The sequence below is a fragment of the Tasmannia lanceolata genome, unplaced genomic scaffold (assembly GCF_043159265.1).
Source record: "Tasmannia lanceolata isolate RefF3 unplaced genomic scaffold, GAP_Taslan_0.1 ptg000012l, whole genome shotgun sequence".
NCBI lineage: Eukaryota > Viridiplantae > Streptophyta > Magnoliopsida > Canellales > Winteraceae > Tasmannia > Tasmannia lanceolata.
The window spans coordinates 54,961,634-55,033,722 of NW_027518689.1; the positions used below are offsets into that span (position 1 = coordinate 54,961,634).

The 72,089-nt window shown below is 35.3% G+C and overlaps 1 protein-coding gene across 1 annotated transcript; it reads right to left on the bottom strand.

Annotated features, from left to right (window-relative positions):
• Positions 1–31,332: 31,332 nt before the first annotated feature.
• Positions 31,333–34,629, bottom strand: LOC143888965 (uncharacterized). The gene is made up of 5 exons (XM_077393343.1): positions 34,382–34,629; positions 33,639–34,225; positions 33,152–33,518; positions 31,843–32,839; positions 31,333–31,730 (listed from the first exon to the last, which is right to left on the bottom strand). Exons 1-5 carry the CDS (start codon positions 34,627–34,629, stop codon positions 31,722–31,724), a joined length of 2,208 nt encoding a protein of 735 aa, XP_077249458.1. The 3' UTR covers positions 31,333–31,721.
• Positions 34,630–72,089: the final 37,460 nt, after the last annotated feature.

Below are 72,089 nucleotides of genomic sequence, written 5' to 3' on the forward strand. Positions count from 1 at the left end.
ACTACTTTCATCTATTTTGTGTGTGCTTATTATTCCTCCGAGACATGCATGATTAGATAGACGTCTTCTCGGAGATGTGTTCCCATTTCACATGACTTTCGCCCAAAACTCTTCAAAATCAATAAGTAAATGGTATAAGAGACCAGGTGTTTGCACTTGGGCGGATGAGGTGCTCTTCGGACCTTCTAAATTCGTAACCAGGCACGAACCTTCTTTTTATATCTCTGGTTATCCGTTGCAACAGAGCATAGTATGGGATCCATGGCCCACTTCCTTGGATGGCGACTCTTCTTTGTTTAAGGTACGCCTCGAATCTGGGCTAGTCCCCGAATCGAGAGGTATCTCCCTTTGTATCGCCACTCATGCTGTGAGAGGCACATTCTTTCGAGAGTTCATTGGTAGAGCTCTCCATTCACGTGGATGATCTAGAGAGAGACTTCTGTCTCGTGTGGGGCATGTCCCCCGCCTCTCTCGGATCGGGGTCCACAGGCTGGCGACTCTGCTGGGGATCTTTCGAGATATTGCTTAACTCTGTTAAAATGCCATTTTTTACTAATTTTGAAGAAATTTGGGCCAAAATCATGTGAAATGAGAATTTAATCGCTTAGAATCTAGGGGCACCAAATAGGTGTTTAAAATAAGGGATGTCATTACCCTGATGGGATTGTTGTATCTATTTCCAAGCTATGCGCCGGTGCTGCAGCCGTAAACACCAGGCGTACTTGTGTTTATAGCAGCCGATGAGCAATGAAGCATACTATGTAGAACACTAGGCGTACTTGTGTTATACATTTTAAGTATGGATCATAAGGATAGTACCCGATATATTGAGTCCGGAGCCCTACTTTCATTTTACATATATTATGTATATAGATATATTTGCTGACTTAGTGAAACCCAATTAAGATCTGCATGTGCTTATATGTATATATTGCATTCATATAAAGACGAACATGTGTTGCCTACACATGTTGGAGCCAAGATTTAGGAGCCATGTCTTATCCATAGATTATTGTAGCTCACCCTATGTGACTACAGCGCGGTCCTAGTACACTCACATGTCTGTCTCTTGAGTCAAGTGTCTTGACTCTGTGGGATCATATTTAGGGCTGGTGCCCCTGGTTAGGATATATATGTATATGCCTATTTATTGATTATCAGATTGGGGCCTACTCTTTAGTGAGGTTTCCTTGTCTAATCTAATCAATTATATCAATCCGTATTTCAGATCTATACTTGGTCATAGGCTTTTACTTACCATTATGACCATAGTCTATTCCATGATCCGTTGATCATAAAACTTGAGTATATCTTACGTCATTGAATTCCTATGTTACATATACATTATTAGACTAAGACTTCTTAGTTAGGTTCTTTTTCCTAATCTATCAATTCTTTCTATTTATCCATTCTGTGGATACTCATTGGATTATTGGCTCTTTATCCATAATCTATCTCGTGATCTATTGTTCATAAAATTGATCCATTTTTCCATCGTGTATTTACATTATTAGATTAGGGTTTACTTCTTAGTTAGGTTTTCCTTCCTAATCTAATCAATTATCCTTATCCATTCATTTTTTGGAATATGATCAGATTGATGGCTTTTCATCACCATTCTTATTGTCATGATCTATCCTTCAGTCTTTTTGTCACAAATTCGACCCATGGCCAAGTGTCGTTATTCATGGTCAGTCCTTCATTTGATCACATCTCTTCGATGACCATATTTCTTCTATCGATTGTGAGCTTATCTTGTATCTTGCCACCATCATTTGAGTGCAAGTATCCTTGCTGAGAGTCTTACATTACCGAGTTTTAATTCATTTACCTTTATGTTGAATTATGGGGATCTCCTTATATAGCTGTCATGCTGCCAGATTTTCAGTGTGATCGCCATCTTTTGGGGTTGTTGATGAGTCATGTGTTTATCTTACCATGACCCTTTTTACAAATTGTTATGCTATTGGTTCTTACCCAAGGGAGAGAAGTGTTTGTATTATCTCTTGTTTCAACTTGTGTATAACATTCAATGAGATTGCCTCACACTAAAGTTAGTGTTTGTCATTTTCATGACAGGAGTCAGATCTAATTGACCTCACCCATTTGCTGCACCGGTTTCCTTTCATTTTACCCAGATAAAATGGTTGTACCTATGGACATCCTAGCGGGAGTGGTAGAAGTTCTGAAGGAAGTATCTAGAGAAGTGTCAAGTGTGAAGGAGGAGGTGGCCCTTCTTAAAGCAAAAGATGATGGGAAATTCATAATTTTCGAAGTGATGGAATTTCTAGGGAAAGTATCTAGAGAAATGTTCAGTGTGAAGGAGGAGGTGGCCCTTCTGAAAACAAAAGATGATGGTAAATCCGTGATTTCTGAGGACTCTGTAGTCCAAAATCATCCTCCTGTGACCCTTGATCCTATCAAGGCCATGATAGCACATATTGGTGATTCTGAAGAAGAACAACCTATTGAAGAGAAGTGTTTTACATCTCCCACTGTCGTAGGAAAGGAGAAAGAATTTGCTGACGAGGTTGAGAAGCTGTCTCCTATGATTCCTATTCCTATCTCGGTCCCAGTATCACATATTGATAATTCCAAGGGCAAGCAACATGTCGAAGAGAAGTGTCTCTCATCTCTCATTTCAGTGAGAAAGGTGAAGGAGCGTGTTAAAGAAATTGAAGAATTGACCATTGATCACCAAAGCGTGAAGAATCCAAGGAACGATAGCAAATCAGTTGTTGATTCTAAGAAGATCAACATTATTGAGTCATCTCATCAAGCACCTCAACCTGTCATGGAGAAGTCTGGTCAAGGAGATGAGAACCCAGCACAGAAGCCTAAGAAGTTCATTCCACTACCGAGACCTCCATCGATCATTCTCAAGAAACTTGTTAAGGATGGGCAGTTGAAACTCATGGCTCAGAAGCCACCTCCTAAGGTTCTTCCAAGGTTCTACAATAAGGATGAATACTGTGAATATCACCAAGGCCCTGGTCACATCACCAATCGTTGTCGCTCCCTCAAATTTGCAATCCAGGACCTCATAGATAGGGACCGTCCCATTTGGCCTAGGTTTAATGCTAATCAGAATCCTTCACCTAGACGTGTTGACATTTCTCAAGCTGCTACTAAAGCTAACTTGACGGTTGAGCCTTTTGAAGATCCCTCCATCATCATTCATCCCACATTTGAAATATGAGATACTTTGGCTGTAAATTTGGGAATGTCAGAGCTAGAAATGTCGGGAGGTAGTTATATGCCAGCGAGATCGTTACCGATGCCAGTTATTGAAGATCAGTTGAAGCCGGGTCAACAGGATCTACACCAGGGTTGAACCCCAGTTATGGACATCATGGAGGAAGGAATGCCACCCATAACCTTTTAATGCCAGTTCATTTAGCATCGAAGAAGTGTTATGTGTTGTTTGTCTTTCGTTGAGTGTACACCAACTTTCTTCTCTTAGAGTTGGTAAGTCTTATTGTGTCGATGTCAAAAAAAAAAGTGTCATGTCTATCAATCTTTTCATTGAGTCAGAGTCTAGTCTTCTGTCACAGCAGATGTAAAGCCCATAGAGGCATGTCCATGAGTCAACGATGTACTTGAAAGTTTTTAATTCAATAAAGTGTTTGGTTCTATATCTTCAATATTCTATGATTCACTCTTAGATCTAATGTTTAAACTAAAACTAAAGACACCATTCCAGGATGAGAATGCGGACGAAATTCCTCTCGAGATCTGAAAGATGGTCAAACAAGAGGAAGAGCGTCGAGCATAGCCACTCAAAGAAGAAATCAAAGCTATTGATAGTGGTATCGAAATCTGAAACTCGGGAAAGATGGATTGGCAAAACTTTATCTCCCGATGAGCGCAAAGAATTGATAAACCTATTTAGAGGGTGTTCGAAGTAGTCTTGCTTGATCCTATAAGGATAAACCGGGTGAACGCCCTGTTGTGATGAAAAACAAGACTCCATCAGCTTTAGATATCATTCGAAAAGCAAAATTCAAGATAGTAAAGCATCAGACATCCAGTTGAGCTGATGAGAAGTTTAAAAGAAGACTTTCAGAAAATGAAGTCATCAATTTGAGCCCAAAAAGAGCACTTGGGTTACATGTTTTCAATGAGATTCCGAGGTCGAATACTTCAAGAGTAAGGGCATTCCTAATGTCTAAAAGCAAAAAAAAAAATGAATATAAAGAAAGACAAAAAGGAGAACGGAATGTGTCCCTAAGATAACCCCTTAGAAAAATCAAAGACCCAAGTAATGGAGTCGATGAGATATATTGAATATGAGAATTGTCTTCGGCATTTGGAGACTCGTAAAAGTTGTATAATCTTGAGTTGCAATCCAAGATCTCCAAGATTCGAAAGTGGAGCATCGTGATAGAAGTCTTGCCCAAGAATACCGCCAGACTCCTCGACAAAAATATTCCAAGCTGTTGAACCTTATTCCTCAAAAACTTGTACATCAAAACACGAGGAGGCCATCCTTGGACGTTTGAGCCTTTATAGCCAAAATCCCAACGTTTAAAAATATCCTTTTGTGAGCCCTTTGAGCCAACACTTTAAAACTAAACAATTCTTTGAACCACATTATAAACCATGGGCATTTTATGCACCCGAACTACGCGGACTTGATCCCCAACTCTTCGGGGGTACGTAGGCAACCTGATCAATTTAGGTTCGGTCATCCTTGGGGATAAAAGCTAAGTCCTTCTAAAATTTTGAAGCTAAAAAGCTAAACCATTCTTTGTAAACCCCAAAGCGAGCTACGCAGACCTGATCCTCCATTTTTGGGGTATGTAGGAAGTCTGCCAAGACCAGATTCGGTCCAAATCGTTTGAACTTTTGATATCTAACCCTTTTGAACCCGAGCCTACCTATAAAGTTCTTCTGGTAAAACGAGCAAAGGTTCAAGGCAATTGAAAACAAAAACAAAAAGAAATGAAAAGAACGAGAGTCGGAAGACCCACTAGGTTGAAAACCCGAAAGGGCAGCCTAGAGTCATGCGTTTGCTAAGTCGATAACCAAATGAGCTGGCTTATGCAAAATGAGGGTAGCGATCTACTGGATTGAAAAATTGAAGAGGCAATCCAGTCAGGGGCAAAGACTTTTAAAAAAGTGAGCTGATAAGGCATGGAAGGAGTTCCTCGATTAAGGAGAACTCTGAAGTTTGAGTAGTATGAGAATTCCAGGCAAAAGCTGAGGCAAATGGTTTGTTAGACCAGAAACCTGAAATGTAATAATCATGAGTTCCCACCAGAGAAGATTTGATGAGATGAAGAAGCCATCACTTCACAGGGCAGGATCTTGGAATCCAAGTAGTGTCAGTGAGATTTACTTTGACTCCTTTCTAAACTAGGGGCATTAAAACTGAGCAATCCAAAGGGGGTAATAACCATGACATAAATCCTGATGGAGGAAATTAGAACTTCTTGACATGGTTTTCGAAATTATTTTGAGAGTGGCTAACTTTACTATAAAAAAAATACATTAGGTTTAAGGGTGAATCAAAAGTGAGTCGAGTCCCTCGAACAGTGTACCTCTTATTTGATGGAGTCCTTGAAAGTCTGTTCCTCATTCATATTCGTTTTCCTTCAAGGTCCAAGTCGTCTGGCACTGGAAGAATGGGTGTATACCTTTTGAAGTAAAAAACAAGTGAATAGACCCTGGTTTAGGTATCAGAAAAAGGCAAGAAATATCATGTTCTGACATGATGAAGATGACAAATTTCAAGCAGTAGGTGGTGGAAAGAGTGAACATCAAATAATGGTCAATGGAATAAGAAATTTTTTTGGCTCAGCCATCATCCTATCTTGATTCCAAAGAAAAAACCCATGCAAACCCAAATTTTCCTACCTACCTTGTTCTACTTTCCTTGGGACTCTTGTCATGGAAGTACAATACACTATGGGCATCTTTTATGACTTGCGTCATAAAAGATATCGAACACACAAAGGCAATCAGTGCCAATGTTTATAACAAGAAGAGATAAGAGAGATACGAGCACGTCTTAAGCTAAATATCTGAACTCTTCAAATGAGCCCTCTTTCTAAAAGACTCTTTCTAAAAGAGTAAATTTTCAAAGAAAGTCAATTTTCCCAGTGGAGTCTAGAATTTGCTCCCACAATCTTCAAACCTCAGCGTAATGCTTTTTACCTGTTAAAAAAGGGTCAAAACTCAAAAACCCTGTCAAGTTACTTATGTTTCATCCTCAGCAAGGAACTCGTACTCCCAATTTCCTCGGCAAGAGGCAATCAGTCTAAAAAAATCATTCAAAATCAATCAATTCTCAGCAATACCCGTTGGTTTCCAAGGCTCTTCGTAGTCTACTATTCAGGTATACCATGGACCCTTGCTTCTTGAGCGGCTCTTCGTGATCTGTCTTCTACGCTGTATCATGGACCCACTGTCCCTGCCCTTTCTTGGCTCTTCATGGTTTACCGGTCAGGTTACCATGAACCCTTGCTTCTTGAGTGGCTCTTCGTGATCTATCTTCTACGCTGTATCATGGACCCACTATCCTTGTCCTTTCTTGGCTCTTCATGGTTTACCATTTGGGTACACCATGGACCCTTACTCCCCGAGTGGCTCTTCGTGATATGTCCTTCCAGATATATCATGGACCCACTATTTATAGTCATTCCATTCATATCTTTTACATGTCATCGTTTCTGCATGCTGGGCTCTTCGTGGCTTATTGCCATGGACCCCAGATTCAATGTTTGGCTCTTCACGGAGTATTGCCGTGAACCCTTGATTCCTTTTTGCTGGGCTCTTCATGATTTATTACCAGGAACCCTAGATTCATTGCGTGGCTCTTCATGGCTTGTCACCGTGGACCCTCAATTACTTCTTGGCTCTTCATAGCTTATGGCTATGGACCCTTGATTCTCAGTTTTCTAATCCATTAATCACCCATTATCTTTCTTACGAGGTTCTTCGTGGCTTACCACCATGGACCCTCGATTTCTTCTCGCTCGGCTCTTCGTGGCATATTACCACGGACCCCGGATTATGGCTTGGCTCTTCGCGGTTTGTTGCCGTGGACCCTCGATTTCTAGTTTCCTAAAAAAAAAAAAAATATTTGTTCCGCGAGGCTCTTCGTGGCTTACTACCACGGACCCTCGATTCCTGTTTGCCTGGCTCTTCACGGTTTATCACCTTGGACCCTCGTTCTCTGTAAGGCTCTTTGTGGCTTATTGCCGTAGACCCTTGATCAAAATTTTCATTCAACTATTGTTCTTTCTTGTCTAATTTGGTGAAAGGCTGGACCGCAGCTCTATCTAGTTATTTTGTTGTTAGCAATGAAAAGTCAAGTCATGGTCCGTCGTTCCACAGTATACCTCCACCCAAGTGCGGAGTCAGGAATACCTGTGTGACCGATGTATTACTCGAGTTATTTGTCTGGTGGGAGGCTACTTCACCAATATGTTTTGAATGTTGAGTTATGTGTCCCGCGTTTCACCAAATTACCCATAAGTCATGTTGAATGGGAAATTTCCTAACCAGATTCTCCCTGAGAGTATCCACCCCGAGTGAAGAAACCGAATTATCCCAGAAAGCATCCGCCCTGAGCGAAATATCCAATTTTTCTCCTTGAAAGCATTCGCTCCAAGCGTAGAACCTAATTCTTCCTGAAAGCATTTCACTCCAAGCGTAGAACCCAAATTTTTCCTGAAAGCATTCGCTCCAAGCGTAAAATTAATTTTGTCTCTTTGAAAGCATTCGCTGTAAGCGTAGAACCCAGTTTTTCCCTGAAAACATTCGCTCCAAGCGTAAAATTAATTTTGTCTCTTCGAAAGCATTCACTCCAAGCGTAAAATCAATTTTGTCTCGTTGAAAGCATTTGCTCCAAGCGTAGAATCTATATTCTTTCTGAAAGCATTCGCTCAAAGCGTAGAACCCAAATTCTTTTTGAAAGCATTCGTCCTGAGCATAAAACCAAATTCTTTTCAACAGCATTCGTCCTGAGCGTAAAACCAAATTCTCCTTGATAATATTCGCCCCGAGCGTAGAAAGAACCAAAGTCTCTCTGAGAGCATCTCTGAGAGCATCAAGCAAATAATCAAAATCCTTTTCATTCAAGACCCCTGAGGCATCCCTTCCATTCAAGACCCCCGAGGCATCACTTCCTTCCAACAATTCGATCTTTTCAAAAACCCGTTCCATTTTCAAACCCCTGAGGCACCCGTTCCATTTTCAAACCCCTTGAGGCATCCATTCCATATCACAACCCCTGAGGTATCTGATTCTTCCAAAAGTCCAATATTCACAAAATCATCTTCTTCATCCTTCTTTCTCTCCAATCAATTTTGGGCCAGTCAAAATGGGTTGTCTGTTTATCTTTGACATTCGCGCGACAAGCACGCTCTGCCAAAGAGGGGCATCTGTAGATACCCCATTTTGACTGTGCCCTTGACCTTCCATGTTTGTTCAAAACCCCATCAAATGAAATAATTAGGGTCCCAAATTTCACCCTAAAGAAGCTTAGGGTCCCACCAAGGTCCCTGCAAAATTTCCTCAAAATCCGAGCACGTTTACCTAGCAAACGAGCCGAGTGGGAACCATAGTGTAAACCAGAGAAGGGGTGCGAATTTATCCTGAAGGAGGGGTGAGTTTATCCTGGGGAGGGCTGAACTTAGCCATATAGGACGCGCAAAACCGCGCGCCTATCATTTTCTTTGCTCAACCAAATTGGAGTGCCAATATCAATTTATAAAAACCCATTTAAGCCTCACTTAAAAAAAAGATCGAGATTTTATTTCCCTAATTAGAGAGAGATGAGAGAGAGATCCCTAATTTTCCAAACCCTAATCCCCTTGCTTATCTTCTCCGGCTCAGCTCTAGTCAGATTCCGGCCAAATTTAGGCCAAAATCCGATCGCACAAGCCTTAGATCCAAGCCACCTGATTGGATCTGTACTTATTCTTCTCCGATCGATCATTTCTGATCTCATCAAGACCTAGATCCGTCCCTTTTTCTCCATTTTTTTCGGTCATGTTCCGATCGGATTCCGGCCGACCTCTCCTTTATGTGTACTTAACATAGATCTTCTCCTTTTCTTGCTGCGGATTTTAGAAACCTTAATCTTTCACCATTTTTAGTTTTTTATTTTTTATTTTTTTCGATCAAACACTCTAGCTCCGGCCGACCTCCGTCGAAGCTCCGGCTCCTTGCTTTTGCTTTCTTTGCTGGCTTAGATCCCTGTTTTCTAAACCTAAAAGCTATTGTTTTCCATTTTTAAACCCTATATCAAGAGAGCAGCTTTAGATCTAGCTATTCTTCATCAAAATCCTTGATGAAGCTTGTACTCTGTTCAAAATGTGGATCTAAGTATCTCATTTTCTTGTTTAGGTTTAGAAATTTGGGACGTTCTCATTTCCTTTGATCTGAGATTAAAGCCCTAGATCAGTTCATTCTCAGCTGTGTTCGAATTCTTATAATTGCCATTTTTCTTCTTGAAAACTTTACTCTATTATCTTTTGTTTTAAATCTGAGTATTCCATGCTCTGATTCAAGCAATCCTCATTTTGATTTGGTGTATTTCTTACTATTCTCTGTTTTGTGAATATTTTTTGTGAGACTCGTACAATTGTTATGCACGATCTTCGATTCAAAGAATACTACATTGAAGGTGAACGAAGCAAGGTAAGGAGGAGCATAAATCTTGGAAGAGTGATTTTACAAGGAAAATAAGGTATTTAATGCTCTGATCTTCTCTTTTGTTGTTGATGGTATGATTATTCCTGTTCTTATTCTTTTTATTTTTAAGACATAAAAATGAATTAGTTTTGAATCAAGTAGCAGTTATGGTTGCGCTATAAAAAAATATGATGAGATGAAATTCCTTTTTGTATATTGTTTGATTCAAATCCATGTTAAAAAAAAGAGAATTCTCATTCCAGCATAGTTTTATCTTTTCATGGATGAGTGATGATAATTCCATCATGATTGAGTGGTAATACTAATGATATATTATTGGAGTGTTGATGATATCAGCCTAGTCTGAAATTTATGTGGATTTATATCAAGACACTAAAACATGTGAGTTGTGTCATTTTAATTATGGCTGTGCGATTATATGTTTGAGTAAGTGATTCATGTTTAGGTTGTTGTTACATTACAATGCATACTTTATTCTTCACATTGGTTATAGATATTTATGAATAGTACCAGTATTTTGATTGAATGTAAGCTAGTGAAATATTTTGAAATTCTGAGTTGAGCTTTTGTTGGAAATTGATTGAGATGTTCCTTTTGCATGATTTAAAGATTATCCTTTTGTTAACTGAAAGTTCAAGGCTATATAAAATATATTTACAAGGTCGTTTTATGTTATGGTTGTATATTGTAAGGATATTAATGTTCCTTCATCCAATTATAAACTTCTTGACAAGGATTCATATAGTTTAGTCATTTCAGTCCTCGTTTATATGATAGTTCTTGAGTCATAATTAGCTAGGGAATTCAAGATTGGTGATGTTTACACTGGCATGATCTAGTAATAGCAGGTTATATAGTTCCTAGTAGTAATTTTACATGAATGGATGCTATAGTTCGTGAACTTTAGTAGTATAGGTTTGGTGATCCATGTTGAGAAATGTATTTCATCTTCCCCTTATATTCTAGGTATATTCTTAGTTTTTATTAGATCATGATAGGTTAGAGTGATCACTGTTGGGGAAAATAATAGTAAGAGGGATAAAACAGGTAAGGAGTAACTGTTGGAAATAAGAGTGCTTAAATGGATGCCCATCTCTAAATTTTAACTTCTTTGCATTTCAGTTAGTGTGGATAAAAAAAGACACCATTGTCGAAATCATGTGCATGCTCAAATTCCAGGAAGAATCATTATACAAGTGAATTATCATCTACCACCCTTTTAATGAGACAAGCTATGTCTCAGCAGAAAAGTTGAACCTTTTTTAGACAGGCTTTGTCTCATTGGTCATGATGACCTCGGCGTTTAGGAGATTTGCCTAGTCTCACTAGCACCCCTTCTTTATCTCCTCTTCTTTTAGGAGACTAGCTTAGTCTCATTAGCACTCCCCTCTTAGGGTTGTGCACTAGGAGTCAGTCTTTTTGCGTAGGAGTCTGTCCTTAGCTAGAAAGTCTTTTCCATTAGCATAGAAGTCAGTCCTTCTTTCAGGAGTCAGTCTTTCAGGAGTCTGTCCTATCATCATAAGGGTTAAGATTCTGTCCAACCTCTCATCAAATCATGTGTTTTTCTATCCACTCTTGCAAGGTGTAGGATGTTGTCCAACCCTTGAAAAGTCGTGATTTTGTTCAATTCCCCCGCAAAGCATAGGATGTTGTCCAACCTTTGCGGGATATCAGAAGTCTGTTCTTACTCTTATGATGATAGGAATTTGTCCTCTTGAGTCAAAAATACTTGAAAATTGAAAAATATCTGAAAAACCTAAAATTCTCAAAGGTCTTGAGTCATTAGGAGTCGTTAGGAAATTCTGTTCCGAACTACGTTAGCTTGATCCTCTTTCTCGAGGTACGTAGTGCAGCTTGGGATCTGTATCCCAAGTCCAGCCAAACTTTTCAAAATAAACGTGTTAAACCTTCAAAAATACAAAAATTCTCCAAAATCTTTTCAAAAAGATCTTCCCCTAGAGTTAGGAGTCTGTCCTAGCTGTTTGGGTGTTTTAGAGTTAGGAGGCTGTCCTGATTTGTATTGATATGGTGTGTCCTGTCGTGCGAGTGTCCCTAGAGTTAGGAGGCCTTGAGTTGATCGGTTAGACATTTAGTCGAACTGATGGCTAGACTAGGAAGCATATAGTCAGCCCATGGTTTTCATTAGGATGCACAGCCTAGATACACATAGGATGTAGGGCCCACCTGCATTAGCTTAAGGCTAACCAATTTGCATTAGTTAGGGCATATAGAGAGTCCTAAAAATTGCCAATTCACATTGAACTTAAACAATTGTGCAAAAAACTTTAAAAATCAGTCGAGTCTAGTGGATCGAGTCTAGGATAGCGGTTCTAGATGGTTAGGCATCATAGTTTCGAATAAGTCATTGAACTACGTTGACTCCGATTCTTCCCGAGGCCAGGATACGTAGTGCAGCCAGGGTAGATGGCCATTCTGGTCCTAGTCAAGTCTTGCATTAGGGTTTTCGGATTTGTCTTATCCAGTTATGTATAAAATTGATTTGTGTTGTGTGTTTTGTTGTTTTCTTACTTTCATGTACAGATCCTACACTTTTAGTTGTAGCATGCATGTGTTTGCACACCAGAACTTAGACACCAATTAGGTATGACACTCATAACCTAGCTGTTCAACACTACTTCCATCTATTTTGTGTGTGCTTATTATTCCTTCGAGACATGCATGATTAGATAGACGTCTTCTCGGAGATATGTGTTCCCATTTCACATGACTTTCACCCAAAACTCTTCAAAATCAATAAGTAATTGGCATAAGAGACCAGGTGTTTGCACTTGGGCGGATGAGGTGCTCTTCGGACCTTCTAAAGTCGTAACCAGGCACGAACCTTCTTTTTATATCTCTGGTTATCCGTTGCAACAGAGCATAGTATGGGATCCATGGCCCACTTCCTTGAATGGCGACTCTTCTTTGTTTAAGGTACGCCTCGAATCTGAGCTAGTCCCCGAATCGAGAGGTATCTCCCTTTGTATTGCCACTCATGCTGTGAGAGGCACATTCTTTCGAGAGTTCATTGGTAGAGCTCTCCATTCACGTGGATGATCTAGAGAGAGACTTCTGTCTTGTGTGGGGCACGTCCCCCGCCTCTCTCGGATCGGGGTCCACAATACCATCTCATCCTCATCTTAAAACTTTGCTAAAAGCCTCTATAGGGTTTCATATGTCTAAAAGACAAATGGTTTATAAAGTTTCTAAAAAAATAAACTTTCTATTTTTCAATCTCCTTCCTTCACCAACTAAATCAACGATTCAATACCATCTCATCCTCATCCCAAAACTTCGCTAAAACACCTTGACTCCATCTCTAGGGTTTTTTATGTCTAAAAAATGGATATTTTATGAAGTTTCTAAAATAAGAAACTTTCTATTTTTTCAATCTTCATCATTTATCAACTAAATCTAAGATTCAATACCATCTCATCCTCATCTCAAAACTGAGATAAAAGCTCTTTGACCCCATCTATAGGGTTTCCTATGTCTAAAAGATGGATGTCTTATAAAGTTTCTAAAATAAAAAACTTTCTATTTTTTCCATCATCATCCTTTATCAACTAAATCTAAGATTCAATACCATTTCATCCTTATATCAAAACTTGGGTAAAAGCTCCTTGTCACCATCTCTAGGATTTCCTATGTCTAAAAGATGAATTTTTATAAAGTTTTTAAAATGAGAAACTTTCCATTTTTTAAATCTCTATCCTTAATCAACTAAATCTATGATTCAGTACTATCTCATTCTTATCCCAAAACTTGGCTAAAATCTCGTTGACATCATCTCTATGGTTTCCTATGTCTAAAATAATGATGTTTTATAAAGCTTCTAAAATAAGAAACTTTCTATTTTTTCAATCTCTATCCTTCATCAACTAAATCAAAGATTCAATATCATCTCATCCTCATCTCAAAACTTAGCTAAAAGCACTTTCACACCATCTCTACGGTTTCCTTTGTCTAAAAGATGGATGTTTTATAAAGTTTCTAAGATAAGAAACTTTTAATTTTTCAATCTCCATCCTTGACCAACTAAATCTACGATTCAGTACCATCTCATCCTCATCCCAAAACTTGGTTAAGAGCACCTTGACACCATCTCTAGGGTTTCATATGTCTAAAAGATGGATGTTTTATAAGTTTCTGAAATAAAAAATTTTCTATTATTTCAATCTCCATCCATCATCAACTAAATCAAAGATTCAATATTATCTCATCCTCATCTCAAAACATAGCTAAAAGCTCCTTGACACCATCTCTAAGATTTAGTTGATATGGGATTTCTTATGTCTAAAAGGGTGTTGTTTTATAAAGTTTCTAAAGTAAGAAACATTCTATTTTCTCAATCGCCATCCTTGATCAACTAAATCTAAGATTCAAAACCATCTAATCCTCATCTCAAAACTTAGCTAAAAACACCCTGACACCATCTATATAGGGTTTTCTAGGTCTAAAAGATAGATCTTTTAGTAAGATTCTAAAATAAGAAACTTTATATTTTTCAATCTCCATCCGTCGTTAACTAAATCTAAGATTCAATACCATCTCTTCCTCATCCCAAAAGTTGGTTAAAAACTCCTTCACACAATCTCTAGGGTCTCCATCATTTATCAACTAAATCTAAGATTCAATATCATCTTATCCTCATCCCAAAACATGGCTCAAAGCTCCTTGACATCATCTCTAGGGTCTCTTATGTCTAAAAGATCGATGTTTTATAATGTTTTTAAAATCAGAGACTTTCTAATTTTTCAATCTCCATCCTTCATCAACTAAATCTAATATTCAATACCCTCTCAGCCTCATCTTAAAACATAGCTAAAAGCTCTTTAACACCATCTCCACGGTTTACTAAGTCTAAAAGATTGATGTTTTATAAAATTTCTAAAATAAGAAACTTTCTATTTTTTCATTGTCCATCCTTCATCAACTAAATCTAAGATTTAATATCATTTCATCCTCATCTCAAAACTCGCTAAAACTCCTTGATTCCATCTCTAGGGTTTCCTATATCTAAAAGATGGATGTTTTATAAAGTTTTTGAAGTAAGAAACTTTTTTTTTTCAATCTTTATCTTTAACCGACTAAATCTAAGCCCTCTCATTATCATCTCAAAACTTGGATAAAAGCCCTTTTACACCATCTCTATGGTTTCCTATCTCTAAAAGATGAATGTTTTATAAAGTTTATATAATAAGAAACTTTTTATTTTTTCAATCTCCTTCATTCGTCAACTAAATCTAAGATCTAATATCATCTTATCCTCATCCCAAAACATGGTTAAAAGTAGGGCTGCAACTCGAGCCGGGTTTTACCCGACCCGCATCGACCCGACCCGAAAATAGCTTGGGTCGGGTTCAGGTTTCATGGGTTTCGGGTCGAGCCGGGTTCAGCATTCAAAAGCCCGCATGAATCTCGGGTCGAGCCGGGTTTGAAGGGGCCCGACCCGACCCGACCCGAGTTACATAAGTTATAGTATGTACATTTTTTTCTATTGTTAGTTAAAAGTTAAAGGGATAATTACATTTACACCCCCTCTAGTTTCTGACACATCCACTTCCACCCCTATAGTTTAAAACGTTACAAATACACCCTTGTAGTTTCAATTTGTTTAAGGTAGGCCCCCCTCAGCTGAAGGTTCGTCCATAGATTGAAGGGTTAGGATGATCCGATGGAACTGATTTTTTGGGCACACCCTATCTATGTCAGGACCCATCAAATGAACGCTTTGGATCATCCAATCAATGTGGGCCCACATTATTTCGATGATTTTTTGGTAGTGTTTGGATTCAGGTAGGGGCCCACATTATTTGGATGATCCAAAGCATTCATTTGATGGGTCCTGACATAGATATGGTGTGCCCAAAAAATCAGCTCCATCGGATCATCCTAACCCTTCAATCTATGGACGAACCTTCAGCTGAGGGGGCAAACCTTAAACAAATTGAAACTACAGGGGTGTATTTGTCACGTTTTAAACTATAGGGGTAGAAGTGGATGTGTCAGAAACTAGAGGGGGTGTAAATGTAATTATCCCAAAGTTAAAAGTGAAAACCCACGCACCCACTGTTACTGTATGTGAGTGTAATTTCTGCTTCTATGAGTTGAGTTGATTCAAGTGTTTGATTCAGCATTGTTTGATTGTAATTACAATATTGTTTGATTACAGCATTGTTTGATTCAAGTGTGATGTGAGTGTAATTACATCATTGTTTGATTCAAGTGTAATGTGAGTGTAATTTCTGCTTCTATGAGTTGAGTTGCCTTGCCAAACAAGAATTTTCCTTAAAAATTTGCGTCAACGTGAAAAAACCCGACCCGACCCAAGATTTATCATGGGTGGGCCGGGTTTGGGAATCGTGGGTTTTCCGAAAAAAAACCCGACCCGACCCAACCCGAGATATTTCTCGGGTAGGGTTGGGTTCTCCAAAACCCGACCCGCCCGACCCGAGTTGCAGCCCTAGTTAAAAGCTCATTAACACCAAATCTAAGGTGTCTTATGCTTAAAAGATGGATGTTTTATAAAGTTTCCAAAATGGGAAATTTTCTTTTTTTACAATCTCCGTCATTCATTAATTAAATCTAAGATTCAATACCATCGCATCCTCATATCAAAAATTGGCTAAAAGCTCCTTAACACTATCACTAGGGTTTTATATGTCATAAAGATAGATATTCTATATAATTTTCAAAATAAGAAACTTTTTATTTCTTCAATCTCCATCCCTCATCAACTAAATCTAAGATTCAATATTATCTCATCCTCATCTTAAAACTTGGATAAAAGCTCATTCACACCATCTCTAAGGTTTACTAAGTCTAAAAGAATGATGTTTTATAATGTTTCTAAAATAAGAAACTTTCTATGTTTTCAATCTCCATCCTCCATCAACTAAATCTAAGATTCAATACCATCTCATCCTCATCTCAAAACTTGGCTAAAAGCTCCTTGAAACCATCTCTAGGATTTTTTATGTCTAAAAGATGGATGTTTTGTAAAGCTTATAAAAACAGAAACTTTCTATTTTTTATTTCTCCATCCTTTATCAACTAAATCTAAGATTCAATACCATCTCATCCTAGTCTCAAAACTTGGCTAAAAGTTCGTTGACATCATCTCTAAGGTTTCCTATGTCTAAAAGGTTGATGTTTTAAAAAGTTTCTAAAATATGAAACTTTCTATTTTTTCAATCTCCATCCTTCATCAACTAAATCTAAGATTTAAAACCAACTGATCATCATCCCAAAACTTGCTTAAGAGCTCCATGACACCATCTCTAGGGTCTCCTTAACACCATTTCTAGGGTTTCCTATGTCTAAAAAATGGATGTTTTACAAAGTTTCTAAAATAAGTAACTTTGTAGTTTTTCAATCTTCATCCTTTAACAACAAATTCTAAGATTTTAAACCATCTCATCATCATCCCAAAATCAGGCTAAAAGCTCTTTGACACCATCTCTAGGGTCTCATATGTCTAAAAGATGGATGTTTTATAAAGTTTCTAAAATAAGAAACTTCCTATTTTTTCATTGTCGATCCTCCAACAACTAAACCTACGATTCAATACTATCTCATCCTCTTCTCAAAACTTGGCAAAAAGCTTATTCACACCATCTCTAGGGTTTCGTATGTCTAAAAGATGAAAGTTTTATAAAGTTTCTAAAATAATAAACTTTCTATTTTTTCAATCTCCATTTTTCAATAACTAAATCTAAGATTCAAAATCATCTTATCTTCATCCTAAAAATGGCTAAAAGCGCATTGACAATATCTATAGGGTCTCAAATGTCTAAAAGATTGATGTTTTATAAAGTTTCTAAAAAATGAAATTTTCTATTTTTACAATCTCATCCTTTATCAACTAAATCTTAGATTCTTTACCCTCTCATTCTCATCTCAAAACTTGGCTAAAAGCTCGTTGACATCCTCTGTAGAGTTTCAATACTATAAAAGACAATTCTAAAAGCTCCTTGACAACATCTCCAGGGTTTACTAAGTCTAAAAGATTGATGTTTTTAAAAGTCTCTAAAATACAAAACTTTCTTTTTTTTCAATCTCCATTCTTCGTCAACTAAATCTAAGATTCAATACCCTCTTATTCTCAAGTCAAAACTTAGCTAAAAGCTCCTTGACATCATCTCTAGGGTTTGTTATGTCTAAAAGATTGATGTTTTATAAAGTTTCTAAAATAAGAAACTTTCTATTTTTTCAATCTCCATCATTCATCAACTAAATCTAAGATTCAATTTCATCTCATCCCCATCCCTAAAGCCGGCTAAAAGCTCCTTCACACCATATCTAGGGTTTCCTACGTCTAAATTAAGAAACTTTTTATTTTTTCAATCTCTATTATGCGTCAAATAATTCTAAGATTCAATATCATCTCATCCTCATCCCAAAACTTGGCTAGAAGCTCCTTGACAGCATGTCTAGGATTTTTTATGTCAAAAAGATGTAAGTTCTATAATGTTTCTAAAATCAGAAACTTTCTGTTTTTTCAATTCTCATCCTCATCCTAAAACTTGGCTAAAAGCTTCTTATACCATCTATAGGATTTCCTTTGTCAAAAAGATGGATGTTTTATAAAGTTTCTAAAATCAGAAACTTTCTGTTTTTTCACTCTCCATCCTTCATCAACTAAATTTAAGATTCATTACCATCGCATCCTCATCTCAAAACTAGGCTAAAAGCTCCTTCACACAATCTCTAGGGTTTCATATGTCTAAAAGATATATATTTTATAAAGTTTCTAAAATAAGAAACTTTTTATTTTGTCCCCATCCTTCATCAACTAAATCTAAGATTCAATACCATCGCTAACACATCCCAAAACATGGCTCAGAGCTCCTTGACACCATTTCCAGGGTTTACTAAGTGTAAAAGATTGATGTTCTATAAAGTTTCTAAAATATGAAACTTTCTATTTTTTCAATCTCCATCATTCAACAAATAAATCTAAGATTCACTACCGTCTCATTCTTATTCTAAAACTTGGCTAAAAGCTCCTTCACACCATCCCATTTTCATCTTAAAACTTGGCTAAAAGCTCTTTGTCATCATCTCTTGGGTTTCCTATGGCTAAAATATGGATGTTTTATAAAGTTTCTAAAATAAGAAACTTTTTATTTTTTCAATCTACATCCTTCATCAACTCAATCTAAGATTCAGGACCATCTAACCCTCTTCTGAAAACTTGTCTGAAAGGTCCTTGACACCATCTAAAGGGTTTCTTATATCTAGAAGATGGATCTTTTATTAAACTTCTAAAATAAGAAACTTTTTATTTTTTCGCTATCCTTCATCAACTAAATTTAAGATTCAATACCATCGCTAAGCCATCTCAAATCTTGGCTCAAAGCTCCATGACACCATCTCTACGGTTTCTATGTCTAAAAGGTGAATGTTTTGTAAAGTTTCAAAAATAAGAATCTTTTTATTTCTTCAATCTCCATCCTTAATCAACTAAATCTAAGATTCAATTTCATCTCATCCCCATCTCAAAACTTGGCTAAAAGCTCATTGGCACTATCTCTAAGGTTTCCTATGTCTAAAAGATGGATGTATGGATATCGTATAAAGTTTCTAAATTTAGAAACTTTCTATTTTTTTAATCTCCCTCATGCGTCAACTAAATCTAAGATTCAATTTCATCTCATCCTAATCTCAAAACATGGGTAAAAACTCCTTGTCAGCATTTCTAGGGTTTTCTATGCCTAAAAGATGAATATTTTGTAAAATTTCTAAAATAAGAAACTTTCTATTTCTTCATTCTCCATCCTTCATCAACAAAATCTAAGATTAAATTTCATCTCATCCTCATCCCAAAACTTCCCTAAAAGCTCCTTCACACTATCTCTAGGGTTTCCTATGTCTAAAAAATGGATGTCTTATAAAGTTTTTAAATTAAGAAACTTTCTATTTTTTTCAATCTCCATCATGCTTCAACTAAATCTAAAATTCAACATTATCTTATCCTCATCTCAAAACTTAGCTAAAAGCTCATTGACAGCATCTGTAGGGTTTTCTATGTCTAAGAGATGTATGTTTCATAAAGTTTCTAAAATCAGAAATTTTATGTGTTTTCAATTCTCATCCTAAACCTAAAACTTGGCTAAAAGCTCCTTGACACCATCTATAGGGTTTCCTTTGCGCAAAAGATGAATGTTTTGTAATGTTTCTAAAATCAGAAACTTTCTGCTTTTTCATTCTACATCTTTCATCAACTAAATTTAAGATTCATTACCATCGCATCCTCATCTCTAAACTTGGTTAAAAGCTCCTTGACACAATCTCTAGTGTTTCATATGTCTAAAGGATAGATATTTTATAAAGTTCCTAAAATAAGAAACTTTTTATTTTCTACCCATCCGTCATCAACTATATCTAAGATTCAATACTATCACTAAGTCATAACACCATCTATAGGGTTTCCTATGTCTAAAAAATTGATGTTTTTTAAAGTTTCTAAAATCAGAAACCTTTTATTTTTCCATTCTCTATCCTTCATCAACTAAAATTAAGATTCATTACTACCACATCCTCATCTAAAAACTTGGCTAAAAGCTCCTTGACACAATCTCTAGGGTTTCATATGTCTAAAAGATAGATGTTTTATAAAGTTTGTAAAATAAGAAACTTTTTATTTTTTCCCCATCCTTCGTCAACTAAATCTAAGACACAATACCATCACTAACTCATCCCAAAACTTGGCTCGACGCTCTTTAACATTATTTCTAGGGTTTACTAAGTGTAAAAGATTGATGTTTTACAAAGTTTCTAAAATAAGAAACTTTCTATTTTTTCAATCATCATCATTTAACAAATAAATCTAAGATTCAATACCGTCTCATTCTTATCCTAAAACTTGGCTAAAAGCTCTTTGACACCATCTCATTCTCATCCCAAAACTTGGCTAAGAGCACTTTGACACCATCTCTTGAGTTTCTTATGTCTAAAAGATGGATGTTTTATAAAGTTTCTAAAATAAGAAACCTTCTATATTTTCAATCTCCATCCTTCATCAACTCAATCTAAGATTCAGTACCATGTACTCCTCATCACAAAACTTGTCTAAAAGCTCATTGACACCATCTAGAGGGTTTCCTATGTCTAAAAGATGGATGTCTTATGAAGTTTCTAAATTAAGAAACTTTCTATTTTTTCAATCTCCATCAGGCGTCAACTAAATCTAAGCTTCAACATCATCTTATCCTCATCTCAAAACTTGGATAAAAGCTCCTTCACAGTATCTGTAGGGCTTTCTATGTCTAATAGATGTATGTTTTTTAAAGTTTCCAAAATAAAAAACTTTCTGTTTTTTCAATTCTCATCCTCAACCTAAAACTTGTCTAAAAGCTCATTGACACCATCTATAGGATTTCCTATGTCTAAAAGATGAATGTTTTATAAAGTTTCTAAAATCAGAAACTTTCTATTTTTTCATTCTCCATCCTTCATCAACTAAATTTAAGATTCATTACTGTGGGACCCGATCCCGCGAGAGGGGTGGTGGCGCGAGAGCCGCCACGCACTATCTCTTGGTCTCTCGTACCCACGCGATTGGCGTGTGCCTTTTATTATTAATTTTAATTCATCTTTTATGTGAACTTGGGATCACTAAGGCAATCCGAATTCCACACAAAAGAGACTGACAGAGTCGCCACCTAGATGTGGGATCTAGGACCCATAATTAACCAGAAATCTAGACTCGCTACCTGGTTACAAGAATGGAAGGTATGGGGATTTATCCACCACATGCACCATTCCTGCCCGATAATCGGTCTTCAATTCCAAAAGTTAACTCTTTTAAATTCATTTTTAATGGCTCATTCAACTCTCTGTTAATGTGCTATCTATGTGACATGCATCCTATGATCTAATTTCAATGTGAATCCTAAATGTGTATCTTGATTTCTTAATTGGTTTGGATTCAATCTAAGTGAAAGTTCTCCTAAAATTCTAATTTCATGGAAAATCCTAAGTGATTTGATTGTTTCAACAGTTTTAAAAGTGATTAGCCCGAGTCCTCAGATGATCTGGTATTCATCCAAAGAAGCCTACGTATCCCCGCCTCCACGAGAATCAAGGCAACGTAGTTCTTCGCGCCTATTCTAAGCTAGGATGCCTAAGACACCTAGACTTCTATCCTAGACTCGATCTAAAAGACCGAACCGGTTATTAAAGTTTCTTGTACGATTATTTAAATTTCAGTGAATTGTGGATTTTATGACACCCTATATGCCCTAACTAAATGCAGATTAGCCCTAAGCTAATGCAGGTGGTTCTTACAACCTATGTGTGACTAGGCTGTATTTCCTACGGAAAACCAAGGGTGGACTAGCGTATCCTACTCTAGTCATCACTCGGCGATATGGATCGCCGACTGACCGGACGGAGGCGCTCCTATAACTCTAGGACAGACCTCTAACTCTAAAACAAGCACACAGCAAACAATCAATCAAACAACCTATCAAAAGAAAAACCCTAACTCTAAAATTCTCTATCGAGGAGAAACTCCTAACTCTAGAGGAAGGTCTTTTGAAAACTATATTTTAAAGGTTTTTGAAGAAGGTTTAAAACGTTTATTTACAAAAAAAGTTTGGCTGGACTTGGGATATAAATCCCAAGCTGCACTACGTACCTCGGAAGAGGATCAAGCCAACGTAGTTCGAAAACGAACTCTCAAACTACGCTTCTAAAAGAAACACTCACACTTCAGATTTTTTAAGGTTTTTTTATATTTTCAAATGTTTTTTGATATTTTTAAAGTTTTCAAATGTTTTTGAGTTTTAAATTTCTAATGTTTTTGGATTTTGAAGCTTTTCCAATGCTCAGGACCTTTAGATGTTTTCAATCTTAAAGGGAACACGCAAGAACAACCACAAACTAGGGCAAAGCCCTAAATCCAAAAGGGGAAACCCCGAACAAACAACTAACGTCTCAAAGAGACGAACCATAACAAGAAAGATAGCGTCCTAAGAAGAGAGAAAACGATCCAAGATCCCAAGCAAGCAAAGCTCTAATAAGACTGAGTTAGCCTCTAATTAAAGCGAAGTAATCAACAACTCTAAAGGAGAAACTCCTAACTAAAAATATTAAAGAAGGGTACAAATGAGCAAATGAGTCAATGACTCTCTAATAGCGGTGGAAAAACGAGTCAAAGACTCCACTGATAACAACTAAAGGATAGACGAGTCAAAGACTCCCTAAAAGAGATGGAAACACAAGTCAAAGACTCACTGACAACAACATCACACAAACAAATGAGTCAAAGACTTTTATATGAGGCAAAGCATGCCTCCTATGGGTACACCAATTTCGGCCCAGAATGGCATCCAAGGGAGGGAATCGTGCGCTCTTTCCTTGCGCAATTTAATACTTAGGTTATAGCATCTTATTGCCTGGCAGATCTCAGGATTTCCGTGGACAGTAACCTCGGAGCCAATAACATGTTATAGCTTAAATATCTAAATTGTCAAAGATTGGTTGCAATTGGGATACGATTATGAATGCACTGGCCATTTTTCGAGGGAAATCTAAAGACCCTAAGATTTCTGTTTCAATGGATTAATGAGTTAACATGTGACAGAGATTTAAGGTTCTTTAGAAATTTTCAGATGATTTTCAATTAATTTCGGATTTTCAATGGATTTTATCAATTTTAAACATATGAGTGTTTTTACAAGTGAAACTGTAGCAAACGAATTCGAAATGAATCAAAATTTCTACAGCAGTAAGATGGGTATCCATGCAGCTTACGAGATGAATTTTGTGGATTTGTACATTAAGCTCATATTTAATTTTGATTTAACAACAATAAGACCAGATTGCAAAAATAACACAGAAACTACTAGAAATAGAAATCTAAATTCCATGAAATTTCTACATTAGTAAGATATAAGTGAAAATAGCATGCTGTAAGATTTCCATGAATTTAGAAAACTATTTACTATCAGTTTCGGATTTTTTAAATTTCAAACCAGATTATGAATTAACACTACAGCTCATATGAAACAAGATCAAAATCACTTGAAAATTTTACAGAAGCAAGAAGTATAGAATTTAAGACTACTGTAAAAATTTGGAGAATTGTATCTGTGATTTGACATCAGTAACAATTCTCCCAAAATCTGATAATTTTCAAAGAATGCATAAAATAATATACCAAAAAAAATCCAAAAATTCTCACAAATTCATGGTAGAATGTATCATTATCATATTATTTTCCCACGAAATTTCATTATTTGTGGATTCTGTTTAGTATATCTTTTAGTTTTCTTTGTTAAAAATCATGCAAAAATCCGAAAATATACCAAATAATTCTAAAAAATTCCGAAAACAGTGTACCTACCTGTGATGAGTTCCTCGCCGAATCCAAGAGCCGAAGAAATCCAAAAATCCGGCCGACGTGCGATCCGCTCCGCTTCCTTCTTTGTTTTTATATTTTCCTCTCTCTCTTTCTCTCTTATTTTCTCTCCCTCTCTTTTTTTTTTCTCTTCCTTCTCTCCTTTTTTTTTTCTCTCCTTTTTTTTTTCTCTTCCTTCTCTCCTTTTTTTTTTCTCCCCCTCCTTTTCCTTCTCATCACCTCTCTTTATATAGTGAAAAACTTAGTGGAGAGGTGGAAATAAATAATGAGAATGGTGGGTGTGGTGGAGAATAATGGAATATATAATGGTAATGGTGGGAATGGTGGTGGGAATAATGGAATATATAATGGTAATGGTGGGAATGGTGGTGGGGATAATGGAATATATAATGGTAATGGTGGGAATGGTGGTGGGAATAATGGAATATATAATGGTAATGGAGATAATTATGTTATTTTAAAGGGAAAAATGAAGTTAGTGGAAATGGTAGAGAAAGTTAAGTCATGCTAATGGTGAGTCCCACTTTGTGGGTTCCGCACAAGCGGGTCCCACATCAGCGGGTCCCACACAAGCGGGTCCCACATCAGCGGGTCCCACACAAACGGGTCCCACACCAGCGGGTCCCACATCAGCGGGTCCCACACAAACGGGTCCCACACTAGCGGGTCCCACACAAACGGGTCCCACACCAGCGGGTCCCACATTCTCTTTTGCTCGGATTCTCATGAATAACCCTTCTCAATACTCAACGGAAAAATACGAAACATGACGGAAACGACCAAAAATATTTAGAAATGTAACAAACGGACGCGGGAAGGAAGGACATTGGAAAACCGATGGAAAAACCCTAATTTCTTAAGGCAGAGCAAAATGGGGTGTCTACACGCCAAGCATAGCGAACTTGGGTCCGGTCAAAATGGGGTGTCTACAGATGCCCCTCTTTGGCAAAGCCTGTGTAACACGCGAATGGCAAAGCTGAACAGACGACACATTTTGGCTGACCCGAAAGTAAAGCAATTTTTTGGGTTTTCGGGTTCTAAGGATGGTATTCACAAGGGCACACAACAAAGTAACATTAAGAGACTCATAAACAACAAGCAAATGGGAGATAACCTCTCACCGACCCATAACTCGGCAATCACGACATCTCAGTGAGATGGCTTCTCTCTAATACTCACAACTCAACTATTTAAATCAATACGCAAAGACTCTATTAAAGCAAACACAAACATACTCTTTTATAACAAAGCTTTTAAGAAAACGAACCCAATGAAATTACCTCAAAGAAAGCAGACCACTATCGATGCAGACGTAAATCAACCCTTCAAAGAATATCAAATCAAATTACTCAAAGAGTATGTAACACTCATAGAGTCTCAAATCAAACACTCAGAGAGCTTCAAACACACAGAAATCTTTATACTCAAAGAGCCTCAACTACCCGAAGAGTCTGTAATACTCAAAGGGCCTTAACTACTCAAAGAGTCTCAAATTAACGCGAAACATTTATACTCAAAGAGTCTCAACTACCCGAAGAGTCTGTAACACTCGGAAGGGTCTCAACTACTCAAAGAGTCTCAAATCAACACAAAACATTTATACTCAAAGAGTCTCAACTACTCGAAGAGTCTGCAACACTCGAAGGGTCTCAACTACTCAAAGAGTCTCAAATCAACACAAAACACATTTATACTCAAAGAGCCTCAACTACCCGAAGAGTCTGCAACACTCGAAGGGTCTCAACTACTCAAAGAGTCTCAAATCAACACAAAACACATTTATACTCAAAGAGCCTCAATTACCCGAAGAGTCTGCAACACTCGAAGGGTCTCAACTACTCAAAGAGTCTCAAATCAACACAAAACATTTATACTCAAAGAGTCTCAACTACCCGAAGAATCTGTAACACTCGAAGGGTCTCAACTACTCAAAGAGTCTCAAATCAACACCAAACATTTATACTCAAAGAGTCTCAATTACCCGAAGAGTTTGTAACACTCGAAGGGTCTCAACTACTCAAAGAGTCTCAAATCAACACAAAACATTTAATACTCAAAGAGTCTCAACTACCCGAAGAGTCTGTAACACTCGAAGGGTCTCAACTACTCAAAGAGTCTCAAATCAACACAAAACATTTATACTCAAAGAGTCTCAACTACCCGAAGAGTCTGTAACACTCGAAGGGTCTTAACTACTCAAAGAGTCTCACATCAACAAAGGAATTGCTAAATTATCTCATAAGACCCCAGATTTATATGCCCGTGGTGTAACACGGTTCCATATAAATCCAGATTTGTATGCCCGTCATGCAACACGGATCCATACAAACCCCCTCGCAGGTATGCCTGACTCCCAACTTGTTAGGTAGGGACACACTGTGGACACTTAAAAAGTCCCAAATGTCACACTCAAAGAGTCATTCTTATTATTATTATTTTTTTTATTATTTTTATTTTATTTTTTATTTTTAGAGATTGAAGCTTTACCAAAGCAACACGAGCCAAATACTCGACAGGAGAGCTTGAACAAAAAGAGCGTGTTCAAACTCTCTAGTCTCTATTTGAGGAGAATGTCCATTTCAAATATCAATGTGTATTTGACATCTTTTATGACGTGAGTCATAAAAGATGCCCCTAGTATGATTACTTCCATAACAAAATTCATTTGGAGAGCAACACAAGAAAAATGGGCCAAAGGCTTTCATTAATGTACACTTGGGGTTACAAACTTTTCTGATGAACACTTGGGCTTATAAGGCTCTTAAAAATACAAGAACATGGTTCTGCTCAAAATCCTGCTTCATCACTACCATCTGCTAATGCTGGAATTGGGCTGAAAGCCTATCAACCTCTGAATTGCTCTGCTTTGCACTTGTCCACAGGGGCCATAAATTCTCTGCTTCTCTGAGAGTTCTGCTTTCCCTCCTCTCTCTTTTTTTTTTTTTTTTTTTTTTTTTGCCACCCCGGCTTGGGGAGGAACAGGACTCTGAAGAATTGAACTCGACTTGACAAAGGAAAGACTTTGACAAACAACGAACGAGGACATTGACGGACACCTGACTCAAATACCAAGATAGACTGAAATCTGCTTCTTAGTCTGATAGGTTTTTTTTTTTTTTTTTTTTTTAAACAAAAAAAATGGTAAAAGCCACTCTCTTAGAGTCTTTTGAATACCGTGTTTAAAGGTGTTTCAACCCTCTTTTCAGGATTTCTGCCATGGTTATCCTCCCTTCAGATTGCTCGATTTCAACTTCTCTGGGTCAAAGAGTACCAAAAGAAGTCTTGATGGTGCTTACTTAGACTTTGAGAAGGTGCCAGAGAAAATCGAAAGTTTAGCTGGCTTTTTAAAGCCTTGTCCTCTCTCCATGAAGTCACTGCCATGACCAAATCGCCTTTTCAGGTTTTCGATTCGGCGGACCATATGCCTTAATTTTTGCCTGGACTGTCTGCCCTTGCAGATTTTCCATCCAGCAGGCTCAGCACCCTGATTTTTGCCTAAGCCGCCCTTTCGGGTTTTCAGCTTAGCGGGTGAATGACCCTAACTTTTGCCTAGACCGCCCTTGCGGGTTTTCAGTCTAGCGGGTCTAAGACTCCATCATTTTTCTTTCTTTCTGTTTCTCTACAAACCTGGGCCTGAGTACACCAGAAGGACTTTCGGGTGGGCTTAGGTTCAAACCGGTTAGACTTTGGTATGTTTGCATGTATCTGGACCGAATCTGGATCCTCCAGACTGCCTACGTATCCTTAAAGAAATTGGGAATCAGGTCACGCGTAGTTCGGGTTTAAAATCTTTTATGACGAAAGTCATAAAAGATGCCCCTGGTTTAAGTTTAACAAAGAAATTTTGATTTTGCTTTTGGCTCACAGGTTCTTTTAGCGGAAAGGGGTTTCATTATTCATTTTTTTCTAGGCCCAACGGGTTTGCAAATAGTTTAAAACATTTGGGTATTGGCTTGAAGCTCAAATCGTCCAAGGATGGCCTCCTGGTGTACTTAAGCATAATATTTTTTTAATTGATCCAGGTTTGTAGGTTCATTTAATTTTTCTCCATTTTCATTGAGCAGTCTTACGGCTTTTCCAGGCAGGACTTCATCAACAATGTAAGGACCAGACCAGTTTGGCCTGAACTTTCCTCTTGGGTCAAATACCGGTGCCCTGTAGGACTTCAATACAAGATCTCCAGGCTTCAAATCTCGGACACGAACCTTCTTATTGAAAGCTCTCTCAATCCGTCTCTGATATCCTTGGATATGATATAAGGCTCTCAGCCTCTTCTCATCTATCATCTGTAGCTCATTGTGTCTGGCCTTCGCCCATTCTGACTCTGGCAGATCGGCCTCCACCATCACTCTCAAAGAGGGGATTCTTAACTCAACAGGGAGAACAGCCTCCATTCCGTACACCAAAGAATACGGAGTCACGCCTGTTGAAGACCTGATCGATGTTCTATAAGCCCATAAGGCATAAGGAAGTTTGTTCGACCAGTCCTTATATGTCTCAGTCATCTTACTGATAATGACTTTGATGTTCTTATTTGCTGCTTCAACGGCCCCATTCGTCTGCGGCCTGTAAGGAGACGACTTGTGATGCCTTATCCTGAACTCTTCACACAGGTGTAACACTTCTTTCTTGAAATGTGATCCATTATCTGAAATCAACTCGTGAGGTACTCCGTATCTGCAAATTATATTGGTACGGATGAACTTCGCAACTGTGTTCGAAGTGATGGAAGCATAAGATGCAGCCTCTATCCACTTTGTGAAATAATCAATAGCCACCAGAATGTACTCATGTCCGCTCGAGGATCTCGGATAAATCTTCCCAATGATGTCTATTCCCCATACCGAAAACGGCCACGGCGAAGTCAGGGAGTGCAACTCCGAAGGAGGAACATGAATAAGATTCGCATAGACTTGACACTTATGGCATTTTCTTACAAATGCGAAGCAGTCTGTTTCCATTGTAGGCTAATAGAATCCAAGTCTAAGGATCTTTCTAGATAGCATCTTCCCGTTCATATGAGGTCCACAAACACCCTCATGAGTCTGCTCAATAAGTTCTGCAGCTTTATCTTCATCAACACAAAGGAGTTGTATGCCATCAAATGACCTTCTATATAGCTCTTCACCGCAAATGATGAAATTCGCAGATAACTTCTGGAGAGTTTTCCTTTCCTTGCTTGAAGCTTCCGGAGGATGACCCTTGCCTGAAATGAGGTTTCTGATATCTGTGTACCAAGGCTTCCCATCTGGACATCTAGCTGAAATCTCTATAGCATTTACGTGCGCAGGGGCCCATTGCAGTCTGATGGCTAACGGTTGAACTTCCATTGTAGCGGAGATATCTAACATCGAGGCCAAAGTGGCCAAAGCATCAGCAAAATGATTTCTGGTCCTTGATAAGTGAGTAAATGTGACGCTCTTGAATTTTTGGACTAGAGATTCCAAATACATATTATAAGGGATCAATCTATCTTCTCGAGTTTTCCATTGCCCATTAATCTGGTAAATGATCAGGATGGAATCCCCGAACACATCAATATCTTGAATCTGCAATGCTAAGGCTGCTTCAAGTCCGGCAATACAGGCTTCGTACTCTGCCATGTTGTTGGTGCACTCGAACTGCAACTTGATGGAGATAGGAATGTATTCTTTCTTCGGAGAGACCAAGACTGCACCTACTCCTTGCCCACGACTGTTTACGGCTCCATCAAAGTACATTAACCACTTGGTACTGAGAACCTCTTCTTCTTCGATATCCATAATTTCTTCATCAGGGAATTCGGCTCTTAGAACAGCATTCTCCTCAACTGGAGCATCGGCCAATTGTTCAGCTATAACCCGCCCCTTAACTGATTTCTGAGTGACATAACTGATGTCGAACTCAGACAATAACAATAACCACCTTGCAGTCCTTCCTGTAAGGGCAGGTTTCTCAAACAAGTACTTTAGAGGGTCCATTCGTGAAAGCAGAAGAACCTTGTTTGAAAGCAAATAATGTCTAAGCCTCTGGGTTGCCCAAACTAATGCGAGACAAGTCTTCTCCAAAACAGTGTATTTTAATTCATACTCTAGCATCTTCTTGCTGATGTAGTAAATGGGTCTTTCTTTCTTAGACTCAAGATCCTGCTGAGCAAGCATGCAACCCATCGCTGTATCCGTGATAGATAAGTACAACAGCAACGGCTGGCCTGGAATAACTGGTGAAAGAACAGGGGGCAAGGATAGGCATTGCTTAACCTTTTCAAAAGCCTCCTGACACTCTTCATTCCACTTCTTCGAGGAATTCTTCTTCAGAAGCTTGAAAATGGGTTCACATGTCATCGTCAGATGTGCTATGAACCGTCTCAGATACTGAACTTTGCCAAGGAAACCTCTGATCTGCCTTTCTGTCTTCGGCGGCTGCATTTCTTGAATCGCCTTGATCTTCTGCGGGTCCACTTCGATCCCTCTTTCGCTGACCATAAACCCCAAGAGTTTCCCTGACGTAACGCCAAATACACATTTACTCGGGTTCAGACGAAGCTGATACTTCCTGATCCGCTCAAAAAACTTTCTCAGGGCAACAGTGTGCTCAGGCCGAGTCTTCCCCTTTACGATCATGTCATCAACGTAAACTTCAACCTCTTTGTGAATCATATCATGAAGAAGAGTCGTGGCGGCTCTCTGATATGTAGCACCAGCATTTTTCAAGCCAAATGGCATCACTCTGTAGCAATATGTACCCCACTGAGTGATGAACGCTGTCTTCAACATGTCTTCAGGTGCCATTTTAATCTGATTGTACCCTGAGAATCCATCCATAAAGGATAAAAGAGCATGCCCAGCAGTGTTATCCACCAGGAGATCAATGCTTGGAAGAGGAAAGTCATCTTTAGGACTTGCTTTGTTTAAATCTCTAAAATCAACACACATTCTGACTTTCCCGTCCTTTTTGGGCACCGGTACTATGTTAGCGAGCCATTCAGGATATTCCACCACCTGGATGAATTTTACTTCTAACAATTTCTTCACTTCTTCATAGACTTTCAACTCCCATTCTGTTTTGAGCTTTCGGAGTTTTTGCTTCTTTGGCTTAGCACCAAGGATTAAGGGTAATCTGTGCTGGACGATTTCCTCACTTAATCCTGGCATATCATCGTAAGACCAAGCAAAAACTTCTTTGAACTCTTTAAGCAGGGTGATCAATTCCTCGCGTTCTTCAGGGGATAAAGTTTTGCCAATCTTTATTTCCTTAATTGAGGTTTCATCACCAATATTCACAGTTTCAACTTCATCATCAAGTGGTTTTGCTCGGCGACTCTCCTCCTGTTGGATCATATGTCTGATTTCAGGGGGAGTTTTGTCGGCATCCTCATCAGAGGGGGAGTCTTGATTGTTATTATTAAGATTATCAGATTTTATAGCAGATTCAGCAGATGAAATAGAGACAGGAATGTACTCAAAAGAAGAATCCTTCATTTCATTGAAATTTGAATCATATACATCAACAGACGAATTACCCTCATCGGGGGGTACAATGAACTTTGGACTCATTTTTACAGACTCGATGGAAATGTTGACACCTGCGTCAACTGACTCAGAACTATAAAAGGAAACAGCAACAGATGCTTTATTATGAACAGACTCCAACTCAATCTCGCTTGAAAAGGAAGAAACGTCGCCGATCTCAGGTGAATGGTCCTCTATGGTACCTGCATCAAAAGACTCATTAGAAGATATAGACTCTGAATCAAACCCGGAGACTGACATGTATTTATGGACGACTGACTCTTCTGAAGGGATTCGTTTGTACTGGAAAATAACCTGGGGTAGGACTTGAGAAGTCCAGTTAGTCAGAGGTTCCTCAGCCGGGGTGATAAGACGAGTTGGGTCAAGTATCAGCGGGCTCCTGCCAATCACGGCCACAGTCTGTGACCCTTCTTGGAAAAGTGAATTCAGAAGACTCGGCTCTATGTGCTCTGTCCAATCAGCCTCAGACCCTGTCTCTACAATCTGCATACCCACTGGCTCATCTTCTAGCTCAAGATCGAAGAAAATCTCAAACCCCGGAAGCATCTGACCTGTGCTCTCATCCAACCAAAACTCTGCAAAGCCACAGAAAGGAAAGGCTGCGCCTTCTTTTCGGAATCGACCGTTCATTTTCAAATCAATGGGTGCCATTGGTAGCCCCAAGCCCCGACGACGGTTTTCTGCCCATTTCAGCATCAACTGCTTCATCTCTACAATTTCCTTCTTTGTAGGCTTGTAACCCAGTCCGAACAAACCATTGAATGTTTTGAACACAGGAAACTCGGTCAAACCTTGATGATATTTGCCTAACCCGGCGCCTGGCATATAGCCCTGTCGGCGAATCATTCTGATGACATTCGAATTCGTACTGGTCAGGAAACAAATTTCCTCATTCAAAGCCTCTTTGAAAGTGATCGTAGTTACCTCTAGTGAAAACCCCGTCAAATTGACATCTTTGGATCTTTCCCCAGTTATGTCCGGAGTGATCTGCCCTATCTCGAGATCAGGATCCCCCTTTACCGTTATCACTCTGTTCCTGCGAATGAACTTCAGTTTTTGGTGGAGAGTAGACGGAACAACCCCGACCTTGTGCATCCAAGGACGGCCAAGCAACAGTAAGAATGAAGCCTTAATATCTAAGACTTGAAATTCTACCTCAAAGTCTTCTCCGCCAATCTGTATCTCAGTGACCAAAGTCCCGACTACATCTCGGCGAGTGCCATCATATGCTAGAATACCCTGCTTGGATGGAATAAAATTCTCAGGACTGAACCCCAGGGTTGCTGCGGTGCTTAATGGGCAAACATTCAGTGCAGAGCCGTTGTCAACCAACACCTCTGGCACCTTCTTCTTGTTACAGAAGACTGTGATTTTAAGAGGCTTAGTATGGTCTCGGCCCTCAGGAGGTAAATCGTCATCAGCGAATGACAATGTTTTCGCAGCTCTGGCCATGGCTACGAGACTGACAAGCTCGTCAGGTGAGGTATTAACAGAAACTTGTGCTGCATTAAGCTCTTGAAGGACTAGCTTTCTGTGCTTCGATGAGGCCATTAGTAAACCCCATACCGAGATATTAGCCTGAGTCTTCTTCAGCTGCTTTAACAGGCTCTCATCTTCTTCGTCTGCGCTCACTTTATTCTGCCTCTGATTTTCTGAGTTTCTTGCAACCCCTGCCGGGTTTTCTACACTCAATTCTGGTGGTTTGAACACTCGCCCACCTCGGGTCATGTGACGCATCTCGTTACACTGATCATCCAGCAATAGCAGTTCGCCTTCGTCCGTTCTGAAAACATAAGGTGCATTACTGACATCCTCTTCAAAGTCCTCCATCCTTAGAACATAGGTGGCTTCCTTTGCTTCTTCCAGACCAACATTCTGAAGCGCATATGACTGGGCTGAAGATGACTCAGCGAGTTCAGCATCGTCAAACGACAGCACATAAGGTTCTTTTTCTCTGAATTCTCTGAGCTCTTCATCGTCAAAGTTCAAAACATATGTTTTATCAGATGTAATAGCGCAAATGAGAGCAGAGGGATCAAGGATGGGCTCATCTACAAAGATAGCGTTTGTAGTGGGAGGAGCAACAGCACGGTGGTTGGGGAGAGGATTCTGAGTGATATTCGGCCTTTCAACTGCAAGCTCATCTTTATCGATCATGTTCTGAATCGCATGCTTCAAGGCCAAACAGTTCTCAGTCATGTGTCCCGGGCCCCTGTGATATTCACAGTATTGATCCCTTCTCCAGTTTCCGGGCAGCGGATTAGGTACAGGTTTGACATCCGGAAGTCTGATCTTCTTGTCTCTGATCAACTTCTTAAGTATCATGGGCAGTGGAAATGGTAATGGGTCAAACTGCCTGAACTGCTTCGTCACCATTGGTCTAACAACTTCATCAACAGGCTTGGTCACTGGTCTGGTATAACTGACTGCTTGTACTTCCTTCGGTTGGATCATAGGCCTCTTCCCCTCTCGGACATCAGATAGCGTTTTGGCTCGGAGGCCCTTAGCAATAGCATCCTCGATCTGGGTGCCGGTCTTAATCAAATGATCGAAATTCTGATAGTGCTGCGGCGCCATGAAGTGAAAGTACTGCGGGGACAAGCTCTTGAGGACCAACTTTATCTGGTCTTCCTCTGACATTCTATGGCTCAGTTGGGCAGACTTGCGCCTCCAGCGCCTAATGAAAGATGTGAATGTCTCCTGAGGATTCTGCTTCAACAGCTTCAGATCTCTTTTAGTGACCTCGATCCCTTCCTCCATGGAGAATTGTTCTACGAATCGGTTAGAGATTTCTTCTAATGTCCTAATCTCTTCTGGTTTCAACCTCAAAAACCATCTTTTGGCTACCCCTATAAGAGACATAGGAAACAAATGAGCCATCTGCTCTCGACTTAAGCCATGCTGCTGGGAAAGAGTGATGAACCATCTGACGTGGTTTCTCGGACACCCAGTTCCATCATATTTGTCATAGTCTGGTGCCTTGAACTTAGGCGGGAATATGGCATTAGGGGACATCAGAAATTCAGAAATATCGAATCCCTTGGACGCTTGAACCTTCATGCTCTCAATGTCACGAGCCATCTTCTCATACTTATCGAACAACTCATTCTCCTTGTTAACCGGAGAGACAAAGTATTCCCCAGCATATTGCTCATCTTTTAGATCGATCTCTACGGGAGAGATGACTGGTCTGGTGAGGTTAGGAGATGTGGCCGGAGGAGGCTGAATGGCGGGATCTTTAGAAGTAGAGACCTTTTGAGTACTCTGGTCTTTTAGATGAGTCACCTCATCTTTCAACCCTGCTATATCTCGACACATATTTCTCAACATTTCCTGTATAGTTATCATGGGGTCCACTGGATCATTAGCCATTTGGTTGACTTCAAAAGAACCTGACAACTCTGGTGAAGATGGTAAAGGTGCTGTTGGTGACACAGCGGGATCAAAGTGACGAACAAGTCTAGATATTGAGGTAGGTCTAGACCAGGTAGGTTTAGCTTGGGTGCCCTTTTTTGAAGCGATGGTTGCTATCTTTCAGAATCCTGATTGGAAGTTAACATACTAGATCAATAATCATGAGATAAAGATTCTGAACAAATAGAGAAAAGAGTAATCTTGAAATACATCAACGGGTATGTTAATTTGGAAAGAATCCTCAATCTATTCCTTAAGGTGTTCTTTGGGTATAACCGTTCTTCTTTTGGGAATGAAAGAGTCAGGAACGATAAACATCCCTAATCAAAATAAGTTTCGATCTCAGCAACGATCATGCACTCAAAGAATACAGGTGAGATCAAACTTTTTCATCAATGATTTCGATATGATCCAGGGGTAAAAGATATATGATAAACATGGATCAATCAATGGCTCAGATAATAGACCATGGCCATAAGAATGACAAAAGTCGGGTCAAGGACCAGATCTAAAATCTGAATGATGGATATCAACAATAAGATGAGATCAAGATGAGATGAGATAGCATAAGATTGCTTTCAACAGATGGATCATGAATGACTAATCCTATGAGATCTTTGGAAATGAATGGGATTTACATCCTAACCCCAAAGGAAAAGTTTTTTAATTTTCGCACATTTTATCAGTGTTACCTGAAGGCATCAACCCTAACCCTAATCTAGCGGAGTGGAGAGAGGATCTCGACTCATGACTTTGTTTGTGTACCTAGGACCGATCGTAGCCATTGAAAGATGGACTACGGCCTAATCTAGACACAAATGGGTAGGATATCCTAAACTAGGCTCACACACACAATTGGGTAAGATATCCTAAACTAGGCTCACACACGTGATGCACATGTGTTCGTATACTACATGCATGTGTGGGTTAATCTAGGGGTAAGGCCAAGAGTTCCCTTAGCGCGAATCCATGTTCGATATACTGTACCAGTGTCCGGCGTATCAGTACGTGAACAAGAGATCCGTTTACGTACCATAAAGGTACTAGGCTAAGGGTGGAATGCTTCTCTAGCACAGAGGCACCAGGTGATGAAATCCCAGTCAACCATGCTAGATAACACTCCGGGTTCCTAAAATAGGACGTGTGTGCATGTGAGATGCAGGGGTTTAGATGAAAGTGATGTAAGTGTGTGTAATAAGTTCGCGCAATCTATGATGCCTTCAGGTTTTGTTAGATTAAGTTTGAGTAAATGTGATGAGAAAATAAAGCATACAAACTAATCTAACAAGCATAAAAGAGATAGAGTTTTCATGAGCCAGTTGAAATAGATTCAAATGAGTTATCCTTTGGAATTGTAATGAAGTTAGGTTTTCCCCAGCAGAGTCGCCAGTCTGTGGGACCCGATCCCGCGAGAGGGGTGGTGGCGCGAGAGCCGCCACGCACTATCTCTTGGTCTCTCGTACCCACGCGATTGGCGTGTGCCTTTTATTATTAATTTTAATTCATCTTTTATGTGAACTTGGGATCACTAAGGCAATCCGAATTCCACACAAAAGAGACTGACAGAGTCGCCACCTAGATGTGGGATCTAGGACCCATAATTAACCAGAAATCTAGACTCGCTACCTGGTTACAAGAATGGAAGGTATGGGGATTTATCCACCACATGCACCATTCCTGCCCGATAATCGGTCTTCAATTCCAAAAGTTAACTCTTTTAAATTCATTTTTAATGGCTCATTCAACTCTCTGTTAATGTGCTATCTATGTGACATGCATCCTATGATCTAATTTCAATGTGAATCCTAAATGTGTATCTTGATTTCTTAATTGGTTTGGATTCAATCTAAGTGAAAGTTCTCCTAAAATTCTAATTTCATGGAAAATCCTAAGTGATTTGATTGTTTCAACAGTTTTAAAAGTGATTAGCCCGAGTCCTCAGATGATCTGGTATTCATCCAAAGAAGCCTACGTATCCCCGCCTCCACGAGAATCAAGGCAACGTAGTTCTTCGCGCCTATTCTAAGCTAGGATGCCTAAGACACCTAGACTTCTATCCTAGACTCGATCTAAAAGACCGAACCGGTTATTAAAGTTTCTTGTACGATTATTTAAATTTCAGTGAATTGTGGATTTTATGACACCCTATATGCCCTAACTAAATGCAGATTAGCCCTAAGCTAATGCAGGTGGTTCTTACAACCTATGTGTGACTAGGCTGTATTTCCTACGGAAAACCAAGGGTGGACTAGCGTATCCTACTCTAGTCATCACTCGGCGATATGGATCGCCGACTGACCGGACGGAGGCGCTCCTATAACTCTAGGACAGACCTCTAACTCTAAAACAAGCACACAGCAAACAATCAATCAAACAACCTATCAAAAGAAAAACCCTAACTCTAAAATTCTCTATCGAGGAGAAACTCCTAACTCTAGAGGAAGGTCTTTTGAAAACTATATTTTAAAGGTTTTTGAAGAAGGTTTAAAACGTTTATTTACAAAAAAAGTTTGGCTGGACTTGGGATATAAATCCCAAGCTGCACTACGTACCTCGGAAGAGGATCAAGCCAACGTAGTTCGAAAACGAACTCTCAAACTACGCTTCTAAAAGAAACACTCACACTTCAGATTTTTTAAGGTTTTTTTATATTTTCAAATGTTTTTTGATATTTTTAAAGTTTTCAAATGTTTTTGAGTTTTAAATTTCTAATGTTTTTGGATTTTGAAGCTTTTCCAATGCTCAGGACCTTTAGATGTTTTCAATCTTAAAGGGAACACGCAAGAACAACCACAAACTAGGGCAAAGCCCTAAATCCAAAAGGGGAAACCCCGAACAAACAACTAACGTCTCAAAGAGACGAACCATAACAAGAAAGATAGCGTCCTAAGAAGAGAGAAAACGATCCAAGATCCCAAGCAAGCAAAGCTCTAATAAGACTGAGTTAGCCTCTAATTAAAGCGAAGTAATCAACAACTCTAAAGGAGAAACTCCTAACTAAAAATATTAAAGAAGGGTACAAATGAGCAAATGAGTCAATGACTCTCTAATAGCGGTGGAAAAACGAGTCAAAGACTCCACTGATAACAACTAAAGGATAGACGAGTCAAAGACTCCCTAAAAGAGATGGAAACACAAGTCAAAGACTCACTGACAACAACATCACACAAACAAATGAGTCAAAGACTTTTATATGAGGCAAAGCATGCCTCCTATGGGTACACCAATTTCGGCCCAGAATGGCATCCAAGGGAGGGAATCGTGCGCTCTTTCCTTGCGCAATTTAATACTTAGGTTATAGCATCTTATTGCCTGGCAGATCTCAGGATTTCCGTGGACAGTAACCTCGGAGCCAATAACATGTTATAGCTTAAATATCTAAATTGTCAAAGATTGGTTGCAATTGGGATACGATTATGAATGCACTGGCCATTTTTCGAGGGAAATCTAAAGACCCTAAGATTTCTGTTTCAATGGATTAATGAGTTAACATGTGACAGAGATTTAAGGTTCTTTAGAAATTTTCAGATGATTTTCAATTAATTTCGGATTTTCAATGGATTTTATCAATTTTAAACATATGAGTGTTTTTACAAGTGAAACTGTAGCAAACGAATTCGAAATGAATCAAAATTTCTACAGCAGTAAGATGGGTATCCATGCAGCTTACGAGATGAATTTTGTGGATTTGTACATTAAGCTCATATTTAATTTTGATTTAACAACAATAAGACCAGATTGCAAAAATAACACAGAAACTACTAGAAATAGAAATCTAAATTCCATGAAATTTCTACATTAGTAAGATATAAGTGAAAATAGCATGCTGTAAGATTTCCATGAATTTAGAAAACTATTTACTATCAGTTTCGGATTTTTTAAATTTCAAACCAGATTATGAATTAACACTACAGCTCATATGAAACAAGATCAAAATCACTTGAAAATTTTACAGAAGCAAGAAGTATAGAATTTAAGACTACTGTAAAAATTTGGAGAATTGTATCTGTGATTTGACATCAGTAACAATTCTCCCAAAATCTGATAATTTTCAAAGAATGCATAAAATAATATACCAAACAAAATCCAAAAATTCTCACAAATTCATGGTAGAATGTATCATTATCATATTATTTTCCCACGAAATTTCATTATTTGTGGATTCTGTTTAGTATATCTTTTAGTTTTCTTTGTTAAAAATCATGCAAAAATCCGAAAATATACCAAATAATTCTAAAAAATTCCGAAAACAGTGTACCTACCTGTGATGAGTTCCTCGCCGAATCCAAGAGCCGAAGAAATCCAAAAATCCGGCCGACGTGCGATCCGCTCCGCTTCCTTCTTTGTTTTTATATTTTCCTCTCTCTCTTTCTCTCTTATTTTCTCTCCCTCTCTTTTTTTTTTCTCTTCCTTCTCTCCTTTTTTTTTTCTCTCCTTTTTTTTTTCTCTTCCTTCTCTCCTTTTTTTTTTCTCCCCCTCCTTTTCCTTCTCATCACCTCTCTTTATATAGTGAAAAACTTAGTGGAGAGGTGGAAATAAATAATGAGAATGGTGGGTGTGGTGGAGAATAATGGAATATATAATGGTAATGGTGGGAATGGTGGTGGGAATAATGGAATATATAATGGTAATGGTGGGAATGGTGGTGGGGATAATGGAATATATAATGGTAATGGTGGGAATGGTGGTGGGAATAATGGAATATATAATGGTAATGGAGATAATTATGTTATTTTAAAGGGAAAAATGAAGTTAGTGGAAATGGTAGAGAAAGTTAAGTCATGCTAATGGTGAGTCCCACTTTGTGGGTTCCGCACAAGCGGGTCCCACATCAGCGGGTCCCACACAAGCGGGTCCCACATCAGCGGGTCCCACACAAACGGGTCCCACACCAGCGGGTCCCACATCAGCGGGTCCCACACAAACGGGTCCCACACTAGCGGGTCCCACACAAACGGGTCCCACACCAGCGGGTCCCACATTCTCTTTTGCTCGGATTCTCATGAATAACCCTTCTCAATACTCAACGGAAAAATACGAAACATGACGGAAACGACCAAAAATATTTAGAAATGTAACAAACGGACGCGGGAAGGAAGGACATTGGAAAACCGATGGAAAAACCCTAATTTCTTAAGGCAGAGCAAAATGGGGTGTCTACACGCCAAGCATAGCGAACTTGGGTCCGGTCAAAATGGGGTGTCTACAATTACCATCTCATCCTCAACTCAAAACTTGGCTAGAAGCTCCTTGACACAATCTAGGGTTTTATATGTATAAAAGATAGTTGTTTTTTTAAAGTTCCTAAAGTAAAAAATATTTGATTTTCTTCCCATCCTTCATCAATTAAATCTAAGAATAAATACCATCGCTAACTCATCCCAAAACTTGGCTCAATTCTCCTTGACACCATTTCTAGGGTTTACTAAGTGTAAAAGATTCATGTTTACAAAGTTTCTAAAATAAGAAACTTTCTATTTTTTCAATATCCATCATTCAACAAGTAAATCTAAGATTCATTACCTTCTCATTCTTATCCCAGAACATGGCTAAAAGCTCTTTGACACCATCTCTATGGTTTACTATGTCTAAAATATTGATATTTTATAAACTTTCTAAAATAAGAAACTTTTTATTTTTTTATTTTTCATCCTTCATCAACTAAATCTAAGATTCAATACCATCTAATCCTCATCTCAAAACTTGGCGAAAAGTCATTTGACATCATCTTTAGGGTTTACTAAGTGTACAAAATTGATGTTTTATAAAGTTTCTAAAATAAGAAACTTTTTATTTTTTCAATCTCCATCCTTCAGCAATTAAATTTAAGATTCAGTACCCTCTCACTCTCATCTCAAAACTTGGCTAAAAGCTCATTGACAACATCTCTAGGGTTTCATTTCTCTAAAAGATGGTTGTTTTATAAAGTTTATAAAATAATAAACTTTCTATTTTTTAATCTCTCCATCCTTTATCAAATAAATTTAAGATTCAATACCCTCTCATTCTCTTCACAAAACTTGGCTAAAAGCAACTTTACATCATCTCTAGGCTTTCAATACCATAAAAGATGGTCCTTCATTAACTAAATCTATGATTAAATACCATCTCATCCTCATCCCAAAACTTGCCTAAAAGCTCCTTGACACTATCTCAAGGGTCTCTTTTGCCAAAAAGATGGATGTTTTATAAAGGTTCTAAAATAAGAAATTTTCTATTTTTTCAATCTCCATCCTTTATCAACTAATTCTAAAATTCAATCGCATCTCCTCCTCATCTGAAAACTTGGCTAAAAGCTCCCTAACACAATCTCTAGTGTTTCCTATATAAAATAGATGGATATTTAATAAAGTTTCAAAAACGAAAAACTTTTTTATTTTTTGAATTTACATCTTTCAGTAACTAAATGAAAGATTCAATACCATCTAATCATCATCTCAAAACTTGGGTAAAAGCTCCTTGACACCATCTCTAGGGTTTACTAAGTGTAAAAGATTGATGTTTTATAAAGTTTCTAAAATAAGAAACTTTTTATTTTTTCAATCTCCATCCTTCAGCAACTAAATCTAAGATTCAGTACTCTCTCATTCTCATCACAAAACTTGGTTAAAAGCTCCTTGACACCATCTATAGAGTTTCCTATGTCTAAAAGATGGATGTTTTATAAAGTTTTTACAATCAGAAACTTTCTATTTTTTCAATCTCCATCTTGATCAACTAAATCTAAGATTCAATACCATCTAATCCTTATCTCAAAACTTGGCTAAAAGCTCATTGACACCATCTAGAGGGTTTCCTATGTCTAAAAGATGGATGTTTTATAAAGTTTCTAAAATAAGAAACTTTCTATTTTTTTAATCTCCTTCCTTTATCAACTAAATGTAAGATTTAATACAAACTCATCCTCATATCAAAACTTCGCTAAAAGTTTCTTAACAACATCTCGAGGGTTTCTTATGTCTAAAAGATGGATGTTTTATAAAGTTCTTAAAATAAGACACCTTTTATTTTTTCAATCTCCATCCTTAATCAACAAAATCTAAGATTCAATACCATCTAATCCTCATCTCAAAACTTGGCTAAAAGCTCTTCCACAACATCTCTAGGGTTTACTTAGCGTAAAAGATTGATGTTTTATAAAGTTTCTACAATAAGAAACTTTTTATTTTTCAATCTTCATCCTTCAGCAACTAAATCTAAGATTTAATACCCTCTCATTCTCAACTCAACACTTAGTTGAAAGCTCCTTTACACCATATCTAGAGTTTCTTATGTCTAAAAGATGGATGTTTTATAAAGTTTCTAAAATAAGAAACTTTCTATTTTTTCAATCTCCATCTTTCATCAACTAAATCTAAGATTAAATACCCTCTCATTCTCATCCCAAAACTTGGCAAAAAGTTGGTTGACATCATCTCTAGGGTTTCTATATCATAAAAGATGGTCTTTCATCAACTAAATCAAAGATTCAACAATATCTCATCCTAATATCAAAACATGGCAAAAGCTCATTCAGACCTTCTCTACGGTCTCCTTTGTCTAAAAGAATGATGTTTTATAAATTTTTTAAAATAGAAAATATTTTATTTCTTCAATCTTCTTACTTTATCAACTAAATCTAAGATTCAATACTATCTTATCCCCATCTCAAAATTTTACTAAAAGCTCCTTAACACAATCTCGAGGGTTTCCTATGTCTAAAAGATGGTTGTTTTATAAAGTTTCTAATAAGAAACTTTCTATTTCTTCAATCTCCATCATTCATCAACTAAATCAAAGATTCATTACCATCTAATCCAAATCTTAATACTTGGCTAAAAGCTCTTTGTCACCATATCTAGGGTTTCCTAAGTGTAAAAGATTGATGTTTTTTAAAGTTTTTAAAATAAGAAACTTTTTATTTTTTCAATCTACATCCTTCAGCAACTGAATGTAAGATTTAATACTGATTTTCCAGGCGTGATGGCAACCCAAGAGGGGGGTGAATTGGGTTTTTTTTTAAAAAAACTTTGCCAAAAATATTGTGGAAATGAAAAACTAAATGGCAATTTAAAACATTAAACACAAATGAAAATAAACCACAAATGCACAATCACAAAATAAAGAGAGTGAGAGAAATAGAGAGAGTGCACCCGAGATTTATAGTGGTTCGGTCACTCGAGGACCTGCACCACTCCACCAAGACATCTTGGTGCTTTCACTATGGATTCCCTTAATGGCGGGAAATCAACCAAATTACAATGGTTCGGCTCCACCTCGCAAGACTCAGGACGAACCGGAGAAAGCTCTGCGTCTCCAACACTCGCTCTTGAGATGGCTACACATCTCTTCGCCCTCGCCAAAAATACAATGTTCTTCAAAGAAAGAAAACTAAAAATTCCTTTACAAGGGTTACAAATGATGGATGTAGATGTACAAATTTAAGCCTAATCTACTTCCTTGGTTAGAGATAAGAGAGGCACTAAGAACACTTTGGTTCGTTCTTTAGAATGTTCAAAATAATGTTCAAAGATGGTTTAGAAAGGTTTAGATAGTGTATATATAGCCCATTTGAAAATATGACCGTTTGGGGGTAAAACTGAAAAAAACGGAGTTGAAAAAGCCCCAACGGCTCTTTTGCCAGGCCGCGGCGGTCGACCAGGCCACAACGGTCGCTCGCCCTTATCGGGCGCCTTTTTATATTCAAATTCTCTATCGTCGCGGTCGACCGACCCAATGGCGGTCGTCCGGCGAGAACTACCTGTTCGCTCAAAAAATTCAGCTCAAAACCTTTACGCAATCGACCGACCCTTTGCGGTCATCCGCCCCAACCATGCTGGATTGTTTCTGTATGAAACCATAACACATCTGCGGTCGGCCAGGTCTACCTCGGTCGACCAGCCCTGTATGAAATTTCTATTTTACTTTAAAAGCTTTTGGGACTTTTGAGCCATAGACTTTGGGATTTAATCCTACATTTTCACAAGAGATTTGCTAACAAGCTGTAGACACCCCATTTTGACCGAACCCTTTACGTTTTGTTTAAATAATTACCCTAATAAACTAGTGTTCTGAGGTCCCAAATTGTGCCCTGGGTTAGCTTAGTGTCCCACCAAGGTCCCTGTAAAATTTCGTCAAGATCCGTGCGCGTTTGCCTAGCAAACAAGCTAAGATAGACTTTTGTTATGCTATAATTGAACATGGGTTAGTAAATGCACTTGTGTTAAGTGTTATAAACCCTAATTGCATTATGATATCCATTTGAACAAGGGTTAGTAAATGTGCATGATTAGAAAGTCTAAATCCTAGCTTTTATTGATATACATATTTGAACAAGGGTTAGACTAATTAGTGATTAATTAGAAGATTAATTTTTAATCTTCCTTAATTAAGCCTAAAATTTCTAATTGACCAATTCACCCCCCCTTCTTGGATTGTCACAACTGTACTTCAAATACCCTCTCATTCTTATCCCAAAAGTTGGCGAAAAGCTGGTTGACATCATCTCTAGGGTTTCAATACCATAAAAGATGGTCTTTCACGAACTAAATCTAAAATTCAATATCATCTCATCCTAATCTCAATACGTAGCTAAAACACCTTCACACCATCTCGAGGGTCTCTAAAGTCGAAAAGATTGATGTTTTATGAAGCTTCTAAAGTAGGAAACTTTTTTCTTTTTTCAATCTTCATCATTTATCAACTAAATCTAAGTTTCAATACCATCTCATCCTCATCCCAAAATTTGGCTAAAAGCTCCTTAACACAATCTCGAGGGTTCCCTATGTCCAAAAGATGGATGTTTTATAAAGTTTCTAAAATAATAAACTTTCTATTTCTTCAATCTCCATCCTTTATCAACTAAATCAAAGATTCAATATCATATAATCCAAATCTCATAACTTGGCTAAAAGCTCTTTGACACCATCTATAGGGTTTACTAAGTATAAAAGATTGATGTTTTATAAAGTTTCTAAAATAAGAAACTTTTTATTTTTTCAATCTCCATCCTTCAGCAACTAAACCTAAGATTTAATACGCTCTCATTCTCAACTCAAAACATGGCTAAAAGGCCCATGACATCATCTCTATGGTTTCCTATATCTAAAAGATGGATGTTTTATCAAGTTTCTAAAAAAAAAACTTTCTATTTTTCAATCTCCATCCTTCATCAACTAAATCTATGATTCAATACCCTCTCATTCTCATCCCAAAACTTGGCAAAAAGCTGGTTGACATCATCTTTAGGGTTTCAATACGATAAAAGATGGTCTTTCATCAACTAAATCTAAGATTCAATACCATCTCATCTTAATCTCAAAACTTGGCTAAAAGCTCCTTCACACCATTTCTAGGGTCTCCTATGTCTAAAAGATTGATGTTTCATAAAGTTTCTAAAATAAGAAACTTTTTATTTTTTCAATCTTCATCATTTATCAACTAAAGCTTAAGATTCAATACCATCTCATCCCCATCTCAAAATTTGGCTAAAAGCTCCTTAACACAATCTCGAGGGTTTCCTATGTCTTAAAGATTGATGTTTTATAAAGTTTCTAAAATAAGAAACTTTCTATTTTTTCAGTCTCCATCCTTCATCAACAAAATCTAAGATTCAATACCATCTAATACAAATCTCAAAACTTAGCTAAAAGCTGTTAGACACCATCTCTAGGGTTTACTAAGTGTAAAAGATTTATGTTTTATAAAGTTTCTAAAATAAGAAACTTTTTATTTTTTGAATCTCCATCCTTCAGCAACTAAATATAAGATTTAATACACTCTCATTCTCAACTCAAAACATCGTTAAAAGCTCCATGACATCATCTCTAGGGTTTCCTATGTCTAAAAGATTGATGTTTTATAAAGTTTCTAAAATAAGAAACTTTTAATTTTTCAATCTCCATCCTTCATCAACTAAATCTAAGATTCAATACCCTCTCATTCTCATCCCAAAACTTGGCAAAAAGCTGGTTGATATCATCTATAGAGTTTCAATACCATAAAATATGGTCTATCATCAACTAAATCTAAGATTCAATACCATCTCATCCTAATCTCAAAACTTGGCTAAAAGCTCCTTCCCACCATCTCTAGGGTTTCAATACGGTAAAAGATGGTCCTTCATCAACTAAATCTATGATTCAATACCATCTCATCTTCATCTCAAAACTCGGCTAAAAGCTTATGGACACCATCTCTAGGGTCTCCTATGTCTAAAAGATTGATGTTTTATACAGTTTCTAAAATAAGAAACTATCTAGTTTTTCAATCTCCATCCTTTATCAACTAAATCTAAGATTTAATACTATCTCATCCTCTTCTCAAAACTTGGCTAAAAGCTCCTTAACATCATCTCTAGGGTTTCCTATGTCCAAAAGATGTATGTTTTATGAAGTTTCTAAAATAAGAAACTTTCTATTTTTTCAATCTCCAAGCTTCATCAACTAAATCTAAGATTCAATACCATCTAATCCTCATCTCAAAACATGGCAAAAAGTTCCTTGACAGCATCTCTAGCGTATTCTTAGTGTAAAAGATTGATGTTTTATAAAGCTTCTAAAATAAGAAACTTTTTATTTTTTAAAACGCCTTCCTTCATTAACCAAATCTAAGATTCAATAGCATCTCATTCTCAGCTCAAAACTTGGCTAGAAGCCCCTTAACACCTTCTCGAGGTTTTTCTATTTCTAAAAGATTGATATTTTATAAAATTTCTAAAATAAAAAAAATTTCTATTTTTTCAGTCTCCATCCTTCATAAACTAAATCTAGGATTTAATATCATATAATCCTCATCTCAAAACATAGCTAAAAGCTCTTTGACCCCAGCTCCAAGGTTTACTAAAAGTAAAAAATTGATGTTTTATAAAGTTTCTAAAAGAAGAAAAATTTTATTTTTTCAATCTCAATCCTTCAGCAACTAAATCTGAGATTCAATACCATCTCATTCTAATCCCAAAACATGGCTAAAAGCTCCTTAACACTATCTCTAGGGTTTCCTATGTCTAAAAGAATGATGTTTTATAAAGTATTAAGATAAGAAACTTTCTATTTTTTCATTCTCCATCCTTAATCAACTAAATCTAAGATTCAATACCCTCTCATTCTCATTTCAAAATTTCGCTAAAAGCTCCTTAACACCATCTCAAGGGTTTTAAATGGATGTTTTATTAAGTTTCTAAAATAAGAAACTTTCTATTTTTTCAATTTCCATCATTAATCAATAAAATCTAAGATTCAATACCATCTAATCGTCATCTCAAAACTTGGCTAAAAGCACTTTGGCAACATCTCGAGGGTTTACTAAGTGTAAAAGATTGATGTTTGATAAAGTTTCTAAAATAAGAAAATTTTAATTTTTTCAATCCTCATCCTTCAGCAACAAAATCTAAGATTTAATACCCTCTCATTCCCAACTTAAAACTTGGCTAAAAGCTCCTTGACAGCGTCTTTAGGGTTTCCTATATCCAAAAGATGGATGTTTTATAAAGATTTTAAAAGAAGAAACTTTCTATTTTTTCAATCTTCATCCTTCATCAACTAAATCTAAGATTCAATACTCTCTCATTCTCATCCTAAAACTAGGCAAAAAGCTTGTTTACATCATCTCTAGGGTTTCAATACCATAAAAGATAGTCGTTCATTAACTAATTCAAAGATTCAATACCATCTCATCCTAATCTTAAAAGTGGGCTAAAAGCTCCTTCATACCATTTCTAAGGTCTATTACGTCTAAAAGATTGATGTTTTATAAAGTTTCTACAGTAGAAAAAATTTTATTTTTTAATCTTCATCCTTTATCAACTAAATCTAAGATTCAATACTATCTCATCATCATCTCAAAATGTGGCTAAATGCTCCTTAACACAATCTCGAGAGTTTCCTATGTCTAAAAGATGGATGTTTTATAAAGTTTCTAAAATAAGAAACTTTTTATTTATTCAATCTCCATCATTCATCAACTAAATCTAAGATTCAATACCATCTAATCCTCATCTCAAAACTTGGATAAAAGCTCGTTGACATCAGCTCTAAGGTTTAGTACGTCTAAAAGATGGATGTTTTATAAAGTTTCTAAAATAAGAAACTTTCTATTTTTTCAATCTTCATCTTTTATCAACTAAATCTAAGATTCAATACCATCTCATTCTTATACCAAAACATGGCAAAAAGCTCGTTGACATCATCTCTAGGGTTTCCTATGTCTAAAAGTTGTATGTTTTATATTATTTGTAAATAAGAAACTTTCTATTTTTTCAATATCCATAATTCATCAACATAATCTACGATTCAATATCATCTCATCATAATCTCAAAACAGGGCTAAAAGCACCTTGACACCATCTATAGGGTTTCCTATGTCTAAAAGATGGAGGTTTTTTAAACTCTCTAAAATAAGAAACTTTCAATTTTTTCAATCTCCATCCTTGATCAACTAAATCTAAGATTCAATACCATCTTAGATTTCGTTGATGAAGGATGATGATTGAAAAAATAGAAAGTTTCTGATTTTAGAAGCATTATAAAACGTCCATCTTTTAGACATATGAGACCCTTGAGACGGTGTCATAGAACTTTTAGCTATGTTTTGGGATGAGGATGAGATGATATTGAATCTTAGATTTAGTTAATGAAGGATGGAGTTTGAAAAAATAGAAAATTTCTTATTTTAAAAACATTAAGAAACATCCACCTTTTAGACATAGGAAACCCTATAGATGAGCTCAACGAGCTTTTAACCAAGTTTTGGGATGAGAATAAGTGGGTATAGAATCTTAGATTTAGTTGATGAAGGATCCAGATTGAAAAGATAGAAAGTTTTTTATATTAGAAACTTTATTAAACATCAATCTTTTAGACATAGTAAACCCTAGAGATGGTGTCAATGTGCTTTTAGCCATGTTTTGGGATGAGGATGTGATGATATTGAATTTTAAATTTAGTTGAGGAATGATGAAGATTGAAAAACAGGAAGTTTCTGATTTAAAGAAACTTTATTAAACATCCATCTTTTGGACATAGGAAATCATCTATATGGTGTGAAGGAGCTTTTAGTCAAGTTTTGAGATGAGGTTTAGATGGTATTGAATCTTAGATTTAGTTGATGAAAGATGGAGATCGAAAAAAAAGAAAGTTTCTTATTTCAGAAACTTTGTAAAAATATCCATCTTTTAGACATAGGAAACCGTAGAAATGGTGTTAAGGAGCTTTTAACCAAGTTTTAGGATGAGGACGAGATGGTGTCAACGAGCTTTTAGCCAAGTTTTGGGATGAGAATGAGAGCGTATTGAATCATAGATTTAGTTGATGAATGATGGAGATTGAGAAAATAGAAAGTTTCATATTTTAGAAACTTTATAAAACAAAAATCTTTTACACTTCCTAAACCTAGAGATGGTGTCATGGAGCTTTGAGCCAAGTTTTGGGATGAGTTAGCGATGGTATTGAATCTTAGATTTAGTTGATGAAGGATGGAGAAAAAATTAAAAGTTTCTTATTTTAGAAACTTTATAAAACATCTATGTTTAAGACATATGAAACCGTAGAGATGGTGTCAATGAATTTTTACCCATGTTTTGAGATGACGATGCGGTGGTATTGAATCTTAGATTTTGTTGGTGAAGGATGGAGAATGAAAAATAGAAAGCTTCTTATTTTAGAAACGTTAAAATATCCATCTTTTAGACTTACTAAACCTTAGAGATGGTGTCAATGAGCTTTTAGCCATGTTTTGAGATGAGGATGAGATGATATTGAATCTTAGATTTAGTTGGTGAATGATGGTGATTGAGAAAATAGAAAGTTTCTTATTTTAGAAACTTTATAAAATGTCAATCTTTTAAAATTAGTAAACTCTAGAGATGATGTCAACGATCATTTTGCCATGTTTTGGGATGAGAATGAGAGGGTATTGAATCTTAGAATTAGTTGATGAATGATGGAGATTGAAAAAACAGAAAGTTTCTGATTTTAGAAACTTTATAAAACATCAATCTTTTAAACATAGGTAACCCTAGAGATGGTGTTAAGGAGCATTTAGCCAAGTTTTGGGATTAGGATGAGATGGTGTCAACGAGATTTTAGCCAGTTTTGGGATAAGAATGGGACGGTATTGAATCTTAGATTTACTTCATGAAGGATGGAGATTGAAGAAATATACAATTTCTTATTTTTGAAACCTCAGAAAACAACAATCTTTTACACTAAGTAAACCTTAGAGATGGTGTCAGGGAGCTTTGAGCCAAATTTTGTGATGAGTTAGCGATGGTATTGAATAATAGATTTAGTTGATGAAAGATGAGGAAGAACTAAAAAATTTCTTAATTTAGAATCTTTATAAAACATCTATCTTTTAGTCATATGAAACCCTAGAAATGGTGTAAATGATCTTTTAGCCAAGTTTTGAGATGAAGATGCGATGGTAATGAATCTTAGATTTAGTTAATGAAGTATGGACACTGAAAAATAGAAACTTTGTGATTTTAGAAAATTTCTAAAACATCAATCTTTTAGTTATAGGAAACCCTATAGATGGTGTAAAGGAGCATTTAGCTAATTTTTAGGATGAGGATGAGAATTGAAAAAACTGAAAGTTTTTTATTTTAGAAACTTTATAAAACAAACATCTTTTAGACATAGGAAACCCTACAGATGGTGTCATGGAGCTTTTAGCCAAGTTTTGAGAAGAAGTTTATATGGTATTGAATCTTAGATATAGTTGATCAAGGATGAAGATTGAAAAAATAGAAAGTTTTTGATTTTTGAAACTTTATACAACATCCATCTTTTAGACTTAGGAAACCTTACAGATGGTGTCAATGAGGTTTTAGCCAAATTTTGAGATGAGGATGAAATAACATTGAATCTTAGATTTAGTTGATCAAGGATTGAGATTGAAAAACCAGAATGTTTTTTATTGTAGAACCTTTGTAAATCATCCACTTTTTAAACATAGGAGACCTTAAAGATGGTGTCAATGACCTTTTAGCCAAGTTTTGGGATGGCGATGAAATGTTATTGAATCTTAGATTTAGTTGATGATGGATGGAGATTGACAAAATATAAAGTTTCTTATTTTTAAAACTTTATATAACATCCATTTTTTATGGTATTAAAACCCTCGAGATGATGTCAACGAGCTTTTAGCTAAGTTTTGTGATGAGAATGAGAGGGTATTGAATCTTAGATTTAGTTGATGAATGATGAATTTTGAAAAAATAGAAAGTTTCAAATTTTATAAACTTTATAAAACATCTATCTTTTAGAAATTAGAAACCCTAGAGATCGTGTCAAGGAGCTTTTATCCATCTTATCCTCATCCCAGAACTTGGCAAAGTTCCTTGACACCATCTCTAGGGTTTACTAAGTATAAAAGATTGATGTTTTATAAAGTTCCTAAAATAAGAAATTTTATATTTTTTCATTCCCCATCATTCATTAACTAAATCTAAGATTCAATATCATCTCATCCTCATCTCAAAACTTGGCCAAAAGCTCATTCACACCATCTCTAGGGTTTCCTATGTCAAAAAGATTGATGTTTTATAAAGTTTCTAAAATAAGAAACTTTCTATTTTTTCAATCTCCAAACATCATCACCTAAATGTATGATTTAATACCATCTTATCATCATCCCAAAACTTAGGTAAAAGCTCATTCACACCATCTCTAGAGTCTCATATCTCTAAAATATGGATGTTTTATAACTTTCTTAAAAAAGAAACTTTCTATTTTTTCAATCTCCATACTTTATCAACTACATCTAAGATTCAATACCATCTCATCCTCATCTCAAAACTTGGCTACAAGCTCTTTGACACCACCTCTAAGGTTTCCTACGTCTAAAAGATGGATGTTTTATAAAGTTTCTAGAATAAGAAACTTTTCATTTTTCCAATCTCCATACTTTATCAACTAAATCTATGATTCAATATCATCTCATCCTCATCTCAAACCTTACCTAAAAGCTCCTTGACACCATCTCTAGGTTTTATTAAGTCTAAAAAGTTGATGTTTTATAAAGTTTCTAAAATAAGAAACTTTCTATTTTTTCAATCTACATCCTTCATCAACTAAATCTAAAATTCAATACTTTCCTATTCTCTTCCAAAAACTTTGCTAAAAGCTCGTTTACATCATCTTTAGGGTTTCCTATGTCTAAAAGATGGATGTTTTATAAAGTTTCTATAATAAGTAACTTTTTATTTTTTCAATCTCAATCCTTCATCAACTAAATCTTAGATTTAATATCATCTCATCTTCAGCCCAAAACGTGGCTAAAAGCTTCTCGACACCTTCTCTAGGGTCTCCTATGTCTAAAAGATGGATGTTTTATGAAGTTTCTAAAATAAGAAACTTTCTATTTTTTCTTTCTCCATCCTTTGTCAACTAAATCTAAGATGTAATACCATCTCATCCTCGTCTTAAAACTTAGGTAAAAGCTCTTTGACACCATCTCTAGGGTTTCATATGTCTTATAAAGTTTCAAAAATTAGAAGCTTTCTATTTTTCAGTCTCTATCCTTCATAAATTAAATCTAAGATTCAATACCCTTTCAATCTGATCCCAAAACCTGGCTAAAAGCTCGTTGACATCATCTCTAGGGTTTCCGATGTCTAAAAGATTGATGTTTTATAAAGTTTCTAAAATAAGAAACGTCTAATTTTTCAATCGCCATCCTCATCCCATAACTTGGCTAAAAGCTCCATAGCTCATTATCTTCTTTAGGATCACAGCCCAGTGCACATAGCATGTAGGGCCCACCTGCTTTAGTTTAGGGCTAACTAGCATTAGTTAGGACATATAGGGAGTCTTAAAACTCACAAACAAGTGGAACCTAACTAATCATATGCAATAATCTATTAACAATTAGTCAAGTCTAATTGATTGAGTCTAGGAGAGCAGTCTTAGATTTGTTAGGCATTGTAGTTTAGAATAGGTGCGAGAACTATGTGGCCTTAATTCCTGTAGAGGTGAGGATGTGTAGGTTGCTTGAGATCAGCATCAGACTATCCAAGATTCAGGCAAAAAAATAATTAGAGTCTTAAGGTTTGTTGTTAGCGCTATAGGGTTTGTGTTTGTAGTTATCATTGTTTCTTCCATAAGACCATGACAGTATGTCTTCTTTCAGACTAGGAATATTTCTTTATTTGATTACTCACATGTTTAGCTGTAGCTCTCACATGCTTAGCTGTAGCTCTTTACTATTGCTGATTATTACTTTTGCTATCATCTACTGGCATTTGCTCACTGTACAGGTTTGTCTCTTTAGCTATAGCTATGCATGCGTTTGTTTACCGCTTTCTTAGATGTGATGAGTTAGGATTAGATGTGATATGTGGAGATAGGTAGCAGGGTTACTTGGCATTGGATTGGCTCTACTCTTCTCCGCCTCCCTGAGAGACGGTAGATTCTAGTGCTCATTCTGATGACAGATGATACTGATACCAACTCTTTTTAGGCATAGATGTGATGTGTGGACACCATCTTTAGGAATGTCTAAAACATGGATGCTTTATAAAGTTTCTAAAATAAAAAACTTTCTATTTTTTCAAGCTCCATCCTTCATCAACTAAATCTAAGATTCAATACCATCTCATCATTATCTGAAAACTTGGCTAAAAGATCATTCACACCATCTCTAGGGTTTACTAAATCTAAAAGATTGATGTTTTATAAAGTTTCAAAAGTAAGAAACTTTCTATTTTTTCAATCTCCATCCTTCATCAACTAAATCTAAGATTCAATATCCTCTCATTCTCATCCCAAAACTTGGCTAAAGGCTCATTGACATCATCTCTAGGGTTTCCTATGTCTAAAAGATTGATGTTTTAAAAAGTTTTCAAAATAAGAAACTTTCTATTTTTTCAATCTCCATCCTTCATCAACCAAATCTAAGATTCAAAACCATCACATCATCATCCCAAAACTAGGCTGAAAGCCCCTTGGCACCATATCTAGGGTCTCCTATGTTTAAAAGATTGATATTTTTTTAAGTTTCTAAAATAAGGAACTTTCTATTTTTTTCAATCTCCATTCTCTAACAACTAAATCTAAGATTCAATACCATATCATCCTCACCTAAAAACTTCGCAAAAAACTCGATGACACCATCTCTAGGGTTTCCAATGTCTAAAATAAGAAACTTTCTATTTTTTAAATCTCCATTCATCATCAACTAAATCTAAGAATGAAAGCAAATACTTCCTCATCTCAAAACTTGGCAAAAACCTTCTTTACACTATCTCTAGGGTTTACTAAGTCTAAAATATTGATGTTTTATAAAGTTTCAAAAATAAGAAATATTTTTTTTTCAATCTCCATCCTTCATCAACAAAATCTAAGATTCAATACCCTCTCATTCTGATCCCAAAACTTGGTTAAAAACTCGTTGACATCATCTCAAGGGTTACATATGTCTAAAAGATGGATGTTCTATAAAGTTTCTAAAATAAGAAACTTTCAATTTTTCAATCTCCATCCGTCGTAAACTAAATCTAAGATTCAATACCATATCATCCTAATCTCAAAACTTGGCTAAAAGCTCTATGACACCATCTCTAGGGTTTATTAAGTCTAAAAGATTGATATTTTGTAAAGTTTCTAAAATAAGAAACCTTCTATTTTTTCAATCTCCATCATCCATCAACTAAATCTAAATTCAATACCCTCTCATTCTCATCCCAAAACTTGGCTAAAAGCTCGTTAATATCACCTCTAGGGCTTCCTATGTCTAAAAGATTGATGTTTCATAAAGTTTCTAAAATAAGAAACTTTCTATTTTTTCAATCTCCATCATTCATCAACTAAATCTAAGATTCAATATCATCTCATCCTCATCCCAAAACATGGCTTGAAGCCCCTTGACACCGTGTCTTAGGTCTTCTACCTCTAAAATATTGATGTTTTGTAAAGTTTCCAAATAAGAAACTTTCTAAATTTTCAATTTTCATCCTTTATTAACTAAGTCTAAGATTCAATACTATCTCATCCTCATCTCAAAACTTGTCTAAAACTGAATCGACACCAACTTTTGGGTTTCCTTTATCTAAAAGATTGATTTCTTACAAAGCTTCAATTATAAGAAACTTTCTATTTTTTCAATCTCAATCCTTCATCAACTCAATTTAAGATTCAATATCATCTCATCCTCATCTCAAAATTTAGCTAAAAGCTCCTCCACACCATCTCTAGGGTTTCTAATGTCTAAAAGTTAGATGTTTTATAAAGTTACTATAATTAGAAACTTTCTATTTTTCCAATCTCCATCCTTGTTCAAATAAATCAAAGATTCTATACCATCTAATCCTCATCTCAAATCTTGGCTAAAAGTTCCTTGACACCATCTACGGGGTTTCATATGTCTAAAAGATTGATGTTTTCTAAAGTTTCTAAAATAAGAATCTTTCTAATTTACAATCTCCATCATTGATCAACTAAATCTGAGATTCAATACCATCTATTCCTAATCTCAAAACTTGGCTAAAAGCTCGTTGACACCATCTATAGGGTTTCCTATGTCTAAAAGGTGGATGTTTTATAAGTTTTCTAAAATAAGAAACTTTCTATTTTTCAATCTCTATCCTTCTCCAACTAAATCTATGATTCAATACCATCTCATCCTCATCCCAAAACTTGGCTAAAAGGACCTTGACACCATCTCTAGGGTTTCTTATGTCTAAAAGATGTAAGTTTTATAAAGTTTTTAAAATAAGAAACTTTCTATTCTTTCCATCTCTATCCTTCATCAACTAAATCTAAGATTCAATACCATCTCATTCTCATCTCAAAACTTAACTAAACGCTCCTGCACACCATCTTTACGGTTTCTAAGTCTAAGAGATTGATATTTTATAAAGTTTCTAAAATAAGAAACTTTCTATTTTATCAATCTTCATCCTTTATCAACAAAATCTAAGATTCAATACCCTCTCATTCTCATCCCAAAACTTAGCTAAATGCTCGATGATATCATCTCTATTGCTTCCTAAGTCTAAAAGATGGATGTTTGATAAAGTTTCTAAAATAAGAAACTTTTTATTTTTCAATCTCCATCTTTCATCAACTAAATCTAAGATCTTATACCATCTCATTCCCATCCCAAAACTTAGCTAAAAGCTCGTTCACATCCACTCTAGGGCTTCCAATGTCTAAAAGATGGATATTTTATAAAGTTTCTAAAAGAAGAAACTTTCTCTTTTTTCAATCTCAATCCTTCATCAACTAAATCTAAGATTCAATATCATCTCATCGTAATCCCTAAACATGGTTAAAAGCTCTTTGACACCGTGTCTAGGGTCCCCTATATCTAAAGATGGATGTTTTATAAAGTTTCTAAAATAAGGAACTATCTATTTTTTTAATCTTCATCCTTTATCAACTAAATATAAGATTTAATACCATCTCATCCTCATCCCAAAACTTGGCTAAAAGCACCTTCACACCATCTGTAGGGTTTGTTATGTCTAAAAGATTGATGTCTTATACAGTTTCTAAAACAAGAAACTTTTTTTTTCAATCTCCAACCTTTATCAACTAAATGTAAGATTTAATATCATCTCATCTTCATCTCAAAACTTAGCTAAAAGCTCCTTGACACCATCTCTAGGGTTACCTATGTCTAAAAGATGGATGTTTTCTAAAGTTTTTAAAATATGAAACTTTCTATTTTTTCAATCTTCATTCTTTATCAACTAAATTTAAGATTCAATACCATCTCATACTTACCTCAAAACTTGGCTAAAAGCTCTTTGACCCCATCTCTAGGGTTTCCTATGTCTGAAAACTTGGCTAAAACCTTCTTTAAACCATTTCTATGGTTTACTAAGTCTTAAAGATTGATGTTTTACAAATTTTCTAAAGTAAGAAACTCTCTATTTTTTCAACCTCCATCCTTCATCAACGAAATCTTAGATTCAATACCCTGTCATTATGATCCCAAAACTTGGCTAAAAGCTCGTTGACATCATCTCTAGGGTTTCATATGTCTAAAAGATGGATGTTATAAAAAGTTTCTAAAATAAGAAACTTTATATTTTTCAATCTCCATCCGTCGTAAACGAAATCTACAATTCAATACCATATCATCCTCATCTCAAAACTTGGCTAAAAGTTCCTTGACACCATCTCTATAGTTTATTAAGTCTAAAAGATTGAAATTTTGTAAAGTTTCTAAAATAAGAAACCTTATATTTTTTCAATCTCCATCCTTAATCAACTAAATCTAAGATTCAATACCCTATCATTCTCATCCTAAGACTTGGCTAAATGCACTTCGATGTCATCTCTAAGGCTTCATATGTTTAAAAGATTGATGTTTTATAAAGTTTCTAAAATAAGAAACTTTCCAGTTTTTCAATCTCCATCCTTAATCAACTAAATCTAAGATTCAATATCAGCTCATCATCATCCCAAAATATGGTAAAAAGCTCCTTGAAACCGTGTCTAGGGTCTCCTACATCTAAAAGATTGATGTTTTGTAAAGTTTCTAAAATAAAAAACTTTCTATTTTTTCAATCTTCAACCTTTATAAACTATTTCTCAGATTCAATACCATCTCATCTACATCTCAAAACTTGGCTAAAAGCTCCTCGACACCATCTTTTGGGTTTCCTATGTCTTAAAGATTGATGTCTTATAAAGTTTCAAAAATAAGAAACTTTCTATTTTTTAATCTATATCCTTCATCAACTAAATCAAAGATTTAGTATCATCTCATCCTCATATCAAAAATTGCTAAAAGGTCATTGACACCATCTCCAGGGCTTCTTATGTCCAAAACATGGATGTTTTATAAAATTTCTAAAATAAGAAACTTTTTTTTTTCAATCTTCATCATTTATCAACTAAATCTAAGATTCAATACAATCTCATCCTCATCTCAAAACTGAGCAAAAAGCTCCATAACCCCATCTCTAGAGTTTCCTATGTCTAAAAGGACGTCCTATAAAGTTTCTAAAATAAGAAACTTTTGATTTTTTCAAACTCCATCATTTCTCAACTAAATCAAAGATTCAATATCATCTCATCCTCATCTCAAAACTTAGTTAAAAGCTCATTGACACCATCTTTAGGATTTCCTATGTCTAAAAGATAGATGTTTTATAAAGTTTTTAAAATATGAAACTTTCTATTTTTCAATCTCCGTCCTTCACCAGCTAAATCTACGATTCAATACCATCTCATCCTCATCCTAAAACTTGGCTAAAAGCACCATGACACCATCTCTAGGGTTTCTTATGTCTAAAAGATTGATGTTTTAGAAAGTTTCTACAAAAAGAAACTTTCTCATTTTTCAATCTCCATCCTTCATAAACAAAATCTATAATTCAGTACCGTCTACTTCTCATCCAAAAACTTGGCTTAAAGCTCGTTGACATCATCTCTAGGGTTTCCTATGTCTAAAAGATGTATGTTTTACAAAGTTTCGAAAATAAAAAATTTCTATTCTTTCAATGTCCATCCTAAATCAACCAAATCTAAGATTTAATATCTTCTCATCATCATCCCAAAACACAGCTAAAAGCACCATGACAATGTCTCTCGGTTCTCCTATATCTAAAAGAATGATGCTTTATAATGTCTGTAAAGTAAGAAGCTTTCTATTTTTTCAAACTCCATCCTTTATCAACTAAATCTAAGATTTAATACCCTCTCATTCTCATCCCAAAACTTGGCAAAAAGCTCGTTGACAACATCTATAGGGTTTCCTATGTCTAAAAGATGGATGTTTTACAAAGTTTCTATAATAAGAAACTTTCTATTTTTTCCATCTCCATCCTTTATCAACTAAATCTAACATCCAATACCATCTCATCGTCATCTCAAAACTTGGCTAAAAGCTCCTTGACACCATCTCTAGGATTTTTCTATGTCTAAAAGATTGATGTCTTATAAATTTTCTAGAATAAGAAACTTTCTATTTTTTTCAATCTCCATCTTTCATCAATTAAATCTAAGATTCAATACCCTGTCATTTTCATCCTAAAACTCGGTTAAAACCTCGTTGACATCATCTTTAGGGTTTCCTTTGTTTAAAAAATAGATGTTATATAAAATTACTAATATAAGAAACTTTCAATTTTTTCAGTCTCCATCCATGATCAACTAAATCTAAGATTCAAAACTATCTTATCATCATCCCAACACTAGGCTAAAAGCTCCTTCACACCATCTCTAGGGTCACCTATGTCTAAAAGATGGTTGTTTTATAAAGTTTATAAAATAAGAAACTTTCTATTTTTTCAATCTCCATCCTTTATCATCTAAATCTAAAATTCAATAACATCTCATCCTCATCTCAAAACTTGGCTAAAAGCTCATTAACACCATTTCTAGGATTTCATATGTTTAAAAGATGGATATTTTATAAAGTTTCTAAAATAAGAAACTTTCTAGTTTTTCAATCTCCATCCTTTAAAACCTAAATCTAAGATTTAATACCATCTCACCCTAATCTCAAAACTTGGTTAAAGGCTCCTGACACCATGTATATATAGGGTTTACTAAGTCTAACAAATTAATGTTTTATAAAGTTTTTAAAATAAGAAACTTTTCTAGTTTTTCAATCTTCATCCTTTTTACCCTAAATCTATGATTTAATACCATTTCACCCTAATCTCAAAAGTTGGCTAAAATCTCCTTGACACCATCTTTAGGGTTTACTAAGTCTAAAAAATTAATGATTTATAAAGTTTCTAAAATAAGAAACTTTCTATTTTTTCATTCTCCATCCTCCATCAACTAAATCTAAGAGTCAATATCTTCTCATCATCATCCCAAAATAGGGCTAAAAGCTCATTCACACCATCTCTAAGGTCTCCTATGTCTAAAAGATTGATGTTTTATAAACTTTTTAGAATAAGAAACTTTCTATTTTTCAATTTTCATCATTTATCAACTTAATCTAAGATTCAATACCATCTCATCCTCATCTCAAAACTTAGTTAAAAGCTCTTTGACCCCATCCTAGGGTCTCATATGTCTGAAAGATGGATGTCTTATAAAGTTTCTAAAACAAAAAACTTTCTATTTTTTCAATCTCAATCATTAATCAACTAAATCAAAGATTCAATATAATCTCATCTTCATCTCAAAACTTAGCTGAAAGCCCCTTCACACTATCTTTAGGGTTTCATATGTCTAAAAGATGAATGTTTTATAAAGTTTCTAAAATAAGAGATTTTATGTTTTTGAATCTCCATCCTTCACCAACTAAATCTACGATTCAATACCGTCTCATCCTCATCCTAAAACTTGGCTAAAAGTACCTTGACTCCATCTCTAGGGTTTCCTACGTCAAAAAGATGGATGTATTATATAAGGTTCCTAAAGTAAGAAACTTTCTAATTTTTCAATCTCAATCCTTCATCAACTAAATCTGAGATTCAATACCCTCATATGCTCATTCCAAAACATGGCTTAAAGCTCGTTGACATCATCACTAGGGTTTCTTATTTTTAAATGATGGATGTTTTAAAAAGTTACAAAAATAAGAAACTTTCTATTTTTTCAATGTCCATCCTTTATCAACTAAATCAAAGATTAAATATCATTTCATCTTTATCTCAAAACTTAGCCAAAAGCTCCTTCACAATATCTCTCGGGTTTCCTATGTCTAAAAGATTGATGTTTTATAAAGTTTCTAAAATAAGAGACTATATTTTTGAATCTCCATCCTTCACAACTAAATCTATGATTCAATACCATCTCATCCACATCCCAAAACTTGGATAAAAGCACTTTGACTCCATCTCTAGGGTTTCTTATGTCTAAAAAATGGATGTCTTATAAAGTTCCTAAAATAAGAAGCTTTCTAATTTTTCAATCTCCATCCTTCAACAACTAAATCTAAGATACATTACTCTCATATGCTCAACCCAAAACATGGCCTAAAGCTCATTGACATCATCACTTGGGTTTCTTATTTCTAAATGATAGAGGTTTTACAAAGTTCTTAAAATAAGAAACTTTCTATTTTTTCAATCTCCATCATTTATCAACTAAATCTAAGATTCAATACCATCTCATCCTTATCCCAAAACTTGGCTAAAAGCACCTTGACTCCATCTATAGGGTTTCCTATTGATTAAATATTGATGTTTTATAAAGTTCATAAAATAAGAAGCTTTTTAATTTTTCAATCTTCATCCTTCATCAACTAAATCTAAGATTCAATACCCTCATATGCTCATCCCAAAACATGCCTTAAAGCTCGTTGACATCATCACTAAGGTTTCTTATTTTTAAATGATGGACGTTTTACATAGTTTCTAAAATAAGAAACTTTCTATTTTTTCAATCTTCATCCTTTATCAACTAAATCTAAGATTCAATACCATCTCATCCTCATCCCAAAACTTGGCTTAAAGCACCTTGACTCTATCTCTAGGGTTTCCTATGTCTAAAAGATTGATGTTTTATAAAGTTCATAAAATAAGAAGCTTTCTAATTTTTCAATCTCCATCCTTTATCAACTAAATCTAAGATTAAATACCCTCTTATGCTCATCCCAAAACTTGGGTTAAAGCTCGTTGACATCATCACTAGGGTTTCTTATTTCTAAATGATGGATGTATAACAATGTTTCTAAAATAAGAAACTTTTTATTTTTTCAATCTCTATCCTTCACCAATTAAATCAAAGATTCAATATCATCTCATCTTCATCTTAAAACTTGGCTAAAAGCTCATTGACACCATCTCTAGGGTTTCTTATGTCCTAAAGATGGTTGTTTTATATAGTTTCTAAAGTAAGAAACTTTTTTTTCCAATCTCCATCCTTGTTCAAATAAAACAAAGATTCAATACCATCTAATCCTCATCTCAAAACTCAGCTAAAAACACTTTCACACCATTTATGAGGTTTCCTATGTCTAAAAGATTGACGTTTTATAAAGTTACTAAAGTAAGAAACTTTCCATTTTACAATCTCCATCATTGATCAACTAAATCTAAAATTCAATACCATCTAATTCACATCTCAAAACTTGGCAAAAAACATGTTGACACCATCTATTGGGTTTCCTATGTCCAAAAGGTGGATGTTTTATAAAATAAGAAACTTTCTATTTTTCAATCTCAATCTGTCACCAACAAAATCTACGAGTTAGTATCATCTCATCCTCATCCCAAAAATTGGTTAAAAGCCCCTTGACACCATCTCTAAGGTTTACTAAGTCTAAAAGATTGATGTTTTACAAAGTTTTTGGAATAAGAAACTTTCTATTTTTTCAATCTTCATCATTTATCAACTAAATCTAAGATTCAATACAATCTCATCCTAATCTCAAAACTGAGCAAAAAGTTCCTTAACCCCATCTCTAGAGTTTCCTATGTCTAAAAGGTGGATGTCTTATAAAGTTTCTAAACTAAGAAACTTTCGATTTTTTCAATCTATATCCTTTCTCAACTAAATCAAAGATTCAATATCATCTCATCCTCATCTCAAAACTTAGTTAAAAGTTCCTTGACATCATCTCTAGGATTTCCTATGCCTAAAAGATAGAAGTTTTATAAAGTTTCTAAAATAAGAAACTTTCTATTTTTCAATCTCCATCCTTCACCAGCTAAATCTACGATTCAATACCATCTCATCCTCATCCTAAAACTTGGCTAAAAGCACCTTGACACCATCTCTAGGGTTTCTTATGTCTAAAAGATTGATGTTTTAGAAAGTTACTAAAATAAGAAACTTTTTAATTTTTCAATCTTCATCCTTCATCAACTAAATATATGATTCAGTACCCTCTACTTATCATCCGAAAACTTGGCTTAAAGCTCGTTAACATCATCTCTAGGGTTTCCTATGTCTAAAAGAAGTATGTTTTACAAAGTTTATAAAATAAGAATCTGTCTATTCTTTCAATATCCATCCTAAATCAACTAAATCTAAGATTCAATATCTTCTCATCCTCATCCCAAAACACAGCTAAAAGCTCCCTGACACCGTCTCTCGGTTCTCTTATGTCTAAAAGAAGGATGCTTTATAATGTTTGTAGAGTAAGAAACTTTCTATTTTTTCAATCTCCATCATTTATCTACAAAATCTAAGATTTAATACCCTCTCATTCCCATCCCAAAACTTGGCTAAAAGCTCGTTGACAACATCTATAGGGTTTCCTATGTCTAAAAGACTGATGTTTTATAAAGTTTCCATAATAAGAAACTTTTTATTTTTTCCATCTCCATCCTTTATCAACTAAATCTAAGATCTTCCACAATAAGAAACTTTCTATTTTTTCCATCTCCATCCTTTATCAACTAAATCTAAGATCTAATACCATCTCATCGTCATCTCAAAACTTGGCTAAAAGCTCATTGACACCATATCTAGGGTTTTCTATGTCTAAAAGATTGATGTCTTATAAAGTTTCTAAAATAAAAGAACTTTCTAGTTTTTAAGTCTCAATCCTTCATCAACTAAATCTAAGATTCAATATCATCTCATCCTAATCTCAAAACATTGCTAAAGCTCCTTGACACCATCTCTAGGGTTTCATATGTCTAAAAGATGGATGTTTTATAATGTTTCTAAAGTAAGAAACTTTCTATTTTTTCAATCTGCATCATTCATCAACCAAATCTAAGATTCAATACCATCTCATCCTCATCTCAAAACCAGGCTAAAAGCTCCTTAACACCATCTATAAGGTTTACTAAGTCTAAAAGATTGATGTCTTATAAAGTTTTTAGAAAAAGAAACTTTCTATTTTTTCAATCTCCATCCTTCATCAACTAATTCTAAGATTCAATACCCTCTCATTCTCATCCCAAAGCTCGGTTAAAACCTCATTGACATCATCTTTAGGGTTTCCTTTGTCTAAAAAATAGATGTTCTATAGAATTACTAATATAAGAAACTTTCAATTTTTTCAGTTTCCATCCATGATCAACTAAATCTAACATTCAAAACTATCTTATCATCATCCCAAAACTACGCTAAAAGCTCCTTCACACCATCTCTAGGGTCACTTATGTCTAAAAGATGGTTATTTTATAAAGTTTATAAAATAAGAAATTATCTATTTTTCAATCTCCATCATTTATCATCTAAATCTAAAATTCAATAACATCTCATCCTCATATCTAAACTTGGATAAAAGCTCATTAACACCATTTCTAGGATTTCATATGTTTAAAAGATGGATATTTTATAAAGTTTCTAAAATAAGAAACTTTCTAGTTTTTCAATCTCCATCCTTTATAACCTAAATCTAAGATTTAATACCATCTCACCCTAATCTCAAAACTTGGCTAAAGGCTCCTTGACACCATGTCTAGGGTTTACAAAGTCTAACAAATTAATATTTTATAAAGTTTTTAAAATAAGAAACTTTTATAGTTTTTCAATCTCCATCCTTTATAACCTAAATCTATGATTTAATACCATCTCACCCTAATCCCAAAAGTTAGCTAAACTCTCATTGACACCATCTCTAGGGTTTACTAAGTCTAAAAAATTAATGTTTTATAAAGTTTCTAAAATAAGAAACTTTCTATTTTTCCAATCTCCATCCTTCATCCACTAAATCTAAGAGTCAATATCACCTCATCCTCATCCCAAAACAGGGCTAAAAGATCATTCACATCCTCTCTAGGGTCTCCTATGTCTAAAAGATGGATGTTTTATAAAGTTTTTAGAATAAGAAAATTTCTATTTTTCAATTTTCATCATTTATCAACTTAATCTAAGACTTATTACCATCTCATGCTTATCTCAAAACTTAGTTAAAAGCTCCTTGACCCGATCCTAGGGTCTCAGATGTGTAAAAGATAGATGTCTTATAAAGTTTCTAAAATAAGAAACTTTCTATTTTTTCAATCTCCATCCTTAATCAACTAAATCCAAGATTCAATATAATCTCATCTTCATCTCAAAACTTAGCTAAAAGCCCCTTCACACTATCTTTAGGGTTTCATATGTCTAAAAGATGAATGTTTTATAAAGTTTCTAAAATAAGAGATTTTATGTTTTTGAATCTCCATCCTTCACCAACTAAATCTACGATTCAATATCATCTCATCCTCATCCTAAAACTTGGCTAAAAGTACATTCACTCAATCTCTAGGGTTTCCTATGTCTAAAAGATGGATGTATTATAAAGTTCCGAAAGTAATAAGCTTTCTAATTTTTCAATCTCCATCCTTCATCAACTAAATCTAAGATTCAATACCCTCATATGCTCATTCCAAAACATGGCTTAAAACTTGTTGACATCATCACTAGGGTTTCTTATTTCTAAATTATGGATGTTTTAAAAAGTTACTAAAATATGAAACTATCTATTTTTTCAATGTCCATCCTTTATCAACTAAATCAAACATTAAATATCATCTCATCTTCATCTCAAAATTTAGCTAAAAGCTCCTTCACACTATCTCCTGGGTTTCTTATGTCTAAAAGATTGATGTTTTATAAAGTTTTTAAAATAAGAGACTTTATATTTTCGAATCTCCATTCTTCACCAACTAAATCTACGATTCAATACCATCTCATCCCCATCCCAAAACTTAGATAAAAGCACTTTGACTCAATCTCTAGGGTTTCTTATGCCTAAAAGATGGATGTCTTAGAAAGTTCCTAAAATAAGAAGCTTTCTAATTTTTCAATCTCCATCCTTCATCAACGAAATCTAAGATACAATACTCTCATGTGCTCATCCCAAAACATGGCTTAAAGCTCGTTGACATCATCACTTGGGTTTCTTATTTCTAAATGATAGAGGTTTTACAAAGTTTTTAAATAAGAAACGTTCTATTTTTCAATCTCCATCCTTTATCAACTAAATCTAAGATTCAATATCATTTCATCCTTATCCCAAAACTTGGCTAAAAGCACCTTGACTCCATCTATAGGGTTTCCTAATAATAAAAGATTGATGTTTTATGAAGTTCATAAAATAAGAAGCTTTCTAATTTTTCAATCTTCATCCTTTATCAACTAAATCTAAGATTCAATACCATCTCATCCTCATCCCAAAACTTGGCTTAAAGCACCTTGGCTCCATCTCTAGGGTTTCTTATGTCTAAAAGATTGATGTTTTATAAAGTTCCTAAAATAAGAAGCTTCCTCATTTTTCAATCTCCATCATTCATTAACTAAATCTAAGATTCAATACCCTCATTTGCTCATCCCAAAACATGGCTTAAAGCTCGTTGACATCATCACTAGGGTTTCTTATTTCTAAATGATGGATGTTTAACAATGTTTCTAAAATAAGAAACTTTCTATTTTCTCAATCTCCATCCTTTATCAACTAAATCTAAGATTCAATACCATCTCAGCCTAATTTCAAAACTTGGCTAATAGCTCCTTGACACCATCTCTAGGGTTTCTAATGTCTTAAAGATGGTTGTTTTATATAGTTTCTAAAGTAAGAAACTTTCTTTTTTTTCAATCTCCATCCTTGTTCAAATAAATCAAAGATTCAATATCATCTAATCCTCATCTGAAGACTCAGCTAAAAGCTCTTTCACACCAATTATTAGTTTCCTATGTCTAAAAGATTGATGTTTTATAAAGTTACTAAAATAAGAAACTTTCCATTTTACAATCTCCATCATTGATAAACTAAATCTAAAATTCAATACCATCTAATCCTCATCTCAAAACTTGGCTAAAAGCACGTTGACACCATCTATTGGGTTTCCTATGTTTAAAAGGTAGATGTTTTATAAAGTTTATAAAAAAAGAAACTTTCTATTTTTCAATATCAATCCTTCACCCACAAAATCTACCAGTCAATATCATCTCATCCTCATCCCAAAAATTGGCTAAAAGCACCTTCACACCATCTCTAAGGTTTACGAAGTCTTAAAGATTGATGTTTTACAAAGTTTTTGACATAAGAAACTTTCTATTTTTTCAATCTCCATCCTTCATCAACTAAATCTAAGATTCAATACTCTCTCATTCTCATCCTAAAACTTGGTTAAAATCTCGTTGACATAATCTCTAGGGTTTCTAATGTCTATAAGATATATGTTTTATAAAGTTTCTAAAATAAGAAACTTTCTATTTTTTTTAATTTTCATCATTTATCAACTAAATCTACGATTCAATAGCATCTCATCCTCATCTTAAAACTGAGCTAAAAGCTCCTTCACCCCATCTCTAGAGTTTCCTATGTCTAAAAGATCGATGTCTTATAAAGTTTCTAAAATAAGAAACTTTCTATTTTTCAATCTCCATCTTTCACCAACTAAATCTACAATTCAATACCATCTCATCCTCATTCTAAAACTTCGCTAAAAGCACCTTGACACCATCTATAGGGTTTCCTATTTTTGAACGATTGATATTTTAGAAAGTTTCTAAAATAAGAAACTTTCTAATTTTTCAATCTCCACCCTTCATAAACTAACTCTATGATTCCATATCATCCCATCCTCATCTATCAACTAAATCTAAGATTCAATACCCTCTCATCCTCATCTCAAAACTTGACTAAAAGCCCTTTGACACCATCTCTAGGGGTTCATATGTCTAAAAGATTGATGTCTTATAAAGTTACTAAAATAAGAAACTTTTTTATTTTTTTAGTCTCCATCCTTAATCAACTAAATCTAAGTTTCAATATCATCTCATCCTCATCTCAAAACTTTGGTAAAAGCCCCTTCACACCATCTATAGAATTTCCTATGTCTAAAAGACGAATGTTTTATAAACTTTCTAAAATAAGAAACTTTCAATTTTTTCAATCTCCATCCTCCATCAACAAAATCTAAGATTTAATACCATCCCATCCTCATCTCAAAACTTTGCTTAAATCTCCTTCACACCATCTCTGGGGTTGACTAAGTCTAGAAGACTGATGTTTTACAAAGTGTCTAGAATAAGAAACTTTCTATTTTTTCAATCTCCATCCTTAATCAACTAAATCTAAGATTCAATGCCCTCTCATTCTCATCCCAAAACTTGGTTAAAACCTCTTCGACGTCATCTTGAGGGTTTCCTATGTCTAAAAGATAGAAGTTTTATAAAGTTTTTAAAATAAGAAGCTTTCTATTTTTTCAATCTCCATCTATGCTCAACTAAATCTAAGATTCAAAACCATCTTATCATCATCCCGAAACTAGGCTAAAAGCGCCTCCACACCTTCTCTAGGGTCTCTTATGTCTAAAATATGGTTGTTTTATGAAGTTTATAAAATAAGAAACTTTCTATTTTTTCAATCTCCATTCTTTATCTACTAAATCTAAGATTTAATACCATCTCATCCTCATCTCAAAATATTGGTAAAAGCTCCTTAACACCGTCTCTAAGGTCTCTAATTGACATAATTTCTAGGATTTCTTATGCTTAAAAGATGGATATTTTATAAAGTTTCTAATGTAAGAGACTTTCTATGTTTTCAATCTCCATCCTTTATAACCTAAATCTAAGATTTAATACCATCTCATCCTAATCACAAAACTTGGCTAAAAGCTCCTTTACACCAGCTCTAGAGTTTACTAAGTCTAAAAAGTTAATATTTTAAAAAGTTTATAAAATAAAAAACTTTCTATTTTTTCAATCTCCATCCTTTATCACCTAAATCTAAGATTCAATATCATCTCATCCTCATCCCAAAATATTGGAAAAAGCTCCTTAACACCGTCTCTAAGGTCTCTTATGTCAAAAGGATAGATGTTTTATAAAGTTTTTTAAATAAGAAACTTTCTATTTTTTAATCTTCATCATTTATCAACTAAATCTAAGATTCAATAACATCCCATCTTAATCTCAAAACTTAGCTAAAAGCTCCTTGACCCCATATCTAGGGTTTCCTATGTCTAAAAGATGGATCTCTTATAAAGTTTCTAAAATAAGAAACTTTCTATTTTTTCAATCTCCATCCTTCATCAATTAAATCAAAGATTTAATATCATCTCATCTTAATATGAAAACTTAGTTATTAGCACCTTCACACCTTCTCTAGGGTTTCCTATGTCTAAAAGTTGGATATTTTATAAAGTTTCTAAAATAAGAAACTTTATATTTTTCAATCTCCATCCTTCACCAACTAAATCTACGATTCAATACAATCTGATTCTCATCCCAGTACTTGCTTAAAAACACCTTGACACCATCTCTAGGGTTTTCTATGTCTAAAAGATTGATGTTTTATAAAATTCCTAAAATAAGAAACTTTCTAATTTTTTAATCTCCATCCTTCATCAACTAAATCTAAGATTCAATACCCTCTTATTCTCATCCCAAAAGATGGCTTAGAGCTCGTTGACATCATCACTAGGGTTTCTAATTTCAAAAAAATGAATGTTTTATCAAGTTCCTAAAATGAGAAACGTTCTATTTTTTCAATCTTCATCCTTTATCAACAAAATCTAAGATTCAATACCACCTCCGCCTCATCTCAAAACTTGGCTAAAAGCTTCTTCACACCATTTATAAGGTTTTCTATGTCTAAAATATTGGTGTCTTCTAAAGTTCCTAAAATAATAAACTTTTTTTTTCAATCTCCGTCCTTGTTCAAATAAATCAAACATTCAATACCATCTAATCCTCATATCAAAACTTAGCTAAAAGCTCCATCACACCATTTATGAGGTTTCCTATGTCTAAAAGATTGATGTTTTATAAAGTTTCTAACAGATGTAATTTTCCATTTTATAATCTCCATCCTTAATCAACTAAATCAGATGTAATTTTCCATTTTATAATCTTCATCCTTAATCAACTAAATCTAAAATCTAGTACCATCTAATCATCATCTCAAAACTTGGCTAAAAGCACGTTGCCACCATTTATTTGGTTTCTTATGTCTAAATGGTGGATGTTTTATAAAGTTTATAAAATAAAAAACTTTCTATTTTTCAATCTCAATCCTTCACCAACAAAATCTACGATTCAATATCATCTCATTCTCATCCCAAAACTTGGCTAAAAGCACATTGGCACTATCTTTAAGGTTTCTTATGTCTAAAAGATTGTTGTTTTATAAAGTTTCTAAAATAAGAAAATTTCTATTTTTCAATCTCCATCCGTCATCAACTAAATCTGAGATTCACTACTCTCTCATTCTCATCCCAAAACTTGGCTAAAAGCTCCTTCACACCGTCTCTAGGGTCTCATATGTAAAAAGATGGTTGTTTTATAAGTTCCTAAAATAAGAAACTTTCTATTTTTTCAATCTCCATCTTTCATCAACTAAATCAAAGATTCAATATCATTTCATCCTCATCTCAAAATTTTCCTAAAAGCTCCTTCACACCATCTCTAAGGTTTCCTCTGCAAAAAAGATGGATGTTTTATAAAGTTTCTAAAATAAGAAACTTTATATTTTTCAATCTCCATCCTTCACCAACTAAATCTATGATTCAATTACATCTTATCCTCATCCCAAAACTTAGCTAAAAGCACCTTGACACCATCTCTAGGGTTTCCTATGTCTAAAAGATGGATGTTTATAAGTTTCTAAAATAAGAAATATTCTATTGTTTAAATCTCCATCATTCATCAACAGAATCAAAGATTCATTACCACCTCATCCTCATCTCAAAACTTAGCTAAAAGCACCTTGACACCATCTGTATGGTTTGTTATGTCTAAAAGATGGATGTTTTATAAAGTTTCTAAAATAAGAAACTTTCTATTTTTTCAATCTTCATAATTTCTCGACTAAATCTAAGATTTAATACCATCTCATCCTCATCTCAAAACTGGGGTAAAAGCTCCTTCACCCCATATCTAGGGTTTCCTATGTGTAAAAATGGGTGTCTTATAAAGTTTCTAAAATATGAAACTTTCTATTTTTTCAATTTCCATCCTTCATCAACTAAATCAAAGAATCAATATCTCCTCATCCTCCTATCAAGACTTAGCTAAAAGCTCATTGACACCATCGCTAGGGGGGCTATGTCTAAAAGATAGATGTTTTATAAAGTTTCTACAAGAAGAAACTTTGTATTTTTCAATCTCCGCCCTTAACCAACTAAATTGATGATTCAATACCATCTCATCCTCATCCCAAAATTTGGCTAAAAGCTCCTTGACACTATCATTATGATTTCCTATGTCTAAAAGTTTGATGTTTTAGAAAGTTTGTAAAATAAGAAACTTTCTACTTTTTCAATCTCCATCCTTTATCAATCGAAGATTTAAATCCCTCTCATTCTCATCCCAAAACTTGGTTAAAAGCTCGTTGACAACATCTCTAGGGTTTCCTATGTCTAAAAGATGGATGTTCTATAATGTTTATATAATAAAAAAAATTCTATTTTTTCCTTCTCCATCTTTTATCAACTAAATCTAAGTTTCAATACTATCTAATCCTCATCTCAAAACTTGGCTAAAAGCTCCATCACACTATCTCTAGGATTTCCTATGTCTAAAAGATGGAATTTTATAAAGTTTCTAAAAGAAGAAACGTTCTATTTTTTCAATCTCCATACTTAATCAACTAAATTTATGATTCAGTACCCGCTCATTCTTATCCCAAACTTTGGCCAAAAGTTCGTTGACATCATCTCTTGGGTTTCCTATGTCTAAAAGATGGATGTGTTATAAAGTTTCTAAAATAAGAAACTTTCTATTTTTCAATCTCCATCCGTCATCAACTAAATCTGAGATTCGTTACTCTCTCATTCTCATCCAAAAACTTGGCTATATGCTCCTTGACACCGTCTCTAGGGTCTCATATGTTTAAAAGATTGATGTTTTCTAAGTTTCTAAAATAAGAAACTTTCTATTTTATCAATCTCCATCCTTCATCAACTAAATCAAAGATAAATATCATCTCATCCTCATCTCAAAACTCAGTTAAAAGCTCATTTACACCATCTCTAGGATTTCTTATGTCTAAAATATGGGTGTTTTATAAAATTTCTAAAATACGAAACTTTCTATTTTTTCAATCTTCATCAATTATCAACTAAATATAAGATTCAATTCCATCTCAGTCTCATCTCAAAACTGAGCTAAAAGCTCATTGACCCCTTCTCTAGGGTTTCCTATGTCTAAAAGATCGATGTCTTGTAAACTTTCTAAAATAAATTTTTTTCTATTTTTTCAATCTCCATCCTTTCTCAACTAAATAAAAGAATCAATATCTTTTCATCCTCTTCTCAAAACTTAGGTAAAGCTCATTGACACCATCTCTAGGGTTTACAATGTCTAAAAGATTGATGTTTTATAAAGTTTTTAAAATAA

What these genes read in the sequence shown, in the direction of transcription:
- LOC143888965 (XM_077393343.1), bottom strand. Translation starts at nt 34,629, where the DNA reads ATGGCTCGTGACATTGAGAGCATGAAGGTTCAAGCGTCCAAGGGATTC. An exon ending in ATAGGGGTAGCCAAAAGATG is followed by an intron (nt 34,226 to 34,381) that starts GTTTTTGAGGTT and finishes ATCTTTCATTAG; the next exon opens with GCGCTGGAGGCGCAAGTCTG. An exon ending in GACGAAGAAGATGAGAGCCT is followed by an intron (nt 32,840 to 33,151) that starts GTTAAAGCAGCT and finishes TTGCCCATTAAG; the next exon opens with CACCGCAGCAACCCTGGGGT.